Source organism: Amphiprion ocellaris, chromosome 19 (assembly GCF_022539595.1).
Source record: "Amphiprion ocellaris isolate individual 3 ecotype Okinawa chromosome 19, ASM2253959v1, whole genome shotgun sequence".
Lineage (NCBI taxonomy): Eukaryota > Metazoa > Chordata > Actinopteri > Pomacentridae > Amphiprion > Amphiprion ocellaris.
This window is the reverse complement of record NC_072784.1, coordinates 12,446,259-12,507,206: the sequence shown is the minus strand read 5'-3', so window position 1 is coordinate 12,507,206 and position 60,948 is coordinate 12,446,259. Positions and strand designations below refer to the sequence as shown.

Below are 60,948 nucleotides of genomic sequence, written 5' to 3'. Positions count from 1 at the left end.
TGCAGCTGTCCTCAAATCCAGTTCAGTTCAGTGATTCTTCATTCCACAAAACTTGCTGTGGTTTATATAAATGAGAATCTACTACTACTAATCTCTACAAGTTGCTAGGTCTATAGTTTGGATCAGAGTTCTGCCATTATTCTCTTCATTCTCATTTACTCTCCTCGTCAGCCATGACACTGCTAGGCCACGCCCACTTCCTGGGTGAAAGTAAAGGAGCAGTCCGCTGCTGCACCGTAACACTGAACAGTTGACAAATAACAACCACTTTGGGGCATTTAATTATAAGAAACATACATACAATTATCTGTTAAATGTGGATGTTTTGTCACCTGCTTTCATTTCAATAAATGTGCAAATAATTGAATGTTTCAGCAAAAATCAGAGATTAGACAAAAACTGCGTTTAATGATGTCACATCCCCTCAGACGTTTCTGCTGCTCCCATTGGATGTTGGAAGTCACATGACTGCTGGATGAGGAAGTATCTGGAAGAACAGGTGTATAAGTGAGGCAGCATGGGGAGTTTTCAGCTCGCTATACCTGGGTGAGTATTTCATTTGACTGTCCTTTCTTGCGTTGTTTTGGTGAGTTTAGCCTCTAATTTCTTTGGTTAGTTCTGTTGTAATTATGACTGTTTTAAAGTCAGAATGCAAGAATATATCAAGAGTTGTTCACTGATTTCTACATTCAAGAAAATGTGAGAGAATTACGTTTTTGTAGAAATTTAAACCACTTGAACATAGTTTTAAGAGAAAGAGAAGAAATGTTCTCACGTGGCTGTTGTTCCAACTACTGCGGTAACTTTCATGAATTTTAAAAAGATGTTTTTGTGTGTTTTGTCTTGAATTACCATAATCATGAACAGGAGATTTCGAGTTGCTCCCTTTACATTTTCCTCTGCTGATTTTTCATGTTTGTGTTCTAGTCATTGCTTTTAAGGAACGAATTAATTCAGCTTTCTTCTTTGGAGCTGGGGTCAAGTATTTGAACATAAGATAAATGTTCAAATGAAAGTTTGTGATTCTAGTTTGCGAAACTGAAGGTTGGATGGACAAATTTCACTGCTGAGTTCATGTTTTAGTTGAATTTATTTGTGAAAAACTGTTATGAAATGTTCTTTAATTTAGTTTTAAATCTGATAGGTACATATTTATCTTGCAATTTTGTATCTAAATGGTTGGATTATGTTGTTCGAGTTACTTTTTGGACTCTAAAATTAATGATGTGTGCAGTATTTTGCGCTGAAACTTGAAGTGCACATTCTGTGGACGTGTTTGACTTTCATTAACTTGTTTAAATTGTCTTTGCATGTGAAGAAATTCAAACTTCCAGCAGCTACATGAGCAACAAGCTGCTGATGCTCATGTGCTTTTACTGGAGCAGGAATTTTTTTTTGATGGCAAGATGGACACATTTCACTGCTGTTCATGTTTATTGGTGAAAACATTCCAACATTAACTGCTTTAGTTGAGTTTAATTGTGAAAGATGTGATTTGAAATGTCCTTTGTGTTATATTTATTCCTTCATTGTGAGTTCAAGGTGAAAAAAAATTAAATTGTCAAGCCAATTTCATAAAGTTATGGCAAATTTAATTCGGTTTTAAAGCAGATAGACAGACAGATTGATCGTTTGATTGATTTTTATCTTGCAATTATACATTTGGGTGGTGGGAATATGTTGCTTGAGTCATTTTTTTGATGTATAATTAATGGTGTGTGCAGTATTTTGTGCCGACACTTGAAATATGCATTATGTGGACATGTTTGACTTTAAAATTGTCGCTGCATGTAAAGAAATTCTACCTTCCAGCAGCTACAGCAGCAACAAGCTGCTGATACTCGTGATTTTACTTGAGCAGCAGTTTTAGTGAAGGTAGGATGGACAAAGTTCACTGCTGAGTTTGTGTTTATTGGTCAAAATATTCCAAAATTTGTAGCTTTAATGAGTGTTTTTTTTTTTGTCAATGTCAATAATATATATATATATATATATATATATATATATATATATATATATATATATATATATATATATATAAATAAAAATATATTTTTTTTACAAACAGCAGAAATAGTCTTACTTACTTAGAGCTTTTTGCTTTTTAAGATTCTCATAGATGGTTTACACTGTAGGCAAAAGCACAGATCAAAGGATTTAAAGAAACATTTAAAATAACATCTGAAAAATAACAACCACTTTGGGGCATTTAATTATAAGAAACATACATACAATTATCTGTTAAATGTGGATGTTTTGTCACCTGCTTTCATTTCAATAAATGTGCAAATAATTGAATGTTTCAGCAAAAATCAGAGATTAGACAAAAACTGCGTTTAATGATGTCACATCCCCTCAGACGTTTCTGCTGCTCCCATTGGATGTTGGAAGTCACATGACTGCTGGATGAGGAAGTATCTGGAAGAACAGGTGTATAAGTGAGGCAGCATGGGGAGTTTTCAGCTCGCTATACCTGGGTGAGTATTTCATTTGACTGTCCTTTCTTGCGTTGTTTTGGTGAGTTTAGCCTCTAATTTCTTTGGTTAGTTCTGTTGTAATTATGACTGTTTTAAAGTCAGAATGCAAGAATATATCAAGAGTTGTTCACTGATTTCTACATTCAAGAAAATGTGAGAGAATTACGTTTTTGTAGAAATTTAAACCACTTGAACATAGTTTTAAGAGAAAGAGAAGAAATGTTCTCACGTGGCTGTTGTTCCAACTACTGCGGTAACTTTCATGAATTTTAAAAAGATGTTTTTGTGTGTTTTGTCTTGAATTACCATAATCATGAACAGGAGATTTCGAGTTGCTCCCTTTACATTTTCCTCTGCTGATTTTTCATGTTTGTGTTCTAGTCATTGCTTTTAAGGAATGAATTAATTCAGCTTTCTTCTTTGGAGCTGGGGTCAAGTATTTGAACATAAGATAAATGTTCAAATGAAAGTTTGTGATTCTAGTTTGCGAAACTGAAGGTTGGATGGACAAATTTCACTGCTGAGTTCATGTTTTAGTTGAATTTATTTGTGAAAAACTGTTATGAAATGTTCTTTAATTTAGTTTTAAATCTGATAGGTACATATTTATCTTGCAATTTTGTATCTAAATGGTTGGATTATGTTGTTCGAGTTACTTTTTGGACTCTAAAATTAATGATGTGTGCAGTATTTTGCGCTGAAACTTGAAGTGCACATTCTGTGGACGTGTTTGACTTTCATTAACTTGTTTAAATTGTCTTTGCATGTGAAGAAATTCAAACTTCCAGCAGCTACATGAGCAACAAGCTGCTGATGCTCATGTGCTTTTACTGGAGCAGGAATTTTATTGAAGGTAGGATGGACACATTTCACTGTTGAGTTCATGTTTATTGGTGAAAACATTCCAACATTAACTGCTTTAGTTGAGTTTAATTGTGAAAGATGTGATTTGAAATGTCCTTTGTGTTATAGTTGTTCCTTCATTGTGAGTTCAAGGTGAAGAAAAATTTAATTGTCAAGCCAATTTCATAAAATTATGGCAAATTTAATTCGGTTTTAAAGCAGATAGACAGACAGATTGATCGTTTGATTGATTTTTATCTTGCAATTATACATTTGGGTGGTGGGAATATGTTGCTTGAGTCATTTTTTTGATGTATAATTAATGGTGTGTGCAGTATTTTGTGCCGACACTTGAAATATGCATTATGTGGACATGTTTGACTTTAAAATTGTCGTTGCATGTAAAGAAATTCTACCTTCCAGCAGCTACAGCAGCAACAAGCTGCTGATACTCGTGATTTTACTTGAGCAGCAGTTTTAGTGAAGGTAGGATGGACAAAGTTCACTGCTGAGTTTGTGTTTATTGGTCAAAATATTCCAAAACTTGTAGCTTTAGTGAGTTTTTTTTTTTTTTTTTTTTTTGGAAAAACATGATTTGAAATGTCCTTTGCATTCTATTTGTTCAGCCTGTAGGTTTTTGTGAACTTGAGGTGAAGAAAAATGAAGTTATCAAGCCAATTTCATGAAGTTACTGCAACTTTGATTCAATTTTAAATCAGTTCTATAGACAAACTGATTGTTTGGTTGATTTTTATCTTTCAATTTTGTATCGAGTTGTTGGGAATGTGTTGCTGGAGTTAGTTTTTTGGTGTGTAAATAATGATGTGTGCAGTATTTTGAGCTGAAAGTTGAAATGCACATTCTGTGGTGGTGTTTGACTTTGATTAACTTGTTAAAATGGTATTTACATGTGAAGAAATTCAAACTTCCAGCAGCTACGACGGCAAAAAGCTGCTGATACTCATGGTTTTACTGGAGCGGGAGTTTTATTGAAGGTAGAATGGACACATTTCACTGCTGAGTTTGTGTTTATTGGTCGAAATGTTCATAAATTTGTTGCTTAGTGAGTGTTTTTTTTCCCATAGAAATATGATTTGAAATGTCCTTTGTTTTCTATTTGTTCAGCCTACAGGTTATTGTGAAGAAAAAGGAAGTTATCAAGCCAATTTCATAAAGGTACTGCAACTTTCATTTAAATTTAAATATGTTATAGAGACAGATTGATTGTTTGATTTTTATCTTGAAATTTTGCATTGAGTTGTTGGGAATATGTTGTTGGAGTTAGTTTTTTGTTGTATAAATAGTGATGTGTGCAGTATTTTGAGCTGAAACTTGAAATGCACATTCTGCGGTGGTGTTTGACTTGCACTAACTTGCTGAATTGGTCTTTGCATATGAAGAAATTCAAACTTCCAGCGGCTACAACAGCAACAAGCTGCTGATGCTCATGTGCTTTTACTGGAGCAGGAGTTATATTGAAGGTAGGATGGACACATTTCACTGCTGAATTCATGATTATTGGTCGAAACATTCCAACATTAACTGCTTTAGTTGGATTTATTTGTGAAAGACATGATTTGAAATGTCCTCTGCATTATATTTGTTTCCTCACTGTGAGCTCAAGGTGAAGTTATCAAGCCAGTTACATAAAGTTACTGCAACGGATAGAAAGATTGATCGTTTGATGGGTTTTTATTTTGCAATTAGGTGATGGGAATATGCTGCTTGAGTTACTTTTTTGATGTCTAATTAATGATAATGATTTGTATTCTAAGGACTTTATTTATCTTCTTAAAGTACAATATGGAGCCATGGAGTCTTTATTTATAAAGAATTTAAATGCCTATTCTGGTAATATTAATGTTCTTTGATATGATTTTACTTCAGTATTGCTTTTTCCTCTTCCATTGTTGCTTTTTACTTCTTTTAGCCGTTACATTTCTTATGACATTCAGTTTTTTCTGAGCAATATGTAGCACAAGATATGATGAATAATGTTTTATTCCATCTGAGCAGGAGGTTTACAGGCAAAGGAGCGTTTTTTTCACTGCTTTTACTGTTTCTACTGCAGATTTTTCCACTTCTCATGGTGCTAATGTTGTTCTCCTCATGCCTTTAGTGTAATCTGTTACCAGGAGCGTCCAGATGGAGGCGGTGTGGCTCTTCCCTCAGAGCAGACATGACTCACCACAGCTGACTCGTGCTGCAGCATCACTTCATTATCTCATTCACAAAAAAAAAAAAAAAAATACAACCATTAACTCCTCGGCGGGGCACTTGTGAGGAATATCAACTAAATGAAAGGCTGCGAGAGCCATAAAAGCAGCGCAATCACATCGAGCTACTTAATTTGATGGACTATTTTATCTGGATACGCTGCATTTATTGTATCTCCATTAAAAGGTCATGTTGGCTCTAAATCAAGACGCTTAATGGCCTGAGCATTTGCCAACAGTAAGGGGAGAAAAATAGCAATTGTTAGAAGACAAACAGCCAGCACTGTTAAAATAATTGAAAGTAATGAAAAGGATTGGACGATAGAAAACTTTAAGTCAATATAGTATATAAGCCCCATTCATATGCATTTCCATAATAGTAGCAGGTTTATTTGCATATTTAAAAGATATAGAAATGGGTGTCTTTCCAATATATTCCTAATATTAATATCTGCAGAGAAATTTATTAGTAAAAAGTAAAATTTCCCAGCTTTAGTGTCTATTTTCTAAATCAACAAATTGAACTAAAAAGTTTCAGAAAATATGAAAAAAATACAATAAACCTCACAATAAATTGATTTTTTTTCCCCAAGTTTTTGAAATAATCAGTTGAGCTGCAGAAATCATCAAATTCAACAATAGATGTGAAGAAATGACATGAAATCTCACAATTTCTGGCAATTTATTCCAAAAAACCTCTAGGATTTTTCAACTTAACTGTGTGTTTTCTGAAGCAATCGAACCACTGAGCTGCAGAAATCCTCAAACTGAACATAAAAGTTTCAGAAAATGTGAAAAACTAACATTCAATATCTACATTTGTTGAGAGATTTAATGTAATTTCTAGCAATTTATCATTAAAAAGCAGGAATTCTTAACTTTGGTGACTGTTTTAAATATTAATCAAACTTCTGAGCTGCAAAAATCACCAAATTGTACAAGAAAGTTTCAGTTAATATGAAGAAATTACATTAAATATCACTGTTTCTTTTGAAATTTAATGACATTTCTAGCAATTTATTTTAAAAGGCTATATTTTTTCAAGTTTAGTGTCTGTTTAAGGAATCAATCAAACTTCTGAGCTGCAAAAATCACCAACTTGTGGAAGAAAATTTCAGCAATATAGAAACATGACATTAAAACTTACAATTTATCGCGCGATTTAATGTAATATCTGGTAATTAATTGCTAAAAAGTAGAGTTTCTCAATTTTAATGTCCATTTTCTGAATCTGAGCTGCTCAAATCACTGATTTAAACAAGAAAGTTTAAGTAAGTCTGAAGAAATTACATTAAAATTCACAATTCATTGTGAAATGAAATGTAATTTTTAGCCTTTTATTTCTAAAATGTGAGATTTTTCAACTCTAATGTCTATTTTCTGAATCAATCCAACTTTTGAGCTGCAAAAATCACCAAATGATACAAAAAAGAGTCGGTAAATATGAAGAAATTACATAAAATTTCGCAATTTATTGTTAGATTTAATGTAATCTCTACCAATCAATCAAACTTTTAAGCTACAAAATATATAAGAAAGCTTAACGAAATATGAAACAAAATGACATTAAATCTCTAAAGAAAACTACAAACTGGACTAATCTGTGTTTGCAAATGCACCCAGTTGCTGCCTAAATAGTGTAAAACTTGGATGACGACATATCAGTTATTAAAACGATAATGAAGCAGCTCTCTGGAGGAAACGTATCAGATTAATGGGTGCTTCTGGGGTCCAATGATCCTTTTTATTGGGAAATTGCAGACATAATTAGAACGCAGGAGGTTAGAAATAGAAAACGTGACCATACATCTTTATCATGTCACGTTCTTATAATGTGAAGCTGCAGAAGCCTGGTAGTTTTATTTATAGGGGCAGAATATTATTAATTCTGTAGGTCACAGCTGATTTGTTTTCCATGAACTCAAACAAAGAGTCCCACGGACGCGTTATTTCGCCCCAGTGTTGTGCGTGGATACGAGGAAGGCGTGGCCACTAATCAAAGTGAGAGTTTCCTGGGAGCCGGTGTGCGTCCTGCTTCAGTTTCTGGTCGCAGAACAGTTGAGTCGGTCAGCGGGACCGGAGCTGCTGCCGCCGCTGCTGCGCGTTGGACACGTTTGGATAAAAAGGCGCACCGCTGTGGCGCATGTTTCTGCCCGTTTCTCCTCGTCGCGTCTCTACTCGGATGCTGGATGCAACGATCCTCCATCTCCTCCTCCTCCGCCGCCGTGGTGACACAAACGCACGTCTGACGGACCAGCCATGGACAGTCTAGGCAGCCGCTGTAAGATCGTGGTGGTCGGAGACGCGCAGTGTGGCAAGACGGCGCTGCTGCACGTTTTCGCCAAGGACTGCTACCCAGAGGTGGGTCTGAGCGGAGGCGCAACTTGGGGGTTTCATTTTAGTCTCTAGAGGAGGAATTTGTGACTAAATAAGAAGCAGCCACCTGCATGGAAGCTGTAATGACTTCTGAAGAGTCTTTATTGTACATTTCACCCTCATATTGGCATCATCTCCAATGTCATATTCTGCCATTTTCTTGATTAAACACCTGATTAAACCTTGTTTCTCCCCCTCTAGAACTATGTGCCGACAGTGTTTGAGAACTACACAGCCAGCTTTGAGATCGAGAAGCACCGGATCGAGCTGAATATGTGGGACACGTCAGGTAAGACGGTTTCATCTGAACCTTCTCTGAAATCCTGACATCAAATCAGTCCCCCCCCTACCTCCCAGCCCACCGTGGGAGGACTGCTTCCAACTCCCCTCATCCAACTTTCTCTCAGCAGCACCAGTCGTCTCTTTGACAAATTGCTTTGACCCAGCCAGCTTCACACGCTTCTTTATTTTGTGTTTTTTTAAGCCCTTGTTGTCTTTTGGCTGCAGGGCATCTGCTATTTATGATGGTTGCTGGAAAAACTTTCTCTGTCAGTGTCTTGCATTCCTGTCTGTGGAACTTCCCATGCTCTGGGTGAGGAGAAGGGTGAGGAGAAGGGTGAGGGCCTGGAGGAGCCGTTTAAGTGCCTTCATGAGATTTAGATGGATGCAGTGGTGAGCAGGCCAGATTCTTGTCTTTTTGGCCACACTTTTCCACCTGCACACAGCCAACTCTCGTATTAAGTTCCATTCCCGCTGCAGATTTTCATCTTTAATTAGTGGAGGATTCATTAATGAGAAGAGTGATGTTTGCAGAGTTTGCACAGCTGGCCGTAGACGCCTCCCTCCACCCTGAAAGAAATTCATTCACCCAGTTTGTTGGATTCATTCATCACGGTTTCGGCGGACAGTTTTAGTGCAATTGCAATTTTGCAAATGTGGCTCCAGGGGCTTTCCAGCTCTGAGTAAAAATCTTTCAACATTAAATATGTCACATTTAAACATGCTGCTGTGCTCCGAATACATCGTAAAACAACAAGCCTAACCCTGGGCCTTGAAAATGTAAAGGAAATTAGTTTTTAATCATTACTTTTAAAATCCTTAATGGCATAAATACATTTCAAATGTGTTAAATGTGATACATTGTGCTTTCTACACTGTAAAAAAAAAAAACTAATAAACCATCACATCTAGTATTAAGTAGGATACTGTAACATTCAAAAACTGTAAAAACTATGAAAATAACAGCAAATATCTGTAAAATAATCAGATTTTTTTAATAGCAGATTTAAATACAGTAAACCCATGTGATTTTACTGTCATACGCTGTAAAAGACGATATTACGATTTGTGAAGATACGTATTTTTGATGTTTACAATTTTGACGTTTTTTCTTTTAGCTTTTTTCTGTTTGTCAAATTGCAGGAAAAACATTTAAATTACAATGAGAAATGGATACATTAATTTATAAAATAAACAGAATAAAATTTTTACATTTCTTGATTGTAAAATTTCATAATTTTGTCCACATTAAATGCCCTAAGTGATCCTTACATCACAAATATTTTTACCAATAGCTATTTTTTTTAAAAAATGTTAAAGCAAAAAAAGCATGTTTTTAATGATTATTTTACAGTTATTTTACAGTTGTTATTATTACATATAAGATAATTACATATAAGATTTGTTAAAAATATGATTTATTTGCCTAAACAGTTTGGTTGAACAAGAAATGTAAATCTGGCATCAAAGGTGCCAGAATAAAATCACAAAATTACAAAAACTTAAAAGAAAAATGTCTATGCTATAAAATATTTACATTGTTTTTGGCTAATTTGAATAAATTTGTTTAATTTCATGGTCAAACATAGAAAAAAACAAACTGTTATTTATAAAAATCCAGATTTTTGTTGTGAACATTATTTACAGTTTTTGTTTTTTTTCTAATTTTTTATCACATTTTTCTATGTCGTTAAATTATAGGAAAAAAGTAAAATTCCCAACTTCACTGATAAAATAAACAACAGAATAAAATCTTTATATTTCTTGAGCGTAAAATTACATAATTTTATCAAAATTGCACGCCCTAAGTAATCCTTATATCACAGATATTTTAGAGAGTTATTTTAAAGAAAAAAATATTGTGAGAGCAAAAAATAGAAAAAAGTAAAAGTTTGTAGTCATTATTTAAATTAACATAATTATATTTAAAATTTGTTTAAAACATGATACATTTGCTTAAACACTTTTGTTTAACAAAAAATGTAAATGTGGCATCAGATATGCCAGAAAAAAACTAACTAGGGTTTGATTTGTGTAATTTTCTGGTCAAGCATTGAAAAGAACTAAGTTATAAAAATACAGATTTTGGTTGTTTTTTATTGGGGGTTAAAATGTAAATTAAGACTTCATTTTCTGGAATTTTACTCATTTTTATCTGTAATTCCACAAAAGAGGGAAAATTTCTGAAATAACTGTAAGTTGTCCAAAAAGAATACAGTTAAAAAGGATTTGTGTGGCAGCTACTGGTGTGAAATCCATGTCAGAAGTGTTGTGGAACCAGAATGAGACTTTTTCTGAGAACACACCGTCTTTGCTTTGGTGTTGTATGACTTTGTGTGTGAATAAAGTTGTTTCTGTGGAGGAAGTTTCAGCTCCCGGGCAGCTCTGTCCGAGTCTTGTCAGAGTGGATGGATTTGTTGCCCGGAGCGTCCCTCAGATTGAGCTCATCACGGATCCTCCTCCAGATATGTGACTAGTTAAATGTGGGATCATCCCACTGGGAACTCTCTCTTCTACCATAAACATTCCCAAACCTAAAACCGTCCTCCGGAAGGGACAATATGACGGCGGGAGTATTTAGAGAAGAATGTTGTTTTTTTTCTTGCAGTAAATCTGCTGTCAGTCGGGGGTCGGGGTCCTTTTGGGGCCCCGGGGCCACGACTCAGCAGAGTTCCTTATCTGTGGGCCCTGAGAGGCTAATGATGCAGTGGGAACGTTGTGCTTCTGTCCATCTCTGAAGCCCCGAAGCACCTTTCTGTCTGTGTGAGGCTTTAATCTGCGTCCAGGAGCCGCCCACCCGACAACAAACGTGACGTCAGCCGACCCACGGGGCCCGACGCACGAGTGTGTGTCGGTGTGTGTGCTGCAGCGCTATCCACTGATTCACAGCAAACACAGATGTTCCTGTTTTCGCTCAACAAGAAAAATAATTGGCACACACTTGAGGCTTTCATCTGAGGAAAATAGCATGTCTCCCATCGCTCCTACTTTAGAATCCTCTTCTTTTTTTTCTCCATTCTCCAGATCTGTTATTTTTCTTTTCTAAAATCTCTCTTTCATGTTTTAGCACCTTCACCATGGTGGTTACCCCGACGTTCATAACACACTTCAGTCCATTTCAGCAGAATCACATCGATCGGTGGATTTACTGCTGAACGTACAGAGTTTAACTTAATTCTGTGGGTCACCTGCAGGCTAACCTGACCTTTGAGAGAACAGAAACATGAGGAACGATGTCAGAAGCTTTTCTTTTCGTGTCCGTTTAGTCTTGAACAAAACTGTGAACAACCAAAAGAAGCTGCAGCATGTGAGGCTACATCCAAATGAACACATTTTTATTTTAAAAGGCATAACTTCTGGAGTTATGGACCTTAAAATAGAGACTTATGTAAGTACTGCAGGCCTCTTTTAATAGTCGTTGGGAAACTCCAGGGTTGTTTTTTTGTCTGGATGAGCAGAAACATAGATTTTTGATGATGCTCATATTTGCTTTCTGATTGGACTTTACTGTCACTACATTCATTTCCTGATATTCAGCAGTTCCTACTGTTACCACTGCTATGCCAAAAATAGCAAAGTGCAGTGCTAAAGTTCAAATTCTGCAAACTTTTACTCTTCATGCTGTGACAGATACCTGTCTAGTCAATAGGAACAAGGAATCCAGCAGAGAAAATGGTGGAAAAATATGTTTTTTTTGGAATTTCTTGAATTAGGACACAAGTTTTCTTCCATAATGAGTCATTGGGAGCAAAACCAGATCTTTTCATGCATATCAGGTGTGTTTTAACTCTTACCATCAATGGTTTTAACAGCTTATTGCTGGTTGGCAATACGTCTCTGCTTTAGAGACTGTGAGAAGAGTTTTTATGTCACTGACACCTTTATAAGTCATCATTTAAAGAGTTTTAGTTGAGGTAGATTTTGCAGTACTGTGGAGATGCTTTCATTTGTACATTCTTTCCATCTCTACACTGCAAATTTTCCGACTATCTTATCTAATCCACGGTGCCCAAACATGGTAGGAAGCTCTAAGTTCTCCAGGTGACCTGTGCTAAGGCTTCCTACAGGAATAACCACTGAAACTGCTCTCAGCTCAGTCTGTAATTACATCGAAGTATCCTGTAAAAAATGCAAAGTCAGGAACCTCAATGGGAGCCCTGCATGTTTGTCTGTTGTATACTCGGTGCAGATGGCTGCAGTTCAATACGTAGCTGCTGTAATATCAATAGAACTGCATTCAAAGTCTTTTTTTGACCGTATGTTGTGTGAAATACTTGCATGATACACTGTGACGTAACTCTGCAAAGGGTTGTTGGTCAGAAAAGTTATACGTACTGCAAAATCTAATCGGACTAGTAGGAATTTTGGGTGTTATTGTCATTTTACAAACTATGTATCGGGACATACCAAGTGTTTTTCTGTAGTATGGTAGTTATGTAGTATGTTTACAATGACTCCTCCATCCCCAGTGTGTCGTAAATGGTCATGTGGCTTTTTTTTTTTTTTAGGTGTGTTGGTACGAATGAACTGTGTTTCTGAAAATGCTCATCTAGACAGAGGTTTTTTGAGCGTTTTAAAATGGTGTTTCAAAATTTCTCAATGTGGATGAAGCTTAAGTGTGTTGGCAATTTTCTGTTGTGTTTTTGGAAATTAAAAACTACAAGAAACACTTTGCTGCTTATTGGTAAACTTGAATCCATTGTAGAAGCTCAGGAGTGACGGCTTATTTATAGCTCTGGCTCATTTTGAATGGTTGGATGCTTCTTGACCATATCGGAAAATCTGCATTCCTCACGGAGAAAGGAGCTTCCTCAGCATGAAATGTGTCTTTATAAGGCCTCAGGTCTCTATTTCTGAGCCGATTTATGTAACACACATGAGCTCAACTGGAAGCATCTTTAACCCAAAACAGATTTCTTCCTCTGTAAAAGCAGCAAAATACTAGTAATTGATTTGTTGATTAACGCACAAATAAATGATGAACTACAAGCTCACAGTAGTTTTCACACTTCTAGCTTTTTGCTTTTCATAGATACAGTCCGCTGGACGTTTTCATTCCGACCTGACATTTGCATCAATCAATCGTCCTCTTGCTCTTCCAAAGCCATGCTCCTTTTTCACTCCTCATGTATATATATATATATGTGTATATATATATATGTGTGTGTGTGTGTATATATATATATATATACACACACACACACATATATATATGTATGTGTGTGTGTGTGTGTGTGTGTGTGTGTGTGTGTGTGTGTGTGTGTGTGTGTGTGTGTATACACACACACACATATATATATATATATATATATATATATATATATATATATATATATATATATATATATATATATATATATATATATATATATATATATATTTTTTTTTTTTTTTTTTTTTTTTTTTTTCTTCCAGCTTTCAGCCTGCTCACATAAACTATTGTCTCCCTTTTAATTGCTGCTGAAGTCTACCTGCTGTGGTCTGGCTCGGCTCACAAAACATTATTGATCGCTGTTCGAAGCGAGGCTATTTAAACAACTTGCGTCTCGGCCAGCTCACACGGTTAGACGCATTCCACCATTAAAAATGCTCCCAGCATTCAGTGCTGCAGTCTGGAAGTGAACCATTGATTAGTTTGGTCTCATTAATTCTTCCACAAGGTCTGGTCCTTGCAGGTCGACGAGAACAGGGGTGTGCCGTTTATGGAATTGAGGTCATTGCCGAGTGTAAATCTGCGTCCCTTTTTTTCTTTTTTTTTTTTGCTGCATTCCCCAAACAAATGAGGATCTTTTAGAAGTGTTACACAGAAACACGGAGGTCTTGGAGCTTCAGGGCAGCTTTGCTTTGTATTCTGCCTCGAGCTCTGGACCATCTGGAGAATTAAACCAAATAGGAAGTGATTCAAAGAGAGGAAAAACTGTGCATCCATGTATCCGTGCAGTGATGGATGGCGTAATCTCCTCCATCGTCGCGTGTTCCTGGGTCTTAATTGACTTTTAAAGCCAAGCACAAGCTGTCAAGTGGTCAAAATGTCAACGTGGTTCAGCGATAACTCGTCTGAGGGCCATTAGCGGCGATGCTCACGGGCCTCTTTGCAAGTCTGGGTTTTCTAACCGAGCCCGAGGCGTTAATGCACTCATCCCTTCCTCCAGATATGGCGAAGGTTCCTGGGAAAGATTCCCTGCAGCTTCGACTCGAGACTAATACCCCATTAAGAGGTGAGCACACCGCTCCTTAGGAGTCCAGGTCATGACAGGCCGGGTTTCCCCAAAGTTCCTCCAGCAGTACTTTCACGTCTCTTTCTGTTTCCTCCCTGACCTCATTCTCACATGGATTCTGTTTAGTCATGCTGGGGTGTGCTTTCAACTGTTTTTCTTTCTTCTTTTTGCTGCTAATCGTTCGCGCTTCTTGTAATTTGCCTCCTTGAGATTGCTTGTGTCCATCACTTTTATCCTGAGAAGTTCTGTGGATGAACTGGGAGTGTTATTCTCAGCTGTTGCCTCCCATCCTAACAAGCCGCTTCTTTATCTGTTTCCAAACCGAGTGCCGCTGTTGCTGCTAGGAACATGAAACGCATCGCTTGCTGTGCTGTGGAGGATTTTTCCTTTTCTGACTCGCAACAAAAAAGCGTATGAAAGCCCCCTGAACCGGCTGCAGAGTCAGTGATGGAGAGCGGAGAGATGTTTGTCGAAATGTCACGGATTATTAAGAGAAGAGACTCTTCTAAAAATGGTCTGAGAAAGTTCTGCAAAGTTGTAGTAGGTTGACATTCTCTAAAGACATTCTAAAAGTGTTTGGTGGTAGAACTATTATACCCTGAGGTTCTTGCATTGGGAACATCTTTTTGTTGTTGTTTTGTGATATTGTGTGATTGCTTTATAGACGAACACAAGCGTTACGTCAGCAAATGTTTGGTTTTGTTAATGTAGTGTTTCATAAAGAATGTTCTTTCATCTGAGGACTTGATAACATCTCGGAAATGTTTTTTATGTGCTGGATTGCAGATGTTCTTCTTGAACTGGCCGCAGTTTGTGTTTGCTCTTTCAAACATTCTGAGAAAGTTATGCAACCTTCTAGTAATGTTTTCAGCAAAACGTCTTCTTTGACTGGAATATTCTTCTCAAAGGTAGAATAACGTTCTCTATAGATGTTCTAAAAGTGCTTATTATGCCCAAACATTGCTCAACACCATTCCCTAACCATCCTCAGAATATTGCAGGCAAAACGTTCTACATTTGTTATTATACCCTTTTAAAAAGAACGTTCTGTCATCAGAGGTAACATCTTGATAGCATTTCTTGAATGTTGGTTTGTGTTCTTCTTGAACTTGCTACAGTTGCTTTATGCGTGTTCTAAAAAATGTTCTGAGAAAGTTCTGCAACATTCTAGTAATGTTTTCAGCAAGACTTTTTTTCTTTATTTACTGGAATATTCTCGCTAAGGTTATCGTTCTCTAATGACATTGTAAAAAGACTTATTCGACTATTATGACTTCACATTCTTAAAATGTTCTCCAGATGTTGCTTTGAGAACATTTGTGTGACGTTTTCATGCAACACTGTGTTTTTAATAGTTACCGTGACAACATCCCCACAACACCCTCAGAATACTGCAGGTAAAATGATCTATCGGTTTATAACGTTTGATAAAGAATGTCGTGTCAAATGTTCTTCTTGAACTGGCTACAGTTTAATTGTTGGTTTTAAAGCTGATCTGATCTGAAGTTTTCAGCATTAAGTTTGTTTTTACTACTAATATGTTCTACTTAAATGTACAAGAACATTCTCTGAAGACGTTCTAAAAATGCTTGTTCGGCTATTAAGCCCTTGTGTGACGCAAGGGCTAAAATGTTCTACAAATGTTGCATTGAAAGCATTCTTCCGTTTTTTTCATGTAACGTTGTTCAACAACATCCACAACACCCACAAAACATCATCAGAATGTTGCAGTTCTACCTTTGAATGTTTGTTGTTCAATGTTCCTCTTAAATTTAGGAGAATGTTCTCTATCCACATTCTGAAAACGTTTGGTGATAGCGCTGTTGGACTGTTATGCTCTAATCTTCTCCAAGTGTTTCTTTGGAACATCACACCGTTCCAGAATGTTGGTTTGCAAATGTTCCATTGCGCTACAGTTTGATTGTTCTAAAAATGTTCTGAGAAAGTTCTGCAACCTTCGAATAAAGTTTCCAGTGGCAGTTTAAAAAAAAAAATCTTTCTAGAATGTTCTTCTTAAAGGTAGAGCATTGTGTTTTTAAGACATTCTAAAAGAGTTTTTTTTAGACTATTTTGCCCTAAAGTTCTTAAAATGTTCCCAAAATGTTGCATTGAGAACAACTTTCCTTTGTTTTCATGGAACATTGTTCAACAACTTCCCCAAACATCCTCATATTACTGTAGGCAAAATGTTCTACCATTGTTAATATAACGTTTTTTTAGGGTTAGGGTTACGTTCTGTCATCTGAGGCTGGGATAACATCATGAACAGTTTTTGAATGTTGGTTTCTTCCTTTATTAGGTAACATAACATGCAAAAACATGTTGTGGTTAAGATTTAACCTTATAGGTACATTCCTTCAAAAGATAAATAACATTAGATTGAAAGATTATTAGAACTTGTAGGTGATATTGTTGGAACTTTTCCAGCCATTATGAGTTTCAGAATCTCTAGTTTCAACAGAATCCAGCTCTGTTCAAGTTGTATACCTTTCATTTCTAGTGTTTTACAGTCAGAGGTGTGATTGTTTTTGAGTTGACATCAAGACTTTGCTAGTGTCTGACCCTCAGAGTGTTTCAGAGTCGCCTCCCTCCTCCAACACCGACTTCCCAACATTCCTGCTGCCTCTCTGCTCTTTAAACTCCACATTCTGGGCTCAGTGGAGCGCTGGGGCATCCAGCGCCCTGTAAAAACACTCCCAGTTCACTGGGCTTCCCATTCCTCAACACTTTCCGCTTGATTAATCTTTAATGGACAATGAGCGAACTGCGACCACAAAGCGGAGCAGAAGTGAAACCAACAGGATGCTCAGAAAGACACGAGAGAACATTATCTGCCCCTGTTGAGGTGGTTGGACTCTCTGCATATTTAACCGTAAATCTAGTTTATTTATGTCAGCATCCTGAAGGGAGGATGATGACACGCCTTCAACGGTGTGCTGCTCCGAGACTCAGCCCCTCAAAGTTGCTCCTCTTTGCCTGAGCCGCCTGGAGCAATAACTGCCTGAACCAAACCTGTTTTGATGATGAGCTAGAAGGCGCCTCCTGCACCAGGAGCAGCGTCGGCGTGACAGTTTCGGTTAATGAGTAAACACAGGATTGTGCAGCGTTTGGTGGAATAGAGCAACTTTAAATAGCTGTTAGTGTCTCTCTGATTATGCAAACAGATGTTTAAGTTGGTGGGAAAGTCTCTTGACTCAGCAGTTCAACCGTGCACATAATATGAAATTACACAAGTTATATTTATTAATGATATCATATTGTAACAAAATTGGAATATAGTTTTGCCATTAATGACAATACAGTTCTTATTTTTAAATATTTTTAGCCCGAGCTTTTGCGTCTTAAAATATATGTACACTAACAAACAGAGGCTTTTAATTAAGATAAAATAAAAAAAAATAAAAATGAATTAAATTAAAATAAAATCATTTTATTGAAATGATGTAATTTCACAATCAAGAAATGGAAAAATTCATATAATCATCAGTCAAAATTTGGGTATTTTTTGTGGTTACACTGTTAAAAAAATGTTTTTAATTAAATTGTACTTTTTTGTTATTTGCCTTTTGTTCTGTCTTTTGCAGATTTTTCCATTTTTTGTTAAATTACAGATAATGTCTTGTAATGTTAAGTGTTTAAACGCTTAAAACAGGCCAAAACTGTAAATGTTTACATCAGAAATCTGTGTTCTTACAAGTACAAATTTGCTCTTTTACAACGTTTGATGGTAAAATTACGTTTTTAACTTTTTTTATACTATAATTAAGTCAATAAAAAATATAGTTATCCCACAGATATTTGCTGCCAACTTTTTAAAAAAGGAAAAAAAGAAAAAAACAGGACAAAATTGTAAATAATGTCCACATAAAAAAAAAAACTGTATTACAAACAGTAATTTGTTCGTTTCATTTTGTTGTTGTTGGTTTGTTTTATATAGTGACAAACGGTGCTGCTGATGTTTATTTTATTTTTTTTAACTCTGTTTATCAGCGTAACACTTTGGTCCAGACTGCATCTAATGGATGGATTGATCTGAAAAAAAAAGTCCTAAGTCCTGGTGATGTTTGAGATTCACTAGATTTTTCCTCTGGTGCCACTATGAGGTGGATTTTTGACTTTTAGTTAAATCTTGAATAGATTGTCATGAAACTTGGTGACCCCTCAGAAGCTCTAACTTGGCTGTCGCCTCTTCATGAAGCACAACAAAAGCAACATCAGATTGATTTGCTTTGTTTTGGTGAAAAGAAGCCACTTATTTAGCCGAAGTGTGAACATGAGAGCAGCTGAACACAGTTTGGAATGACGCTGCTGGATTTGTTAGATGTTTTGGAGGGTTGGAAGTAAATTTAGGCCCTTGTGCCAGGCCGGCAGTCTCCACAGACAGATACTGGAATGCCTCTAAGGGTATTTTTGGACAGAGGGGCTACTGTTCTGTCCTCTGGAGCTTTATGATCTGGGTAACAGAGGAATAGAATGTCTTCCGGCCCTTCATGTCTCATCCTCCTGCTGGCGTCGGGTTTAGACGAGCTGCAGCGTCTCTAGCAGGCTGCAGTTCATCATAACAACTTTATAATCATGGGAATAAGAGTTATGATTATTATTATTAAGAAGCATGAGTCCCTCCAATGTGGGACAGCACATAAATACTCATTTTAAACAATTTACATGTCATCTAACCTTTTTTTTTGTTTCCATTGACTTACATTCCAGTAAGTTATATTTACAACACTGACATACATTTCTAACACTATCACTTCCTCGTATTTATGCTCTCGTGCACTTCACTGCTCTGTAACTGTTAGAGGGTTTATGTGACATTATGGAGACGCTGGAGGACATTCGGCCGTTGTGGCTGCTGAGCTGGAAGTCTTGGTTCTTGAGCAGGCGAGCAGCACTTTGTGAATGATATTATTTCAGAGAATAAGCAAGCCAAAGCGGAAATGGCCTCCCAATGTAATACAGCAGATGAAACAACACAGAAACCCAGAGAGAAAAAAAAACAGCACATTAGAAAGTAATGTATACCGTTAAAAGAAAAGCAAATAAGAAAAAAAAATTGAAAATCTATCAGTCAATGTGGCAAAAAAATATACATAAAGATGTGGTAATACTGCAAACTTATTTTAATATTGTAAAATAATATAATTTTGTACCCGCACGTTGTAGAAGAGGAAATTATTTGTAAAAATACCAGCATTTCTTTTTTTTTTTTTTTTTAAGCAGTTAATGCTTATTTCTGTAATTTTTCTCATCATTAATTTAGTAAACAGGGAAAATCAATCAGTAAAATTACACTTTGCAATTTTTAAAAAATGTCTTCAGTCCTTAATATACACAATTATTTTTCTTTGAAATAATGGCAAATATCTGTAAAAAAAATTTAAATACAATACAATTGTATTAAATTAAATGGGAAAAATCAACAAGTCAAACAAGTTGCTTTTTGTAAAAAATATAGTTTTCTGTTTACTTTAGGCCTGTTCTTTTATGGTTAACGTGCAACTCAATACTTTCTTTTGTGTGATTTTAGGAATTTCCCCCTCAAAACTGAACAAGAAACTGAAAACCTATAAAATAACAGTTCAAAAAAGTATTTGCCGTTTTTCAATCCTTAATATACATATTAGTGCTTTGAAAAAAAAACCCAAGCAAATATCTGTAAAATATATTTTCTGATTTAAACACAGTAAAAATAGTGCAATTTTATGGTCAAATGTTCCTTTTATAATGTACCTTCTATAAAAATATAGATTTTTTTTTAAAAATGATATTTACAGTTTTGTTCTGTTTATTTTAACTGTTACTGTTTGAGCTGTTTATTCGTCCTCCCTCATTTCTTTTCCCTTCGTCTCCATTTCTGACAGCCCATTAGCGAGTGAACACAGCTGCAGGAGTCTGAGCAGAAACAACCATCCAGGGAGCACTGATAGAACACACAGGCTGTAATTATCACACTGAATATCTGTTCTGCTCAGCGACACGCTGCAGCACGTGCAGACACCTGAAGTCTCCCCGTGCAGCTGTTTGGCTCTCTAGTTGTGTTTACATGCAAACACAACATCCACACGTCCAGCAGCACACACACAGTAAAACAAGTCCTTCTGGAGGCCCTTAGGATGCATCTCTCTGCTCACCGTGACCTCTCATCTCCGTCTTAGCAGCCTGTGAGCGTGTCCATGGATACAGCTATGAGACTCCTGCAGCAGCACATCTCCTGTCAGCTTAATGCCGAGCACCAGGCAAAAGTGCATAATCTGCTTAAATAGCTGGTCGGCCGCCGAACACCGCTGCATGCCACCGATAGGCCCCAACACAGCTCTCACTTAGCTAATGTGCCATTGTGGAAATCAAAGCGATAAGTTATTAGGCACCGAACATTAGCTGGACAGAATTAAAAGCAGTCGTCCTGCTGCATTGTAAAGAAAAAGAAAAAGCACTTAAGGCTTTTTGATGAGCTCACACTGAGTCAGATTACAAGCCCCGTCTTAAGACTCCCCGCTAACGGAGGGGACGTGAGCGCTTTACTGCAACTGGATGAAATTAAGATTTGTGCTGTTTTGTTGGCAAGCATAAAACGGAGACAGAAATACAAAGAGAAAGATATGAGAGTAAATAGATATTAATGGAGTGCTGACATTTTACCATCATCTGATGTAACTGCTTATTTAAGCTAATTCTACCATCTGACTGTTTTCCTTTCTTGTATCTTCCTTTTAAATGCCATTTTGCTGTACTTAAGCTCTCCTATTAGGATTTATAAGCAGCATACACAGATTTAACACAGGCTTTATTGCACCATACAGCCATACTCGACTGCAAAAACGTGCACCGTTGTCCAATAATTTGATAATTTTTCCCAAGAAAACTTGTTATAATATTATAACTTGTATTGCTATTCATTTATTATATGCTTATTTATCATTTGCCACTTACAAATGCCTACAGGAAGTGTTGTAGTTATTGATAAATACATAATAAAGAAAGAAAATCTTAATAGTGGGACACAAAACAACTGTTTTTGCACATAAAATAAGATAATAAACAATATTACCTTAATCACAGAAAGCCAAACTGGTCTGCATGCACATTACAACCACATCATGTTAGTGTAGGAGCACATATACTTTATTTAATCTAGTTTATCAACTATTTTCTATCTGGTAATTACAGAAAATTAAATAAGCTTTAAAGCATTTAAACTTGAATCCATCCAAAACAGTCTTTCTTGTTTGAATTGTGCAAAAGGACACGGGTCATGTGATAGCTGTTTTCTTGATGCTGTTTTGCTCTTCGTCAGTCAATGTTATCGATGGCAGTGCCGCTAGCTAGTAAAAGTGTCATGTGTGGGAAGAAAATGCATTCAGCACATTTGTTAAACCTCGAGGATACAAATAATGTTTATGTAGGAAGCAGTGAATGTAACTTTTGTACCCCTGGTCATTTTAAATCTACAACCAGTGGCTTTAGCGAACTTAAACCTGCAATATGTGATTTTGTTTTTGACATATTGGTGCAGCAAAAGCAGCAGTTGTAAACATATTAGAATGTCATTCAAAGTTTGCAACTCTGTTAAATAGTCATGTTTTTGACCAAAATGTGCCTAATGACTAAACTGTTCTATCTGTTTTATCTCAGTTTTTGGTCTCCACCATCTTGGTCATCTTAAATCTGCAATATCTGCTGTTTTTTTGACATATTGGGCAGCAGAAACATCAGTTATTGCCGCATCAGCATGTCATAGTTTGCAAACCTGTTAAGAAACATTCATGTTTCTGACCTCAATGTGCTGACTTAGTAAACATGAGTCCACTATTCCATCTCTTACAACTCTGTTTTTGGTTTCCACCATCTTTTCTTTAGCTGCTTTTTTACTGCGTTTCCCCCCTGAGCGTCTGAAAACCTGCAATATCAGATTTCTTTTGACATATTGGTGCAGCAGCAACAAGTTGTAAACACATTAGCATGTCATGCGCTTTTTTATTTGCAAACCTGTTAAGAAACAGTTCCGTTTCTTTTTTAACCAAAATATCCTGACTGACTAAACGCAAGACCACTATTCTATATGTTTTAGCTGTGTTTTTGGTCTCCACCATCTTCTCTTTAGCTGCTAAATGCTCCACTATTGCATTTCTACTATAGTCATCTTAAATCTGTACCTGGTGGAATCAGTTAACTTAAACCTGCAGTATCTGATTTTGACATTTTGGGAAGCAGGGACAAGTGGTATAGACAATATTAGCATGTCAAACACTTAGAAATTGACAAACGTGTAAAGAAAGTCATATTTTTGACCAAAAGATGCTGACTCACTGAATGTTAGTCCACTATTCTGCCTCTTTCTGCTCTATTTTTGGTCTCTACCATAGTATGAAGGAAATTTCTGACTCTTTAGCTGCTAAATGTTGAGAAGTTACTTGCAAACTGTGCATATGATGTTTGGTGCTGAGCAGGTAGCATAAACTTTCTTTTAATAGGCGTTTCTGCCAAAAACAAAAGCTGCTTACTTACAAAAAATGATAAGAACTATAAGATTCAACCAAACTTGCAGGTTGAATACGCAACAATGACTTGAAACTTTCTTCTCCGCAGAGTTAGTTGATAGTTCTCTGAAGGTTTGTCACCACAAGTGATTTATTTCACATTGTCACACTGCTTTTGTTGTCGTTTGATGCAGTAGTCTTCCATGACTATCGATGTGTGACCTAAACATGTGCGTGTATGCATGTGTGGGCATGTGTATGATTGAGTAAGTGTAAGGGAATTCCTGCAGCTCTGACCCTGTGACCTTCCTATTGTTTCCCAGCTGACCAGAGGCTTGTTGGGGGCTGCTGAGGGGCACAATGAGGCTGGAAGTGCATCTGCTACCTCCACCAATAGGCACAATGATTCAGGGGGGGTTGAAGCTTAAATAAGAGAGCTGTTGGGGGGGGGGGGGTGCTGCCCTGGAGCATGTTATAAGAGCAGCAAGTGTTCACTAGATTGAAAACTAGAAAAGGGGACAGAAGGAGCAGACAGAAGGAGAAGTGTACATCTGGGCCCTTTCCCACCATCAGCCCACCCTCCCAGGCTTTGTATTGAGGGTGAGGCTTGTTGGTGGCACCCTTGGGACCCGACCTGGTCTGGTCCTCGGGGAAGCAGAGACGCAATCACCACCTGTGTCGCTTTATTTGAACTCCTGTGTCCTCTTGTTAAAAGCTGAACATTCATATGACAATTATATAAGAGTAGTTGGGGGTTTAATGCAGTGCGTTTCTGCTGTATGAATAGATGGAGGAAGTGTGTTTTAACCCTGTGAACCCTAAAATCCGCCCTTGGGTTTGGAAAAGATGAACAAAAAATCTTTTTTTTTTTTTTTTTTTTTTGAGCCGGAAATTGTAAAAGCAGAAAGAATTGTTGGATTTCCATTGCTTCTCTGATTGTAATTACCTGATCAGTTTAGAAACTAAACCAAATCCAAGCTTAAAATCAGGATATTTCATCAAAATCGCTTCATTCTACATGCCTCAATTAAAAATTTCACCAAAAATAAACCCTGTACTTGAACTAGATTCTATAAAAAATGGAAAATTATGTAATCACCACTGCAACCAAGAAGCCATTAGTGACTCACCTGTGACCAACAATCATTTCACAAAAATTCAGTGATTTTTTGACTGAACTGCAGGCAGTGTTTATAGAGCAGATAAGAGACCTGTATGGAAAAAAATTAAAAATGTTAGTTGACAAAAATATCCTCCAAGATTAATAAAGTGGTATCTTTATCTAAAGTATGTAGTATGTAGAGCCACAGTTCTTCGTAGCTTTGGTAACACCTGTGTGCACTTGGAAAAAGGCAAAAAAAAATTATTGAAAAATTTGTCTTTGTGATTTATGACATTCTAGCTGTGTCATTCTGCACAGAACACATTTCTGAGTTCTCTCTCCTTCAAGTTTGTTCTGTTTCCATCGAGATGCAGGACTTTATATTGCAATGAAAAATGTGACAGGAGCATAAACATGCCCAGAAACCGCTGGGTGCTCAGAAGGTTAAGGTGACATCCAAATAAAAGCGAACACAGTCAAATAGTTGATTTTCTGACCAAAATAAAGAATAGCATTTGGCTGCTAATTGGGCAGCCCATCTTCACTGACCTGAAGGAACAAAACGCAAAAGAATCCATCAATACAACAAAAACTTATTGATCATAAATGGAGTGCACATCACTGTGGTCAGGCAGAAGCTTTTGCTACCTGAAGCCTTTTTATTGTAAAATGAATAACAGCCAGCAGTTTGACATCGGCATGATTTCTGGTCCGAGAGCTTTGACACATCTGACCTGATCACAGGTGACATTTTGCACGACATTCTGCTCTTGGACTAATCACAAGAGCTTTTCCACCATCACAGCAGGCAGCCCTTCCACCATTGTGTTCCACTGTTTACATTATTTAGTGAAGAGGCTGCTGCCTAGATGAGCTCAGGCCAGTGAGCTGAGCAGAGGATTCATTTTCCCTAATGGACATTTAAATAGAGGCAAGCACATTGTTCTTTATCGCTAAATTAATATATGCTCAGCCAATGCTTATTTTGCTTGTCGAAAATTACCACAAACAACAGAGAACATTCTTTATTCTTGACAGGTTTTCATGCCAGTTTAAATTCAATGTGTTAAACATGATTCTGATTAATATAAAACAGAGGGAATTAGTGTTGTCACAATACTAAAATACAAACTTTATTACTGAGTAAGTAATAAAAACCTTAAACATCAAGTTCATTTAAAGCTGTGGAGGATGTGTAAAGAAGCCATAAAACAACAGGAGTGACTCATCGCAGTGAGTTTTTATAACCAGCCAGAACTCTTCATTGGCATCAGTTCTTTACACATCTCTGCTTAGAAAAGGTTAAATCCTTGCAGAGATAAGTGGGAGAAATACTGTAGTGCACAATTTAACTATCCACTTTGTGTTTCTGCAGGAATTCAGAATTAATTATAAATGCTGGTCTGCCGACTGATTTGTAGAAGTTTGGAGTAACATGAGTTGTGATGTGAACGCTGTCTTTAAATATGTTTGCCACATTGGTCAGTTAGCTAAAAACATAAAGCCTAATTATTATTGCTCTTAATTGCTTCATAAAACTGTTATGGTACAAAAAGCTAAATTTATCACTTGTTTGACTTACCTTTGAGAGGATATAATTATGCTATCTGTCACACTGGCTAACTTGTTGCTCTTGAAATTCTATGAAAAAGTTGATATTTCTGTACTATAAGTGAAATAATGCTATATTTTGCTTTGTGCATTTACTCTGTGGACAATCCATGGAGCAATCTACGTCATTTTGCCCATCATGAAAGCAGCAGGGTGCTTATAATAGAAGTAAAACAGCGGTTGGCAGATCTACTATACCTGCAGAATGGAAGCAGAGTACTGCAAACATACACTTTCCTGCTGTGGCAAATTGTTGCAAATCATAGGAAATAGCTAAGGGGAAAAATAGTACCATTTTTAACGTCAGAGAAGTAGCAGGCCTGTGCAATAAAACACAGTGTTATGTACCAGTGATAGACACTTTGTCAGTAGCAATAAAAAACTGTTTGATAGAATGTTTCATAGTTAAATGCATCAGATGCACATAATTAAAGTTCAGTTGCATGAATCAATTCTTCCTGGATCATAACAGCTCATCATATCTTGATAACAAAGCTACTTCGCCCTCCGTTGTTCTCCAATTTGGCTTCCGTGTGGGTATCCCGAGGCATGCTAGTCTTTCACACCTGCAGAAAATGGGTTGATGGGCAATTTTTTAAAAAACAACATCTTGGAGAGTTTTTGATATCCAAGAGTGCTTTAAAAAGTTCTTGTCTTCACCAGAAAATGTCCCTGGAGAAAGGTTATTCTTGCATTATTTTTCAACATAGTTTCTTTTAACTTCAATAGTCCAATAATGTTCAAGCTTCACTATCTCTTCATGGAGAAAGGTTACATCTTCATACTCCAGATAGTCCTCAGCAGCAGGCATGATGTCATTATTACTCTCAAAATAGTGACCAAGAAAAAAGTGGGATTTTAGTTTGGGAAACAGAAGTCAGTCAGGTAAATAAATGAAGCATCTATGCCCTCTGTTGCTGTCCTTGTGGCTTCTGTGCAGGTATCCCAAGGCATGCTAGTCTGTGCGTTTCACATTTGTAGGTAGTGGGTTCATGGACAGTTACAAAATTTTAAAAAAAAAAACTCTCTGCAAGTATTTGACATACAAGGATACTTTAAAGGGTTTACTGCCTCACCAGAGAAAGTCACAGGAGAAAGATTGATTTTGCATTATTTCTCAACATAGTCTCCTTTGACTTCTGTGGTCCACCGATGTTCAAGCTTCACTATCCCTTCATGGAAGATGGTCAGTTTTCAGCCTCCAGATACTCCTCAGCAACAGGCATAGTGTCATTATTATTTCAGTTTGGGAATGATTGAAGTGAGACGGTACAGGTTGGGTAAATAAATTTAGCCCTTTCGCCCTCCGTGGTTGTTCTTGTGACTCCTGTGCAGGTACCCCGAGGCATACTAGTCTGTGCCTTTCACACCAGTAGAAAGTGGTTGACGGGCAATTTTTGAAAAACAATATCTCTGAAACTATTTGATATTAGAGGACACTTTAAAAAGTTCTCAGCCTCATCTGAAAACGTCACAGGAGAAAGATTGTTTATACATTATTTTTTCTTAACATAGTCTCCTTTAACGTCAATGCACTTGTTCAAGCATCACTATCCTTTTGGGGAAGGCCACATCTTGAGCCTCCAGATTCTCCTCAGTGAAGAGTAATGATTTCATTGCTACTCTTAAAATGGTGATTTGATTGCTTCAAACATTTGGGTTTTTGTGGACGCTGATATAAGGATTATAGTTTACAGTGAAGCCCTCAAATGGGAGTTTGGCTTCTTGTTGCCATGTGAGGCCAACAACTTTTGGAAGTACCCTCGTGTCAATCTGAAACTTAGAAATACCATTTTAGGCGAATCTAGCAGAAGACCGCCAATGATTTATGATGGAATGGCCCTCTAGCTGTCATCCAGCCTTACTTTCTAGTGTATCATACAGCACTAGAGGGATCACATTTTTCATTTTCAGTAATGTAATCACTAAAAATAAACAAAGCAGTAATGTGGTTACAGTAGCATGTAACATCCTTCATGCTCTTTAACAAGAGAAGAGACACGAGCTAATCCAGCCTGACACTAAACCGGGCGTTTGTTCCCATCCAGTGGCACTGAAAGCCTCAGTCATCCAGTCAGACGGGGAAAAAAACCCACCCAGGAAAGACTGTAGCTCTGTGTGCTCTCTCCTCTACGTCCACCGCCGGGTGCAGCAGAACCCTCTGCAGCGCCAGCTTTGATCAGCTCACTTCAAACAGCCACACTGACTGGTGGTGCTGCTCCCAAAGCTAGCGCTCGGTCCCTCCGGCCCCCTCCACGGGAGCAGAAACCCCTCTCAGCATCCGTCTGCAGCCCACTGGAGCGTAAGAGGATACAGGGAGGGAGGCCACATTTCACCTCCATCCTTCACCCCCCACCTGCACCTCCTCGCTCGACAGATCCCATCATTTATGGATGACTTTATTTATAAACAAGATCCAGCGTGCCCTCTTCCATTGCCGCTTTTGTGGAGGCGAATTTGCGCTTGGAGTAGTGTCACGCCTCCCCGGTGGCCTCCCCCGGGGCCGCAGAGTGGACGGGGGTATAGATAGTGTCATGATAGGGATGCGTTTGGATGGTTATGCACCAGAGGAAGCGGAGTTGATGGGGCAGAGGATGTCCTTTTCCACTCACAAGTTTCTCCTTTCATATGTAGCCAAATATTCTTTCTTTCATATCAGATAGACGGCGGCTATGGACGGAGAAAGTGGCAGTCGGTGTTATTACAAGTTTTAATGAAAATCTTCAAGTGGGAAAAGAAGTTTTGCATGAGACTGAGAGATGTACAAGAGTGGAAATAAAGGATGTGATCTCTCCTTTTTCACAGGTGAAAGGAATATAAAGAGATGAATTTGAATAGTGTGTGTGTGCGAGGTGATGTTTGAGCAGAGCCGGGAGCTTTTCAGAGCAGAATTCATTGTCACGGCAATCACCGATGGCTGGAGAATAAAAGGGGGTCGGTGGCAACGCTGGCAGTTAACTTCAAACAACTTGGAGAGTTCTCAAAGACGGCTGGAAGTAAAGCTGTGAAACAAAACTCAGTACACTCTGAAAAGTAATTCAAGGAAGCTGTTCCCACTCATTCATTCAAAGCATGGTTGCAAGAAAGACTATTTTGAAGGGTTTGTTTGACATAATGTTGCATCAGCTTCATATTGAGTGTAATTTTAAACTCAAATATCTGCGCTAGTTGATTTTACACTAAATTTAAGTTCAGATAACTTAATGAAATTGGCTTGAAAACTTAATTTTTCTTGACATTCTTGAGTCTTCTGTCTTTACATGCCTGAACAAAATAGATATGAGTGTAAAGGAGAAGCTAATTCCTCTAACTCAGTGTTGTTAAGTTGGTTGAAATTAATTTCATTAGATGTTGATTTAACTAAAAAATAATTCATGGAAACTGTTGCATGATTTATTTTTTTGTTGATCCCTCAGCTTGTTTTTTTCTTCCACTCTAAGAAATAATGTTTTGGTTCAGCAGAAAAATATTAGCGTAGCAGTTTGCATCACTCTTTTTGAGTTTGATCAACTTATAATCAAATTAAGTTCAACCAACAAACCACATTGAGTTGGTGGAATTAGCTTTTACACCAAGGTAGTTTGAACTTATTTAGGGAAAAATATCTCAGTTAACATTTGAAGCTTCTGCACTGTAAAAATGTTTTGTTACAACAAAAAATATTAACTCAACACTTTGCATCACTCTTTTTGAGTTCTGTCAGCTTATAATTAAACTAAGTTCAACCAACAAACCATATTGAATTGGTGGAATTCGCTTTTCCATACACATTTTTAAAGTTAACTACTCACAAAAATCAAGTTGTTCAAAGTAGTATTTCCTGTTATTTAAAAGTAATTCCTAAGTCTTATGTACGTAATTGCCTTAATTATGAGCACAACTTTTCAAGTTGACAGACATTTTAAAAATTGTTGCTCCAGATTCAATTTTCCTTTAGTAGTCTTTAAGCTGCTTTGTGTTTTGTTCAACAAATTGAGTTCAATTTACACACAATATTAAGTTAGTGCAATTACCAATATCATTATGTCAACTCCAACCCTCAAAAAACTCGACACTTGTAATAATGAAGTACTTAAGTACTTAAAAACTTATGAACACAAGTTTGTAAAGTGGCAAATTTGAATAATGAAGTTGTCCCAATGAAAGATGTGTTGTGTTAAGGACTTGAAATCCTGACCTCAAGGTGAAGAAAAATGAAGTAATCAAACCAATTTTTAAAAAGTTATCTCAACTTAAATTCAGTTTTAATACATGTAATGCAGAAATTTAAGTTGAAATTGCACAAAATATTAAGTTGATGCAACATTATTATGTCAACCAACCCATCACAATAACGTTTTCGGCATAAAGGGTTTATCTGAATCAATAAATTAGAATTTTAGCGTTGCAACCATGCATTTAATGAAATTGTGGGAAAACCTATCTGAAAATTACTTAATGGTGTGAAGATGGAATTTGATTTGATTCGAGTGAAATGTTTTTCTAGATGAAATAGCATTTCACAGATGAACAGTTCAAGCTGAAAGTTAAAAATCATAGAATTCTTTCTGTTTTTACAGGTTTTGCCTTTGATAAATGGTGTAACTTTGGTAATATTAAAAGAAAGTTTGCTTGCTTTTTCAAATCTGTTGGCTGGTTTTGGGGTTCAGGGGGTTAAATATTCCACCAAAGCCTCCTTTCCTGACATTCTTCTATCTGTACATGTTAAAGTTGAAGGATCAGAACCAAACTAAGTCCATGTTGAGGATATTGAAGGCAGCTGAGTTGGTTTGCACTGTTAAACAGGTCGCGCAGAAATCAAATTATCAAGTTGGCATCCGGCCTCCTTTGTCAACACGCACAAAGATCCGGCTGTTCACCTCTAACATCAAGTCAGTCCTACTGTATGGAGCAGAGACATGGAGGACAACGAAGACCACCATCAGGAAAGTGCAGATGTTCATCAACAGCTGCCTGAGAAGGATCTTCCAGATACGCTGGCCCGACACCATCAGCAACGCAGACCTGTGGCAGCATACCAACCAGCTGCCAGCCGAGGATGAGATCTGGCGCAGAAGATGGGGATGGATTGGGCACATCCTGAGGAAGCCAGCCAGTAACACCACAAGGCAAGCACTCAAGTGGAACCCCCAAGGGAAGCGGAAGAGAGGAAGGCCAAGAAACACCTGGTGACGAGACCTCGATGCTGACATCAAGAAGATGGGAAAGACCTGGAGACAGCTGGAGAGCACTCTGGCAGACTGCTGTCGGCGGCCTATGCTCCAGGAGGAGCGATGAGCCTAACTACTATCCGGCCTCCTTTAACTTCGTCCTGTCTTTACTTTAACTCTATTATTCGCTGGATCTGGTCCAAGCAGTCAGCTGAGCTGTGGTGAACTGAAGGAAGGAGGTTTTTCTAACTTTACAGATCCAGCAGCTCCTTGAATCTGATGTCCAAACACAAGAACATCCCCACAGGAATAAAGATTGTTGTTGAAGGAGGAAACCGAAGGAAAGACACAACTGGTGGTTCTTTATAAATCTAGATGGGGGGTGAACAGATCAACAGACGAGGAGGGTGACAAAGAAGTATGGTGATATTTAAAAGCAAAGTGCTGCAGACAGACGGCAAGATCAAACAATGGGAGATGAAATGCGTCGCTGTAGCTCTGCAGGAATGAGAGTGTCTCAGTGTAATTATAAGAGAGCGGCTGGGGGTGAGCCGGAGCTGGAAGTGGACTCAGTACCCCCGAGGCTGCCTGAGCTGTCAGAGCCGTGGCCGCTTTTTCAACCTGCCATTTGACGACGGCGTTACGGAGAAAGCTGCCTGTAATTTCTCACGACTCGATGGAATAAGTTTCTCGTACAATGTGGAAGCAATCAGAGAATCCTTCAGCTGTCTCCTAGAAAAAACGTCAACTTTTATAGCGAATTCAGAGAAGAAAGAAACTCCTTTCCATTTGTCAGTTATTGGATGGTTTGATAAGGTGAAGCCTTTATTATAATAGGAAACCCAGTGAAACTCTTTCAGCAAGCGTGACAAAGAAAATATGTTAAGAGGCAGAATAATGTAGTGTTCAATACAGCCAATACCTGTAAAATAATGTGATTTTAAGTGTATTTAAATGGTGTAATTTTAAATTGCTTAAAATTCCTGCTTAAAATTGTTCAAAAATGATGCTTAAAGTGTAAAAAACAAAACAAAAAGTTGACTCTTTTACAGTGTATAGGAGCTCTCTAACGCCATGTTACACAAGGCTCATTGCATATAAAATCAGCCAAATCTGTCAAAGGAAACAAACAAAAAATCAATATTTGGATACCACCTTAACGACCGAATATTCAGATATTCGGGTCCAGCCCTAGTATCAATTCATTATTACAACACAGACAGAAACAGGGCACATATCACCTCACCACAGCTTCAGCTTGGTTATTCATTTCAGTTTTTAGGTGCAAAGACATCATCAAGCTTATATTTATTCAAAACATAAACACTGCTTTTGAAACTGACTGGGTAGTGCGATGTATGATCAATGAGCTTTTCAGCATCTCTCAACTCAATGGCCTGGGCAAGATAAGGTACTGTAGCTTCATAGGCTAGAAGATCTCTATTCCAAACCACAGTCTCATAAAGCTGTAAATGCATAATGTGATAAACATTTTATGTTTGTATTGGAATGCTTCAAGCAATTCTTTATATTTTCAGAAGCAACAAGTAATCTTTGCTAGCACCATATGTAGAAAGAATTATTTGAGAGAGCAATTCAAATAAATGTTATTGGCAGTGCTAATTCTGTGCACATGTTGATGCTTATCATACATGCAGTCCTGGTTGTGATTTCAGTAGCCAGTCAGAATGTTTAATCTTTATATATCTGTATAAATTTTTGGGTTTATGGGTGTCCAGATAGCTCAACTGGTTGAGCAAGTGTCCCATGAACGTAGTGATCTGGGTTTGATTCCAGCTCATGGCCCTTTACTGCATGTCTTGCTAGAAATAAAAGAAAAAATTAAAAGAATTACTTGCTCATATTTGGTATTTTTCACTTATTATCAGGCAGTATCAAGTCTGATTTAAAGTATTTTGACCTGAGAATCAGCATTTTCAGCTTATTTTAATCTTTTTGGATACTTACCTGGGACCTTATTTCTAGATTTAAAAATCTTATTTCAAGATTTGTTACCAAGTAAAATTTACTTACTGCATGGACAGATAGTTTCACTAGTTTTAAGTGATTTCCCTCTCAAATTTAGTGTTTATGTCTTATATTTGGGCTACCCTTCTTTGCAGTGAGCAGATAGACAGGTGAAGTTTTCAGGGCTGAGAAACACATTTGCGTTCTGTTAGAAACTGCAACCAGATCTGTTTTACACTCACTCCAGATGTCACAACCTAAAGACTAAATCTATTTTTTGTTCCAAAATGAAATGAAGCAACACAACTAAGGCTCAAAACAACAGGGAGACAAAACTTTCTGAAAGACATGAAACGACATGATCGAGACACAAATCCACGATAAAAGCAAGACACTAAATAACTAAAATAAAACAAACAGCACAAACGAGACAAAAAATACACAAAGATGAAAACAAGACAGAAGGACAAAAATGAGACACAAATGACAAAAGCAAAATGAAAACAAGACAATGATACAAAACTGAACAAATAACACAAAGCAAGACAAAAAAAAGAGCTGAAATTAGATAAACGAGACAAAAAATGAAGCGGGAAAACAACAAAAATAAGTTTTGCATCCATCCAGGTGTCACAATCTAATTACTGAATCTGTTTTTTGCTGAAGTGCATTTTTTTTTCTGTAACAGCCTTGTGCAATAATATTATGGGATGTGTCAGAGTGTGAAAAGTAAAACTGCAACAGTTTAATGTCTATGACACAGACTCATAGAAACAATCATTTGTACCCTGGATGTGTTTCTGTTTTCTGATAATTCACCAGAGAAAACTTTTTAAAAAGTGCATTTTGGGTAAACTAGCGAATGAAACCTCTCATTTTTGCCTACATTTTGACACCAGGCTCATCTTGTAGCAACGATTTCTCCTGTGTCGAAGCAATTTTCTCATATTTTTACACTCCTGAGTGGTTGCACTGTGAGAAAAAGGAGAAAACTGTTGAAGAAAACTTCTCATAACCTCTCTGCGACCTCTTACACAAGCCGATACAACACAAACACATGTGATGCAGTGGTTAACAAAGACACAGTGTTTCTAGCCACGAAGCACGAGTATGTACCTTCTGACTGAATATATATGAGCAATAATTGTGAGTATATGATCAACACGTGAGTAAATGATGGAGTTTGCAGACTCCTCGGCAGCCAAGACGCATGGAAGGAGCTCGACGCCCTTCAGAGTTTCCTCCAGAGGGTTAGTGCAGGGCTTTGATCAGTATCTGCTGCTGCGTGAAGGCTGCAGACATGGAAGGTTAATGGCCATTTAACCCACCATCACCTCCACTGTCCGAACTCGCTGCTAATGCTCCTGAAAGCTTGACAGAGCCATCTCTATTACACATCGGCTTTGTGCATGCGTGTTCGGGCTGCATGTGAAGCTACAAACTCCAGAACGGCTTCATCGCAGGCTTATTAGCGTCCGATTTCACTGGATTGACTTTATTTTTCACTCATTGCCTCAAGCTCCTTATATAAAGCTGTGCAGCGTATATCAAAGCCTCTTTAAGATATTACACAAAGTCTGACCAGGATTTCATGTTGTGGTGCAATCTGACCACTCAATTACCTCTCCAATATTTTTAAATTATACACCCAGACTCGAGCAAACAGCACAAGAAATACTTTCTATGACAAGTTGTATGGATCTCCAGAAGAATTATAGTTTCACTTTTTGTAGAAAACTGCAAAAAAAAAAATCCATATTAATCTGCACAAGTCAAAAAGTTAATCTTATCGTCAAGTGATGGATGTAGCACTGAATCATCTCTCGTATTTTTCAGTGTTTTTAACTTGTCTTACATCAAAAAGTCTTTGTCAGAGTGAGGTTTCCTGGCAACCAAGCAGAAGTTACAGCACCTGGAGAAGGAATAGTCCGGCAGTTGTCATTTTAACATGTTTTTGTTTCAGTTAAACAAAAGAAATGGAGAACTGTGCAAAAATTGCAGAAGCTATAAGAAAAGTGTGACAGTGCATAGTTCTTTCATGGTTCTTGGCAGTTAGGTTGAAGTTACAACAGTCATTTTGTGTATTTAGCAGAGCTGACTGGTTGAATTGCGGTTTTTCTCACAGATGTTGGAATTTTATCTTCTCTTTAATATTCACCGTGTAATAGATTTAAAATGTGATGGAGAACTATCATGAAATACAGTGAAAAGTGTGACTAAATTGCAGGTTTTGTGATTTTCTAATTGTACTGTTTCAAATTTCGATTTGGTACCGATTAATTATCTCAGTCGGACTCCATGAATTTGAGAGCAGGACTCTGAGGAGGTCATACCATCTGTTGCAGGACTCAGTGTTCTTGTCACTGAAGATGGATTTTATGACTTTGGCTGTTTGCTGCTGCAGAATGACTTTGAAAGCTGTTTGTTGCCTCCCTGATTGATGGATCAGAGCCTGGTTACATTGGAGTTGACCTTATTGTTCTACTTTCTAGTCTGCTTGGACGATGTACAGATCACTGTCTTTTGTATATGCACACTGTGAATCAAGTCAAAATGAGCCTCTGGTGCACCGTGAGGTGCATCACTCACTGATGTAGAAAAACTAACTTAAAAATGCAAACATCAATTCTTGGCAAGGAAGCAAAGATGCATATTTGCCAAAACGCTGAACTTTTCCTTCAAACGGCTGCTCCGTCCAATAAAAATGTAACACTGGCTTAATCCTCTGTACACCACTGGATTTGAAAAAGCATGCTATTTTTTTAGAAATCACCAAAAATGTTACTAAATCATGCGGTTTGAAGCTTTTCAATAGCTCTTGGGCTAATCACATGCAGGGAATATGAACCAACTCTTCTGCTTAAAGACATGATATTTCAGTAAAATCACATTTATTCTGTGTGTGTCGCTTAAAACATTGCCAAAACTAAATAAATTACTCTAAACAGATTGGGTAAAATAAATAAAAATTCTGCACTCTTAAATTCAAATTTGAAGTATTTAGAGACTCAGCTGTGACTGACAGAAAAATCTGTGATTAATTTGAACTGCAGGCTGTGTAGGGAGACTAGTATGAAAACAAATTTAAAATGAAAGTAGCAAAATATCGAGAGTATTTGGAGCTACCACAGTTTTTCCAGTATTGGTAAGAACAACCAATTTTTTATTTTTTTGCAAAACAAATAATCTGAGAAATGTAATTTTGTTACTTACTGTGTCAGACTGCAAAGAAGACATTTCCGAGTTGTCTCTACTTCTAGTCATGGTTGTTCTGTTTCCACAGAGGTGCAGGACTTTATGTTGCAGTGAAAGATAAGCTAAGACTAAGGAAAACTGTGATGGGAACTGAAAAATATAACACCTAGAAACTGACTGGGGTTCAGAGGGTTAATAAAGACTTTAATGTTCAAGGCTAACTGTCATATAAAAAGAAATTGAAAACCAGCGGCTGCATAAAACAGCAGAGAAATAACAACCAAAAGGGTTTCTGTTTGTAAATGATCGACAAAAATGTAGCATAAACATGGTTTAAGGGCTAAAAAATGCAAATTCTCTGCATGTTCCTCTTCAGCTCTGACAACCAGCTGATATTATGAGTTTAAAAAAATTCCTCCCACTTGCAATATATGTGCAGCTCGACTTTAATGCCAATCTAGCGAGTAGATTTCCTCCACCTGGTGCGTGAGCCGACAATTTCTGTGCCGGGAATAAGGTCAGCGGCTCCATATGCCGGAGGCTATATTGGTTTTCTTGATGCAGGATTGTACAGTAAAAGAAAGTTTGCTTCAAACTCACATCCACATAATGAAACACTCGGCGTGTCGTACAGTAGAGCGCCACACCAGGTCACAGACGCTCCACCTCCCGTTGAAGAGGATCTTGGCAGGAGTCTGTGTTTATATCTGTTTGTGTAGAAACCCAATGGAGAAGTCGTAACACTGACTCGTAACACCGCCGTCAAGCCTTGCTTTTCTTTTCAGGGCCTCACAATGAAGCCATTTTGCATCCCTCTAGGTTGCTACGATACTCCGGCAGCCTTGACTTGAAATGTTTTCACTTTTTAAGGTGGATGTCAAGAGAGGAGGAGGGAAAACAGCTGCAGCAGGCGAGAAAAGAGGTTTTTTTTGTTGATTTGGTGACATTTGAGACGCCGTTTGTCGCCCTGCCTTTGTGTCTGTTTCTCAGAGCGTCTATATGTCCTAATGAGGCTGTTGGTTGGCGCTGACTCGCTGCCATATGTGCATGAATACATCGGAGAGCCTCGGGCCGATTCCCTTACCCCTCACTCATAATGGGTTTTAGCTGCAATGAGAACGTTCCTGCTGTGATGATACAGATTAATGCAGTGAAAAACTGGCAGGCTTTGCTGGACGAATCGTCTTGATCAACTATTTTCTGTTGTTATTGTCAAGTTTATTCCATCGCCTCAGTGAATGTGCAGATAGAGAGCTTTCAGACGGATTGTCCCTGTGGGCGAATCGATGTGTCGGGGGACGAGAGGCATAAATGAAGTCGCACCACAAACCCTCAAGCCTTATTACTGTACATTAGCGCTCGGCTAAGTTCCTGTCCGCCTCGACATCCTCGGGGATATTTCTGGCCTTTGATGAAGCCCGACTGACGGCTGGCGAGGAGCTCTTTCCTCCCACCTCTGTCACCTTCTGCTCGGCGGAGCCTCCTACGTGGAGCTGCATCGTGGCTTAGCGCTAATTAGCCCTGTGGAAATGAAAAGACAGAAATCCACGGTGAGAGATCGCTAAATCAGGCTAATGCTCATGCCAAAGGAGGTTTTTTTTTTTTTTTTTTTTTTTTGTGAGGCGTGTTTTATGCCCGTCCTTGGCACGCCGTGGCCGGGTCCCGCTCCTTGCCAGGCGGGATGGTTTTCAGCGGATCCTGCCAGGCGGCGCTCCCCTCCCCTCGCCTCGCCCTCCGGCCACATCCATCTCCCCCCGCCGCTGTCTGAAATTCAATTGACCTTTTGTTCCACCTCGCAGTGAATGGGCACAGGCCAGCTCAACCAGTAGCTAACCCAGAGCTCTCATACCTCTTTATTTGATCTGTCCGGTGCTTTCATTACCTGCCCAAACACCAGCCCTCCCCTCCGCTCTGCAGCTTCATCCTCTTTTATCTCCACGCTGGAGAAAACAGCAGCTCCCCTCCACTTTCTTCTCCGCTTGATTGTTATGGTGATTGGCTTTTATTTGTGCCTGCTCGGCTTGTTTTAACCACAGCACTTGTATTTTTGCTCTCGTCTTCCCTCAGAGGACCTTTTTCCGACTTTGCAGAAGTGCTGAGGTAGCTTCCCTGTCGCTCAGGGCGGACGGAGCTGTGAATTTGCAGTGCGGTGACGAAGCCTCGTCGTGACCGTGACCTGCCAATCATCTCGCTCTCTGGGATTGACAAATTGATCCCAGCGGCCTCATTCCGGCTCCTAATTACATCTTAAGTCAAACATGTACCATTGTCTCAGCGTTCCTTCATCTGACATCTTCCCCACCTTCATCTCTAATTCCCTGGTTGCTTTCCTCCTGCTCCTTACCCTCTGTCAAAGTCATTAAATCTCTTTCTTTTTTTTGTCCCCACATGCTCCGTCTCCTTTCTTCTCCGGCTCTAACCTTAGCTCAGGTCTGCTGCACTGTGATACATACTAAAGACCGACTTCAGCAGCTCCAGCACCTCATGTGTGACCGCCACCAATCAGAGCTCGCTGTCGTACAATGTGAGCTTTGCTGACTGTCGGACTTGGCATCCGTGCGATTGTGCTTTTTCTGGGAGTGTAGTGGTGGTTGTGTGTGAGTTCGTGCTGCTCTCTCAGCAGTACTGAACAGTAACAGTCTTGCATTAATATGATGGAAAAAGAGGCAAAGAATTCCTGATATTGTCCTGTAAGGTGTAGACTGAAATGACTGTTACTTCATGTATGCATTTATCTTCTAAAGGTGGCAAAACAAGATGTCCGAAAGTGTCTCTATTCAAGGTGTAGCTCAACTTCCTCAGGGATTTTGCAAAGTTCATAAGCACTTGGCTGTGGAATTGCTGCTGGAAAGCATCAATAATGTAACTGTGTGTTCTCTAAATCTTGTATTTTTACATCCAAATGTCACATAATGTTAAAACCATCTGCTGAATAATGTGTAGTTCACTGCCGTGCCCCCAAAACAGCCTTTGAAGTTGGGTAATGGTCACATTGCTGTTCAGAATTTACCATGCTAAAAAATGCGTTAACTGATAATGCAAAATTCGAAGGACATGCATGTCAGAAAATATATTGCTGATTAGCTGTAGTACCTGGTTGTGCCACCAGGTGGAGGATCGTGTGAATGTTAATGTTCAAATCCAAATTGTTAACTGAGTAGTTTCGTGGTTGTTTTGATAGGTGGGTGTGGTGGTGTTTGATGTTTGTTTGGCTAAGAGCATGGTGTCGCTTAGCTAGTAATGGGCACCATGACAGAGACTTGTGTAGCAGTTAATGGATTCCGACTAGCGTTCTTGAGTAGAAAACAAGTTTACCAGTACAGTCGAGCAGACTTTGTGGGTTAAAGTGTGAATTAAAATGGCTTCATCAACATGTATTTCAGTTACTTTAACTAAATAATTAACAGTTCTTAACTGATTGGTTAAGGGAATTGTTTAAAATTTCTAGTAGTGTGGGTTGTGTTGTGGGTCCTCTATGAATTGGACTTGATCAGGCTGGATCTTTCTAGTTTTAAGGCTGGCTCAAAACGTTGAGCTCTTGGTTGTGTTTCCAAACAGTACCTGAGCAGTTTTTGGGGCAAATGTCTGTAAAATAATGAAATTTTTTTAAAAAATGAAATAGAGTAGTATTATTTTATTAGCACACATTGTATAAGAAATAACATTTAAAATATTAATTTATGAAGTGGACAATATATACAGTTTTAAGTGGATTTTTTAAAAAAAAAATGTATTTCTGCAAAATATTGATATTTTTGCTGATTTAAATACAGTAATAACAGTGTAATTTTATTGTCCAACATTGTAAAGGAATGCATTAGAATTTGTAAAAATGCATATTTTTGATTTGGAATTTTTTAAAACTCTTTTAGCCTGTGTTTTAGGCTGAACCTGTAAATTAATAATTATTTTCTGTTAATTTTCTAGTTATGTTTTTTAACAACACAGCGAAAATCTGTAAAGTAAAAGCTTAAAAAATGATTTGCCATATTTAGAATTTTTCTTTCAGATTAGTCGCAAATATCTGCAAAATATTTATATTTCTGCTGATTTAAATGCAATAAAAATAGTGCAATTTTACTTTCAAACATTGTTTAAAAAATGCATTGCTATGTGTAGAAATACAGATTTTTGATGTGGACAGTATTGGCAGTTTTTGCCCAGTTTTGCCACAGTCAACATCTAAATTATTTACTTAGGTGATTTTTGCAAGATATTATCTGTAATTTAACAAAACAAGGAAAATAGGAAAATAATACTTAAATTGTTTTAACCATTTTTTAGTCTTGAATATACATATTTATTCTTCCTAATAATGGTAAAAATCTTTTTGTTGATTCAAATACAGTGAGCAATAGTGTCACTTTGAATGAATAAATGTTAAAAAAACAATTAAACTTGAAACACATTTGCTTTTTTACAGAGAAGGCTACACATTTCAGCTGTCTACAGAGGTCAGTAAGACATATAAACAGTGAAAACATCAAATCAGTGAAAGCAGAGAAATGTGATGCCAAAATTGACATTTTACAGTAAAAGTTTCATTTGGGTGAGAAACAGGATCCAAAAACCTTTTCCTCTCGCTGGAATGCACAAACAGCAGTGTTCATGTGCAGCTTGTTGCATTGTTCTGAGCCGCAGGTCACTATAGGACGACTGAATGAATGCTGGGGGTTTACGGGCCACGTGCAGCTATTGTAAAGGCTTCATTCCATCATTAACAAAGAGAACATAGTGATGCTAAAACAGGCTGCGGTGTTATTGTGCAGACTCCATTTAAACCAGCAGACACCAGGCATGCAGCCCTTTAACTGGATGTTTATTGTGTAAGGTCTGATACCCTCCAAATAATCTGCCCTTATCTGTAATTATTCATCATAATCAGGTTGTGTGACCTCGAGGGATTACATCTAATATCAGAGATTGTTGGTATATCAAAGTGTGCATAATCTGTTGACAATATGCAATTTGATTCGCCGATTTCTGGCGGCTTTAAATGTGTTGAATACCAGGAGGGAGCCGGCGGTCGCGGCCACATTTTCCCCGAGAGCCCAGATATTTTTACAAGCCTTCTAATGAGAGCTGCAAGAGAGCAAGTACAGAGGCTCCACTCTGCCTTCAAATTTGATCAAGGTACAAGGAAAAAAAAAAGAGCAGGGAGAAAGCTTGTGAGCAAATCTCAAAAAAAAGAAAATGGGGAGATTTTAAAACAAGAGCCATTTGCGAAGGCAGACAGAAAGAGGGATGAGACGAGAGAATTAAGGGGTTCAACCTTTTAGTTTGGCCTTTGTGCTGACATCCGCTGTCATAGCGGGATGATTATGGATTGCGTGCACAAGTCCTCCGGTCCACTATAATTCACTTTTGAGTGCATGTGTTGCTCCACAGTGATCTGAAGCCCAGCGGGGGGAAATATTTGCACTTAACCGTTGGGATCATTTGCATGTTGTGTCTCAGCGGCTGCATGTATCAGTGACCTTTAGATCACCTTGCAGAGTGTTTCTAGCTGACAGAATGAGCCATATGGTCGGGATGAGCTTCCTTGTGGGGTTAAATCAGGTTAAAAACACACAGGAATTCCCCAGAAGACATGCTGACCTTATGCCATATGCTTTTGTGTGTCCACAGGTTCCTCTTATTACGACAACGTGAGGCCGCTGGCGTATCCGGATTCAGATGCGGTTCTCATCTGTTTCGACATCAGCCGCCCAGAGACTCTGGACAGTGTCATAAAGAAGGTCAGTCCTTTCTTTATTTACTTCTTATTTCATCTCCTCTCTTCCTTCTCAACTCTTTAATATCTGCTCTGATCCTGCATGAAGAACCGAGCAGCAAAACAACTCCTCCCGCTCAGCATCTTGTATCGACTCAGATTTCTATGCCAACAGCTTTTCATGGCTCAACAATAGAGCAAATCAGCGCAGAGGTTAAAGCCCTCCGATTCTTTGATCCCATCAAAAGGTCCACGGATGCTTGACCCTGGTCCCTGCGAGGAATGGAAGGTCAGGGCGAAGCGTGAAAGGCGAAGCGCTGGGTTCAATAGGAATATAAGATGCGCAAATTAACCACACCAGCCAGCTTATAAAGTTTACCATCCGAGTTTAACGCAGAATACTTGACCAGATGGTGGCACTTAAGGTTTGTAAGGTACCTAGTGGTTGGAGTTGGGTGTGCTAACCGGGTGGAGCTGTGCAATGTGGTCTAGGATGTGTTTTTACAGCCGGTGCACTGTAAAACCTCAAGAAATTCAGTCAAATCAACAGTTTTTTAAAAATTTGCTCAGTGTCAATTTGAGTTTTGTTCATTTCTGTGATCAGAATGTGTTATTTTTGTTTTTAAATCAGTTCCAACTTAACAGAAGTTCTTTTAACTCAAAACGAGAAGTTGTGGGAACGAACAGTTTAGAGTTCACTCAAATTGTTAAATTAAGTTGATAAGAAAGAAAACATTTGCGGACTTTCAAGGATGCATTCAGTTCCTCAGAGACTCTTCTTTTTCTTAGTTTTAGAAAACAGACAAAGTGGAAACTTGCTGACCATCTTTATAAAATGAAATTATGGTTGATTCATTTTGTAATAGTCCGAACTATTCAAAATGTGCAAAAAGTTGGCACTAAATTCAGTCTCTACATCTGCAGACTTCTAATTTATCACTGGGAGAATTACACAGATTGGTTTTTTTGCTAAATCAGGAAGAAAAATGGCTTCAACAAGTGAGACTTTAAGATCTAAGTTCAGCAAAACTTAGAAAATATAAAATTAAAGCCTGTCTCTAACCCCCTCTCTGTGTGACTAGTTCATTCAACCTAACATCTGAAGTTTATCGACCGACAGGACAGTGAAGTTTTTACCAGATCTTGTTTTTGCGAAAAGCCGATGTAAAAGTGCTGAATATTCTTTTCTTGGTTGGTCATTTAATTCATAAAATGCATTTCTTTGACCTGCAGTCAATTTACTGTCACATCAGATGCAGAAAAGAAGCTTTAAGCAAATGATAAATTGCATTTTTTGCTGTTGTGCAAAGTGGAAAGGTATCTTGCAGTTGCAGGCAAATTGCTGAGAAAATGAGATTTCGCTACTTTAGGTGCAGTTAAGTCACATTTGTGAGGCAGCAGGGGAACTTTAAAGCTAATTAAACTTAAAATGCTTTACAGTGCATGCCCATATACTGTTAAATACCTATGGTGTGTGTGTGTGTGTGGCAGGTTGGAGTGTGTCATGTAAAGCAGCCTTGTGCCTTTTAGTGGTTTCTCATCTTGAAACCATGTGTTGCCTTTGAACTGCAGCAGCTTCCCACGACTCTCCTGTTGACGTGTTTAGTGGTCTGAGGGGAGCTGCTAAGAAGCCCTCACAGGCTTTGTAGACACAACCCCAGACTCCAGTTCTTTAACCCTCGGAGCCTCGGTAGCTTCTGTCAACAGGGGTGGGGTAAGGGGGACGCATCGCTGCTCTTCCAGCTTTAGCTTTTCCCATGCATCACCCTGCAGGGGGCCGCCGTCACCCCTGACCCCCGGTTGTCATCCTGGTAATCCCTGAAACTCGGGGGCACATGGAAAACCTGTCGCACCACCACCGTCTCAAATTAGACTCTTGACCTCCAGGAAAAGAGGAGGTCGGGCAAGGTTAGGAGATGACAGCTGGGGGAGGAGAGGGGGTTAAACAATCAAAGCTTCTGATCGGGTGTGATCGGCAGAACAGGAGAAGGTCGAAGGTCGATTCGAGGCGACATTCTGCACACAGCATTCGGACTATTTGAGCTCTCTGCGTCTTTGTGTTGGTTCAGTTGAGTTTCAGAGGTGACATTTAATCTCTTGGTGATTTTAGAAGGAACACCGCTCAACCTTTTTCTGTGCAGAACCTGAAATAGATTTGTTGACGGAGGAAAGAATAACACACTCCAGGTACGGCAGAAACCCGAACCAAGCCGCATCTCCACTGCAGCTCTGCAGCTCTTGGAGTGAAACGGTCAACAATGCATGAAGAAATAAGAAATGTCTGCACGCTGTCGCCTCGGGGTGGAAAAATTAGCAGATTAATCCAAGTTAATCAGCAGCTAATGCGATGATCAATTAATCTTTGAAGTCATTTTTAAACGCAAATGCCAAACGTTTCTTGTAGTGACTCTGCAGCTTTTCTTTCTTTGTCTTGTTTGAAATTAAATTCAATATCCTCGATTCTTGGCGTCACGTTGAGAACAGTGATGTATTGACCAAACAATTACTTGATTAATTGAGGCAATAATTGTCAAATGAATCCACAATGAAGGTAATTGTTCCTGGCAACCCTGCTGCTCCTCTACAGATGCAAAGTTTCACAGTGCCGCAGCTGTATTTGAATTACTTCTCTCTCTGTCATGCTTTTGATTTATTGATTCACGGTTTGGTTTTGAAAATGCCACATGTATTTATCAAAGTAAAGTGTTCAGATTGCTTGTTTGAAAACCACAGATATTCAGTTTATAAAGGTACAAAAGCAGGTCTGTGTCATGATTTGCAGCTATTGGTTCAATTTCCAACATGAAAATGAGTAAAAATATCTTTTTTTTTTGTCACTTCACAACATATAAATGTCTCTTAGTTTGATTTAGGGTTGTTTGTGTTCGCACAAAAATAAAAGTGACAGAAGTGTAGTTTTTCACGCCTGTGTTCTGTGCTTGTGGTTGGACTGTACCATTTGTACCTGGGGGGGTCCACAGAAAACCATGGATCCAACCACTTTATGTTCCAGAACCGACACAAATAAGTTATTTCCCAAACAGTTTTAGAAGCTTTTCAAGCAATTTTGTTAAGAAAAAAGTCTAAATTCGGCATTTGTTACCATTTTCGGACACTCTATAGACCAAACAATTAATTGGTTCATCAAGAAACTAATCAATAAATTGATTGACAATGAAAATAACCATTAGTTGCAGTGGTATTATGTTTCATATCACTTAAGACTATGCAAAAATGTATAAACTACACTACATCTTAGCCATTAATAAAATGCTACAGAAAAGATATCATGTATAGCACTGTTGTAATAATGTTGTCTTTGCTTTCATTTGTTTATTACTCATTCATAGCCATTTATATATTCATTTATTGGCCTCCAAGAGCTATATTAAAGCTACTAGACTACATCAACGAGGACAATACATTGGCCAATGACTCTAGACAGCCTATAAAATGTTCATATATGTATCCAAACCCTCCCAGTAATAGAGAAGCCCGTAAATTGTTACAGAATCAAATGTGTTGCACTGACTTTTTGTAAACAAGTCCATCTTTTATGAGTTTTTTTCTTGTTATTTTTTGCAAATTTGTGTCAACAAACTCTGTGTCTTTTAGATAAAGTGAAAAAATATCCAAGAACCTTTAAATCAGAGTAAATGATATGTTATCTGACAGATTTTTCTTGTAGAGTAGTTGTGGAAAATGTGCACTATGCAAGTTTTATTATTCTATGAAGCAACAAACAAGTTGTACAGTGTTTTACAGTGTTGATATATAGCTCAAAATATCGGACTCTAACGCGAACATTTGAAAATGAAATGGTGAGACAACTATGAATTTGTGAAGTTATCAAAAAAATTAATAAAGACAACTTTGGACCCATTTTTAGCTGCAGGAACATAGCAAATCATACAAATGCTGTTTAGTTTTCTGCTATTTGAAATGTAGATTAGTTGACATGTTATTTGATGCTTTCTACGCCAAAATGGGAAGAAACTGACCACATTTAATCTCTAGATTTCTGGTATCCGTAGAGTTAAAACTGTAAAAAATGTATAAATAAGTAACTTTGACTTCTCTCAGCTGAGCAAATGTGTTTCCTCCAGAGAGCATTAATCTCCTCTGAGCTCAGGTATCCAGTCAGAGAGGTTAAAGGTTGTTGCTGCAGCTCACCGCTCGATACGACGGCTCAGCTCCCGGTCTGGAATAACCGCTGATGTGTTTCTGTATTTCTGTCTCCACAGTGGCAGGGAGAGACGCAAGAGTTCTGCCCCAACGCCAAGGTGGTTCTGGTGGGCTGCAAGCTGGACATGAGGACGGACGTCAACACGCTGAGAGAGCTGTCCAAGCAGCGGCTCATCCCCGTCACCCACGAACAGGTGAGAACCAGAACAGGGTGAAGAACGTTCTGAGAAAGTCCTTCTAATGTTTTCAGGGGGAAGTTTGGTTTTATTTCCCAGAAAGTTCTTCTTCAAGGTGGGATGAGTTAAAAGGTTTGGTGATAACATGGTTATACCGTTATGACTTTGGAACATTGTGGGGACATTTTCTAGAACATCCTCAAAATGTTTCAGCTAGAATGTTCTACCTTTGTTAATATGCCACATTACAGGAACATCTCGTACAGAACGTTCTGTAATCTGAGGTCCTGATGACAACTTGAAAATATTTATTTTCTTGAATGTTGTATTGAGGACTTCTTTTATTTATTTCTTTGCTAGACTGTGGAAACGTCTTAGAGAAGAACATTTTAGAATGTGTTCCCTTATCAAAAGACCAATGTTCCACCTTTAATATATATAATATTACTGGAACATTACAAAACGTTTCATATAAAAAACATACTGTGTTCGGAAGCCTTGATAAAATCTGGAAAACGGTTTGGATATTTTCTTCCTTTATTGTGGAACACTTTATAGAGGAACATTCTATATGTGTTCCCTCAACATCTTCAGAACACTGCACCCAGAATGTTCCACTTTTGTTAGTGTATCACATTACAGGAACGTCTCATGAAGAATGTTCTGTTGTCTGAGCTGTTGATGACATCTTGAAGATGTTTTATTTTCTTGAATGTTGTATTGATACCTTCCTTACTTTGCATCTTACAGAAGAATGTTCTATGTGTGTTCCTTCAACAAAAAAACCAAACGCTCCACCTATAGTATATTATTACTGTAAAATTATAAAATGTCGTTTTGCCATCTGATGCCTTGATAAAATCTGGAAAACTTTTGGGATGTTGGTTTGGATGCTTGGTTCTTTCTTTATTATGGAACACTTTATAGAGGAACATTCTATATGTGTTCCCTCAGCATCTCCAGAACATTATTGCAGCCAGAATGTTTCACCTTTACTAAAATATCAAAGTACAGAAACGCTTTATAAAAATCACCTGAGGCCTTCATAACATGACTGTTCTTTGTTATCGTGGAACGTAATCTGTGTTCCTGACAACATCGTCTAAAAGTTGGTAATTAAACATTATATTAAACTTTAGAGGAACATTACTGGAAATGAAAACATTCTTGAAACATTTGATAAAATCATTTTCTTTAAGAACATTATCTGTACTTGTAGTAGTTGTGTTGGCCACTTTTGTGGAAACGTTTCCCGGCTAGCCTGAGGCAGATTTGAAAACAACAGCAGAAGAGAAAATGTGTAGAAAGCAATCTGGCTGTAATGTGCAATTTTTTTTCCCATCTTGGCTCAGCAATGGCGTAACCTCAGTGGTGAGTTTTCCCTCAGGGAGTGGAGTGTGAGCACATGACCACTGTATCTGAGCTGTAGAAGCCCTCGGGGATGTGTTGCTGGGGTCGGCGTTTTCACCAAAATCTGCTGACAAGCGATGTGAGGTTGCTTACGGCGAGGGCTGCACAAGAAGCACCAGCGGTTAGCCGAGTTTACGTCTAGGGACCCTTTTCTTTCTCTTTTTTCCCCCCTTGAAATGAAATATTCATGCAGATTTGGGGATTTTCAAAATGCAGGATGAATAGAAAATGGACATTGATAAACGAGCGAGCCCTTTTTATCGCCCGCCGCCGTGACCTCTGAGGCGAGAGGATGTGGAGAGGAGGGCGGGGATGATAAACTGTTCTGTAAATCTGTGAATTTTAATCAGCTTTCAGCGTGTTCATTTTGTACTCTCCTGTGTTGGACATACAAAAAAAAAAAAAAGTGGAGGGGCTTTTTCACCGCCGCACAAAAGCCCTCCAAACAAAGGAGCCTTTTTTTCTCTTCCCTGTTTGAAAGCCGCCAGAGGCTAAAAGCTCACTGCTTCCCAAAAAAAAAAAAAAAAAAAAGCAGACGGTTCATGTAAATAAGACACATAAACAAAAGATAAAGTGACAAAGCACAGAGCTAATGTAAAATAGCTGGAGACTGTTTATAGCCAGGCCTACATTGAGCTACTGTTTGCCTCTTTCTTGGTCTCTATTTAGGCTCCAGGCGGCTACTGTTTGTCTCTCTAATATGCTAAGGAAATGTGTGTCACACAGCAGATGCCAAAGCTGTGCACAATAAACATTTCGGCGCTCTAATCCAATCGCCTGTGTTGTTATCCTGTTGTTGATCTTAAATTGAATTCCAACAGAGCTGAGGAGTCGCTGGCGAGAGTGACCACTGGGTGAACTCCAGACATTTCCTGCACTAATCTTCCCCGAGATTCGATCGAGCTTTTCCGCCTGTCACGACAGTCTCTACCTTGGCACCCTCCCCCTGAATCTAAATCTGCGGTTCCACCTAATGAGGGCTTCATTGCTTCTTATATGCGCCTCAGTGCACAGCAGAGATAAAAATCAAAACCCTGTCCACCGGAGGGATGAAAAGCTCTTTCTGTGTTGGACACCGTGCCATCGGAGGGCCATGGGAAATGCAGTCCTATCTCATCGGTTACAACCTTTGCATGCGTGGATGCAGGTTAAACCCTCTGAACCCCAAAACCTGGATTAAAAGTCATGTTATGTAGTAAAAATCTGCAAAATTACGCCATTTATCTGAGCCAGAAACTGTAGGGATCTCCTCAGCTTTGCATAAGATATGTCAACTCTGGCCGTAGGTCATTAAACGACGTAGAAGTCTTTGTCATGGTGCCCGTTGCTAGCTAAAATCCCACAATGCTCTCTGCTTGCCAACATGAACTGCCTCTTCTGGTCACTATCGTATTAAACGGTAAGAGGCGTCACCTGATGAAACAGCCAGGTACTACAGCTAATCTATGATGCATTTTCTGATATGCATGTGTGGATGCAGGTTTAACCTTCTGAACCCCAATACCTGGATTGAAAGTCATGTTGTATTGTAAAAATTATGCCATTTGAGCCAGAAACTGTAGGGATGTCCTCAGCTTTGCACAAAATATATCGACTCTGGTCGGAGGTCATTAGGCAACACAGACGTTTTTGTCATGGTGCTTGTTGCTAGATAAAATCCCACAATGTTCTCTGCTTGCAAACATAGAACTGATCTACAATACATTTTCTGTTATGCATGTAGACTATGCAGGTTTTCACTGTCTTTTGGAGCTTGCAGAGCCACGTTACACCCATACGACATTTCAGACAATGAATTTTAATACCTTCAATGTACTTGAAGCGTATATTATCTAGGAAAATGGTGTCAGATTGGAAGTCAGTATTGGCAGACGCTAAACAACAAATAATGTGGGTCTTGATCAGGACATCCCTAGTAAAAACAGAAATACCTCTAACTTTGCGATGGTCCTTGAACTAGTCGTCCGCGACCTGCTATTTCATTGAAAAACGTAGCCGTATTTTAGCTTCAAATCTCAACCTTTCAACAAAATCGCCTTATTCTTCATGTCTCATTTAAAAAATTGCCAAAATTAAACTATTTGCAGTACCCACATTCTGTAAAAAACAAAAAAATCTGCACTTATTCGCACAGCCAAAAAGTCATTGGTGATGTGGCTGCAACCAACAGTCACATGACAAATATTCAGTAACTTTTTGGGTGATTAGGTTGAACTCCAGGCTGTGTTAAACAAAATTGTAAAATGTCAAAAGTATGTGAATTTTTTTGACTTTTTTTGAAATATTGGTAACACCTGTACACATTTGTGTGCATGTTGAGTCCAGGTTTTTACAATACACATGAAATAAATAATCAAATTCAACTTTGTGGCATTATAGCTTTGCTATACTACACAAAACACATTTTTAAGTTATGTCTACTTCTAGTCATGGTTGTGTTTGCATAGAGGTGCAGAAATGTATATTGCAGGGAAAAATGAGTACTTAGTGAGTAAAAATGTGGCAGGAGGCAAAAAAAAGAAGGAAAAAACTCCCAGAAGCTGTTTGGGACTCAGAGGGTTAAACTCTGAAACAAGAGATGAGGCTGCACTGTACTGTAGTGAAGAGAGGGGCCGAGGGATTTTAAAATTAAATTTGTCTCTGATTTGATCTCAAGCAAACAATTTATGGTCTCAATTAACTGGGTATATTGTAACATTACTCAGGGGTGAGCTCGAGTGCTGGAGGAGTTCTGTTCGGGTTCGTTCTAAATAGCTGCACAGACCTATGTCAACAGCAGCCCAGTAGGCCTGCACTGTTCTGATCCCACTTCTTTTTTACCACAGACTGAGGAGTCAGCATCTCCATTATTCATACCTCAGATGGAGGGGCTTCATTTGTCTCCAGACATATTTAGATCATTGACATTCAGTTTAGATCAACATCTCTGTCCCAGAACTGCTGTCAGCGTTTCAGGGACACAGTCTTTTTGCTGTTGAGTTATATCGAGCTTGCTTATGCCAAGGTACAGCGAGTTTCATTTTCAAACAGCCTGTTGACACGAAGGGAAAATCATGTCAAACACAGCTTCTAAAAGATGGTTCTGATGTGTCACGGTGACTACAAAACCACTGAAAACCACTTAAAGGAGAGGAAAAAGGAGCTCTGTGAGGGGAAAAATGACACAAAATGATATCTAATAGTTGATGAGATTTGTGGCGAAAAATCCCTTTGTAGCTTCAGTTTTTGCTTCCGAATTCATTTTCTAACCGCCTCTCGCTCGTGTTGCAGGGCAGCACAATAGCCCGGCAGATGGGGGTGGTGGCCGGTGAAAATTGGCACAGCTAAATTTTGAACAAAAATGACATGCTTTAGACCCCATAGCCAAACTTTGCTCATATGTTGGATTTTGAATATTATGTATCACTGGTCCTGGATTGGTCCAACAAACTTTTCTCGTGTGTGATTAAATCTATTCAAGCTGCTGTATCTCTTGTAAGCTTGATCCAATTGGAGCCAAATTTGACAGCAATGTGCAGACTGAGGCTGCGGATAAACATGCTGAGTTTTGTGCAATTCCACCACAAGGGGGAGCTGCAACTGAAACTCAAAAATGGTCAAGACGAATGGCTAGAGACCTGCTTCCACTCTCAAACGGCTACTTTGGTGAGACTGCTTTCAGATCACACCAGCACTTTCGCCAAGAAATGCAGTCTAGTGTTTCATTTTCATGGCATCAGAGATGTTAGACTGCAACCAGCTGCCTCATTATGTCTAGAACGTTGGAGCAAATGATCTAATAGTTGATGAGATTTATGGCTAAAATGTGCCTTCTTGCTTTGCATCTTTTGCAGCTTTTGTTTTTGCTTGTGAATTCGCTTTTTAATCGCCTCTTGCTCGTGTTGCAGGGCAGCACCATAGCCCGGCAGATGGGGGCGGTGGCCTACGTCGAGTGCACCTCCAAGGTTTCCGAGAACAGCGTCCGGGATGTGTTCCACATCACCACCCTGGCGTCGGTGCGGCGGCCGCACCCGCAGCTGAAGCGCAGCAGCAGCCGCAGAGGCCTGAAGCGAGTGTCGCAGCTCCCACTGCCGCCTCTGCCGGGTCGGACTGAGCAAATGGACCAGGCTCCGGCCATGAGGAAGGACCGAGCCAAGAGCTGCGTGCTCATGTAGAGACCCACCTCATCAGTATAAATATATATATGTATATACATAAACACAGAAATATATAAAAGAGGAAGTCTATTTATTATTTGATGTTTTTTTTTCCTCGTATTTTCATTTTTTGCACTGCAGAGGAGATGGAGAAGAGAAACACTGCACTGTGGAAACAAATGCTTTGGATTTTTTCTTTCTTTTTTTTTGTTGTTGCGTGTGTGCATATTTTACAAGCTGTTTACATATTTGTGTTGCTTTGAAATGATGGCAAACTGGACTAACGCTCTGGACATGAGGAGGCTGTGATAGCGGAAGTGCCATCTAGTCCGCGGGAAATAAAGTGGAATTAATTTCCTGAAACCGCTCTAATAAGAAGACGGAATGACGATGGAGAAGCTCGTTTTCAAAGACTGTGTTGTTCAGCAGACATCGCAAATAATTGTCTGACTGCGCCATCTGAAGCTGCCATATTTGAGAGGAAAACCAGCACGTACAGTGATGCTGAAAAGGGATTCTAGTGATCAGGTGAATGACGGCTCATCGAGAAGCTGGAAATGAGATTCTGTGAAACGTGGTGGAGGTGTGAGTGTGAGTGTTACTACCACAAGTGCATTTTAGAAAAAGAAGACGGACAACAGATTTTATTTTTGCCCATTAACACTATTTTCCTCATCAACTCCAGTCGTGTCAGTTGGATTCACTGAAATTAATGCTGTTGTTTTTGTGACAAATATAGTGGTAAAATGTTAGGGCTATTTTGTTGTACTTTCACTTAAGTCTAAAATAAAGCAACAGCTTGACTGTATAGGGGAAAGGTGCAGTGAAGTTTATTGATGTGGTGCTTGCTATTACTTTTGGTGCGAGTAGTTCAAGTCCAATGAACAGCTTGAAATAGTACAAAGGTAAATGATGAACTGCTAGACGTAAAAAAAAAAAAAAAAGGGGGTAACGTTACCCCAAACTGAAAAATTATGTACATTTCAGACTTTTGCAAAAAGACCTTTTCCAGGGAACAAGAAATGGGTTAACAGCTTAAAGCTGTTCTGCAGCAATGAAGGTTGATCAAGCCTTGGAAGTTGGTGCTACCAAATCCTACAGGTGTCCCAACATTTCTTGATTGCTTACAACCCCCTCTGTCTGCATAAGTAGTGTTGGAACACACTGTGGCACCATACCCTCGAGAGCATGATTTGAACAGTGTTGTACTGCTAAAAGTAGTGTGTTGCTGTAAAAATGGCAAGGAATAGGCAATTAACAATAGAAGAGAGACAGACCGTCATAACACTAAAAAATTTACGTCTTTCCTACAGAGAAATTGCCTAAGTCGAGTTTTCAGTGAGTGCAGTTTTTTTCACCATAAAAAGGCACTCAGAAACTGGAGGAAACTCTGACAGGACGAGGTCTGGAAGACCCAAGGCCACAACAGAATCAGAAGACAAGTTTCTGAGAGTAAACAGCTTGCTTGAGTAAGCAAGTCTCAGTTTCAACTGTGAAGAGAAGACTTTGAGTTGCAGCAAGAAAGCCATTGCTAAGACGTCGGAATAAGAAAAAGAGGCTTGCCTGGGCCGTGAAGCACTGTCAATGGACTACTGAAGACTGGAAGAAGGTGTTGTGGACTAATGAATCAGAATTGTAAATCTCTGGTTCATCACGCAGGACTTTTGTACATTGTCGAGTAGGAGACAGGATGGTTCCTCAGTGTGTGACATCAACTATCAAACATGGAGGAGGAAATGTGATGGTCTGAGGCTGTTTTGCTGGATCCAGGGTCAGTGACTTGTACAGAGTGAGAGGTACCCTGAACTAAAACATTCTGCAGCACCATGCAGTACCGTCTGGTATGTTCCTAGTTGGTCAGGGGTTCATCCTACAGCAAGATAATGACCCAAAACATAAATCCAAGCTATGCCAGAATTATCTTTGGTAAAAAGAACAAGTTGGTAAGCTTGAAAACATGGAGTGGCAGCACAGTCTCCAGACTTAAACCCCATGGAGCTGGTTTGGGATGAACTGGACAGAAGAGTGAAAGCAAAGCAACCTACAAGTGCCATATATTTATGGAAACTTCTGCAGAGTTGGGAAGAACTTTCTGAAAAATATTTGATTTCCATTGTAGAAAGAATGCCACAAATGTGTTCAGCTGTAATATCTGCCAAAAGTGGGTCCTTTCATGAGTCAAAAGTTTAGAATACATTTTGGTTTCTAAATAGATTTTTTTCAGACTTCATTTGTTTATTTGTTCGATGCTTTCATTTCAGAGTACAATGAGACATTAATGTGCATAATTTCCAATAAAAATTTGGAAAAATTGGGGTGTTCTGAAACTTTTGACTGGTAGTGTATGTTTAAACTGGTTTCATTTGAAGTTGGATACTGAATCCGATGATCTAAAAGTGATTTTTATGGATTCAGTGTATCTCGCCTTTGCCATACTTAATTTTTTTTGCAAAATAAACCCAGGCAGCCAAAATGGTTTGGCCCAAAAATATTCCAAATCCTGCAGGCCAGAAGAACTAACTCGCCTTGAGTACAGTTGCCAGACTCTTATAAAACAGGCTTATGATGCCAAAGATTAGGCTTAAATCCAGCAGCTGACACTGCTACAATCAACCCGACATAAATTGCAGATTCGCCAATGCTGGCCAGAGTCCAGGTCTGACCCCTTGCCAGAATCAGGCCATGAGCTACTCAACAAAAAATCCACATCTCTCCCATATCTAAATGTAAAAAATGCAATGAGTGACTGATTAATCCACCAGTTCTTGAATATTTCTACAACTGATTTGAAAGAAGGAGAAAAAAGAAGAAGAAAAAAACATACTACTCTTATCAGATTCTCACGAAATTTATCATGGTTTTCTGAGCTCAAACTTTGCCCATATGCTTGATTTTAGACATTATGTGTCACTGGACCAGGATTGGTCCAACAAACTTTTGTATGTCAATTCAAACTGCTGTATCTCTTGAAAACGTCATCCGATTGGAGCCAATTTTGGCATCAATGTACAGTCTAAGACTGTTAATAAGTGTGCTAAGTTCTGTGCAGTTTTGCTACTAGAGTGACAAAAACCCAAAACTGTTCAAGATTGAAAACTTCCATGTTCTTTCCTCTGCCGGCCTTCAGAAACCATATCTGTAAATTGTAACTGTTCATTTCCTGTGTTAATGCCATCTCTGTGCTCTTATGTTGCCCTGCACGTCAAACAGCTCTGCAGCCTGAGGAATGAGTTAGTCTTTCCAGGTAATGTGCACACTACTCAGACCTCTCAGCTGGCAAAAACAAAATTGAACTGCACTGCAGCAGCAGCAGAGCACTGATGTACTGTTTTTAAATGACTGACTCCATGCTGTTTCTGAGGCTTTAGGTGAGATGCTGCGCAAGTTCTTTAATCGGGAGAGAACAATTTCTCAAGCCAGCTGACTCTAGTACTCTCTGGGTGTTTTTTTTTTTCTCCTGTAAAACTGTCCAGTGGTCAGTCTCCTTGTAGACAGTTCTTTTAAAACAGCAGGACTTTCTGTCTGAAGTGCTTTGTTCTTGGCGAGCTACTGCGTCCTGACAGTGTTTAGGTGGAGGTGAGAGTTGATAAGCTCGTACACTGTAAGTCAAAGCACTCTGGCAGCAACTCTAAAAGCTTTACTTTTGCAACTGTCACTGTTGTGTGACAACTTAACTGCTGCAGCGTCACTGGGAGACATTAAACCACTGACAAGATGAGCTCAGGTGATGGATGAAATGTCAGGGAAGCTGGAATAGACGAAGAGAGAAATCAGCTAAGACAAGAAACAAAACAGAAAGAGAGAGAAGATGTGTGGGGCGAAGTTAAAGGAATATTCCACCAAAAATCTCTCTTTTGATTAATAAAGAGGTGATTCGGATATACAAGCTTGAGCTTAAACTACTTCTGTGCTAGTTCACAATCCTTGCCAAGAGTCAGAGAATGACATTCCATCCATCCATCCATCCATCCATCCATCCATCCATCCATCCATCCATCCATCCATCCATCCATCCATCCATCCATCCATCCATCCATCCATCCATCCATCCATCCATCCATCCATCCATCCATCCATCCATCCATTTTCTTCTGCTTGTCCTGAGTTTGTTGGGAATAGCGTTTTTTTTTTTCCACTTCCTCCTGAGGATCCTGAGGCATTCCCAGGCCAGATGAGATATGTAATCCCTCCAGAGAGCTCTGGGTCTTTCTTCAGTTGCTTGGAAAACCTCAAAAGAAGGTAGATGCATCCTAATCAGACCTCAGCTGGTTCCTTTTGACATAAAGGAGCAGTGACTTAATCTAAGCTCCCTCTGGATGTCCGAGCTCCTCACCCTACAGAGGAAAACCATCTCATTCTTACCTGGAGCTTGAGACATTTGGTAAGAGCTGGAACATAGATTAACTGGCAAATTGAAAGCTTTGCCTTCTTTTGCAGCTCCCTCTTCACCATGACTGTCTGGTACAACGTTCACGATGCTGCTGATGCTACACCAATCCATCTGTCCATCTCCTGCTCCAGCTTCTCATCGCTCATGAGCAAGATCCCAAAATATGTCAAAATCTTGTCATCGCAGGCTATGACAAGACAGAAGTAAAACATTTCAGCTACACAAAAATGTGGATTTTGGGTTCTCGCAGTGTTTTTCTTGCCTCATGGCTCCCCAATCGTGCAACCTTTTTGGCAATAAAGGATCACAAGGGTCAAGGTTTGGGAACCTGTGTTGGCAGCACTTTGCCAGGGTGTCCAATGCTGCATTTTTATCACAGTTTCTTGCTTCGCAGAAATATTCATTAGGTGTCCTTTCGCATCAGTGGCAGACATGTGATTTTCAATTAACCTGTTGGAGTTTTTTCATGTTAAAAGACCCTCTAACGTAGGAGGCATAAGTTCAGTGTTTTAGTATGGGATGATCTGCTCAGGTACACCGGACACGTTAACATGCAACCCAGAATTTGTGTCCTTGTGACAACAAAGCTGTGCATGCTTGGCAGAATACATAAACGTGACCTTTTGTGCAACTACAAGTCCGTGGGTGTCTGCACTGTGAAAATATTCACAGTTTAAGTCACACAACTTTCACAAAGGAGATTGATGTTTTATTTATTTTTACTTAGATTTATTTTATTTTGAGACTTAAGTCCAGTTTCATTCACATTTTGATTACATTTAGATGCCAAAACTGCTTTGGAAAAGATAATAGTTTGGGTTAATATACATGCTTTTGCACCTTTAACCACATGTTCCATGATAAACTTGTGATTACCTGGGGGCAGCATATCTTTTTTGGCTGGACACTGGGGTCACAGAGGAGCAGTAGGAAGGTGTTGCCCAGGGCAGGAAATGAGGCCAGCATCCACAGTGGGGGCACAAGACCTGCTGCTCCCTGCAGTTCACACCAACACTTAAGAGGATTATTATTACAGTGTTTGTGTTTAACAAGGGGCACATCATCACTGTTGCACTGGCCTACATTTCCCCAGCAGCTCGTCAAACAAAGCGATCCAGACCCCGATACCAACGCGTACATCTTCTTGCCAACATAAATCAGCGGCTGCTTTGTTTGTGAAATTATCCCGGTTTATCTGTGCAATCTACTCCCACTCACAGGCAGGTTTATTACTGCAGGATGTCGAGCCTCGACTTCAGCAATCTGATCAGCCATTTGCCCTTTACCGCTGCAACGCCAGGAGGATTAGAAGTACCTTTGTGGGTTCACGCTCTGATTCTGCATTCTTGAGTTTCCTCCTCCTCCTCTTCTCTGCTATTCCAAGCAGCTCTGACAGGCACAGAGAGTCCAGTCATCTTATTCCCTCGAGTGGCCAGAGCTGACCTCATCCACGCTGCAAACGCACAATCGTAGATGCTCTCGGCTAATTGCTACGATTTGCGCATGAGGGTTGCACCCCCCACAAAAGGAGAGAGATGGTCAGAGGAGGTGATGGAAAGCAAAGCAGACAGGGAGACATGCTGCTTGGCTTGCATGCTGACAAAAGGCTACAGAGCAGAGCCACAAATTGCATACAGTCATGAGAGGATTTGTAATGAGAAGCAGTGTGTGACCGAGCAAACCCGAGGATGCTTGGCATTCCGGATTCATAGCGCGGGAATTGACCATCAGTGTAAGCAAATGCCTTCAACAGCATATTAATCTGACAGCCTCTCCCCCGTTACAGCTTAAGATTTTCAACTTTATTGTTTCCTGTTTCCCAGCAGATAAACTCTACAACGTAGAGGAAACCAACCTGGACCCCTCCCTTAGGTGGTTCAGCGATGAATACACAGACTGTGGAGATTAATTAGCCTACGGTTTAGTGCTTTCTGCGCTAAAGTGCTGCTAATTAAAATGTGCGAGAGCCCACTTTCATATAGTTTGTCAGTGTGTATGTCTTTATCTGTGTTTATGTGGGACTAGATGTCTTATTGCAGAGAAAATTTGTTGTTTGTTTAACATCAAAAGTAGAACCGGGGAGAGATTGACTGATAGGAGTTATTGATATTTTAGGAGGTAGTGTTTTTTTTCAGGTGGATGCACACATATTTCCCAGAGGGATTAAAGATTTGTGTGTGTTTGTGTGACAAAGCCGTGCATGAGGAGGTCTGATAAGATGGAGAGGTTTGGCAGCGATATTCAGCACCGACTGCTTGAGTTTTTAAATTGGAGTCCACAGGCTGATAGACATCTTGGAGGGCATCCATGGAAAATAAACCGGCTTTTATCTGTGACTGTGAAAGACAAATTTTGAGTGTTTATCGAGGATTTCATGGCTGTGACCAACCGAGATGAGCTGTGCTTTTTTCTTCCCCCCAAAGGTGGAGTAAAAGGAAAACCTGTGCTTTCACCTGATAAAAGATATTCAGTTTATTTGTTTTTAACTGTGCTAGCAGCAATGATGGACAGCTGTTGCACCGCTTCAGTCCAAAGTTAAATATCTCTCCAATCATTTGCTAGGTTGTTATAAAATTCTGAATTCACATCCATTTGGTGCAAAAGTGAAACCACTTTGGAGGTCAAAACTTCCACTCATCGTGTGAAATATTTGCTCAATAGCTTGGCAATTTTTTTAATGCAAGGTACAGATAAGGTATCTGAATGCTTCTAGTAACCTTTTAACTTGTCCTTTAGCCCCAGGTTGAGGTTAAAGTTTGTGATTTTGAGGGAAACACTGATTGTGTTTAAAAATGGATGAATCACAATGACACCGCTCAGAAGTTTCCTGAACAAACTTTTACTTAACTTCCTGATAATCTAAAAGTGGAGCCATGCCTTTAATTCTGCATAACTTCAAACCTTAATGAAATGTAAATGGTAGAGTTCTACAAAAATTCAACCTTTGTGCAGTTGTCAGGAATTCAAAAATTAGATATAGAGACTAAAACTTGTTCCAGATTGTAAACATGTTTATTTCTGCTGTAAAGATTTTTTCCATGGGAGTCTATGGAGATTGACTGGTTTTGAAGCTGGCCTCAACTGGACATTTGAGGAACTGCATTTTTTAGTACTTTCACATTCATATTTCTCAACAACTCCTGGATGTATTGCCATAAAATTCACGTTCACCCCAGAATGAATTGAAACAACTTTGCTCCTCTGCTGACTTTTCATTTCACTTTGTTCATTCCGTTGCTTTCTGAGCAAATCTGCAGTAAAGCTAGTGATTTTTCCATCAGCTTCGACTCTGCTAATTAGGAAAAGCTGTGCACAGTGAATGTAATACCTGCTTAGAATTAGCATGTTGGCGTGCTAACTTTGGCATTTAGTTTGAAGCCCTGGAATGCCCCCGCTATTACTCCAAAAGCAAAACCTCCCAGACAACTTGTGGATTTCCTGTAAGCTCCCAGCTCCCTTTCCTACAAGAACTTTGCAATAACTGTCTGAATCTGAGGGTTATTTGTTTACAGCCCATGCGATCGCGCCGGCACACTAACCACCTGTCAGCAGCTAATTATATGGTGAATAACTACAGCAGCAAGTTGCAGCTGAAATGCTTCCTCACCCCACAAGCAGCTGTTCCATATTTCGGGATTATCAGCAGGCTGCTTGAGTTTAAGTGGTTGTGTCACTCAAATGTGAGGACTGGAGGTCATCCATCTGCTATACCGCTGTCTCACGTCACCATAGAAACTGAATCAGCTGACGTACAAGCGCCGCGCTTGTGCGGCTGCATGGAGAAGACAATTAAGAATTTGCAGGGCCGAAGGAGAATGCTTGAATAAAGCGGTCTGTTTTGTGGGTCGATAAACGCCAGTGTCACCCACCCACTGTCCTCCTCAGTCACTCGGACTGAAATTGTCATATTTGCTGCAGGGCGTCGGCCATTTACGTAGTCGTACATTAGGGAGATGCCCTTTTAGCTGTTCACTGTTTGGCCACTGAGCAGCTTGAGTGGAGCAGTTGGGGGGTTTAGTGCATTAATGAAGGCCACATCACTGTCAATCGCTCAGGGAGAGGAGAGGATTCATTTCTGCCTACAGGGTGAGATCACCTGCTCCCCTATTGCTGCCGCCTGTAGTGCCCTCTAAAAAAAGGAATATCTTCACCTAATTGCATTATTTTCACAGTTTAGTCAGGCACTTTGTGTAGCAGTAGCTGCAAAACAACTAAACATGATATAATAGCTTATATAAACCCTTTCAATGCACACAAGTCGCTTCCTTGCACAAGAATATACAGATCTTTTATTGAAATTGTCATGCTCGAACTGATGGCCATTCTGCACAAGGTTGCATCGAGTACTCACTAAAGAAAAGTGTGTCACAAGTGCAAGTAGAAATGTGTTTAGAATTTACTGTTGAGTGGCTTGTGTCTATTGGCTATGATAGGAGAATTTTTTAAAACTGATTTCACTTAGAATCTATTGCGTTGCTATTGTGGGTATATTCATTTTCGCTCCCAGCAAGCAAGTGGTTCAGATAGTTGCATTAAACTGGAATAAAAAGCTGTCTGATCAATAGCAATGTCCCTGTATATCTGCCGTGAAACTGGCCAATAAAATTCAACGATCCCTTAAAGAGCAGCAGTCGTGTTGGGGAGTGAATTTCACGTGAAGAAGGAGCTGATAATTTCACTTTTCTTGCTGCCTTCGATGGCAACGGTGGCGCAACTGATTGCTCGATTATAAATGACCACATGTGCCAGGATTAGATTTGCATATTTTTATTATACGTTGCATACATTTCAGTATGTTTTAGGAGCTGTGGGTGTCTCCTAGTCTGAAAAAAGAACAAAGTATACAATCTATGCATGCGAGCAAGCAAGCATCAGCAATTTTCAGCAATCACACTGCAATTTCTGCATGAATTGCACCTTTTATTTTAAGAAATAGCTATATTTCTGTACAACTGTCAAACAAATTTGAGGTGAAGAACTTTCAAGGTGAAGCTGTGGGTGTTTCAATGATGTGTATGTTGTC

At 39.0% G+C, this 60,948-nt stretch overlaps 1 protein-coding gene across 5 annotated transcripts; it reads left to right on the top strand.

The window, feature by feature from the left end:
- Positions 1-529: 529 nt before the first annotated feature.
- On the top strand, positions 530-52,343 carry LOC111567381 (rho-related GTP-binding protein RhoN-like). 5 transcript variants are annotated; one of them, XM_035947343.2, is made up of 11 exons: positions 2,360-2,477; positions 3,250-3,330; positions 3,744-3,806; positions 4,237-4,315; positions 4,446-4,496; positions 4,721-4,801; positions 5,440-7,897; positions 8,114-8,201; positions 41,544-41,653; positions 45,873-46,007; positions 51,287-52,343. In XM_035947343.2, the coding sequence occupies exons 7-11, from the start codon at positions 7,796-7,798 to the stop codon at positions 51,551-51,553; spliced, it is 702 nt and encodes a 233-aa protein (XP_035803236.1). In that variant the 5' UTR covers positions 2,360-2,477; positions 3,250-3,330; positions 3,744-3,806; positions 4,237-4,315; positions 4,446-4,496; positions 4,721-4,801; positions 5,440-7,795; the 3' UTR covers positions 51,554-52,343. The 5 variants fall into 5 exon arrangements, with proteins under 5 accessions (XP_054861438.1, XP_035803236.1, XP_035803239.1 ...); XM_055005463.1 differs by adding an exon at positions 530-546 and having other exon boundaries at positions 3,250-4,315; XM_035947346.2 differs by lacking the exon at positions 3,744-3,806.
- Positions 52,344-60,948: the final 8,605 nt, after the last annotated feature.

Coding starts and splice junctions, on each gene's coding strand:
- LOC111567381 (XM_055005463.1), top strand. CDS start 7,796: ATGGACAGTCTAGGCAGCCGCTGTAAGATCGTGGTGGTCGGAGACGCG. Junction 7,898..8,113: donor CCAAGGACTGCTACCCAGAG/GTGGGTCTGAGC, acceptor CTCCCCCTCTAG/AACTATGTGCCGACAGTGTT. Junction 46,008..51,286: donor TCCCCGTCACCCACGAACAG/GTGAGAACCAGA, acceptor CTCGTGTTGCAG/GGCAGCACCATAGCCCGGCA.